This window comes from Leptosomus discolor, chromosome 20 (genome assembly GCF_034619465.1).
Source record: "Leptosomus discolor isolate bLepDis1 chromosome 20, bLepDis1.hap2, whole genome shotgun sequence".
Taxonomy (NCBI): domain Eukaryota; kingdom Metazoa; phylum Chordata; class Aves; order Leptosomiformes; family Leptosomidae; genus Leptosomus; species Leptosomus discolor.
The window spans coordinates 9171020-9236454 of record NC_141410.1 but is presented as its reverse complement, the minus strand read 5'-3'; the positions used below and the strand labels follow the sequence as shown (position 1 = coordinate 9236454).

The 65435-nt window shown below is 39.8% G+C and overlaps 1 protein-coding gene across 2 annotated transcripts; it reads left to right on the top strand.

Annotated features, from left to right (window-relative positions):
• The first annotated feature begins 22762 nt into the window (after positions 1 to 22762).
• GNB1 (G protein subunit beta 1) lies at positions 22763 to 65085 on the top strand. Of its 2 annotated transcripts, none has more exons than XM_086476194.1 (13): positions 22763 to 22815; positions 42431 to 42493; positions 43946 to 43997; positions 51260 to 51367; positions 52050 to 52088; positions 52670 to 52776; positions 54136 to 54199; positions 56374 to 56536; positions 59210 to 59276; positions 60842 to 61043; positions 61573 to 61789; positions 64560 to 64671; positions 65051 to 65085. In XM_086476194.1, exons 4-12 carry the CDS (start codon positions 51311 to 51313, stop codon positions 64664 to 64666), a joined length of 1023 nt encoding a protein of 340 aa, XP_086332320.1. In that variant the 5' UTR covers positions 22763 to 22815; positions 42431 to 42493; positions 43946 to 43997; positions 51260 to 51310; the 3' UTR covers positions 64667 to 64671; positions 65051 to 65085. The 2 variants fall into 2 exon arrangements, with proteins under 2 accessions (XP_086332320.1, XP_086332319.1); XM_086476193.1 differs by having other exon boundaries at positions 65048 to 65082.
• The last annotated feature ends 350 nt before the right edge of the window (positions 65086 to 65435 follow it).

Genomic DNA, 65435 nt, shown 5'->3' with positions numbered 1-65435 from the left:
TCTTGTGAGTTGTCAGCAGTACCTGACAGACTGCCTACCAAACTGCAAGGAGATCTGTTTCCATTTGGTTAGGGGGGATGACAGTTCTAACTGCAAGACCCCAGTCAAAACCCTAAACGCCCCTCGAGTGCTTACAAATCAGGTCTGACTTCGTTACCACCTGAAAAGCCTGTCTCACCCTGGAGCACCTCTGTTGCCAAGCTAGACTAGGTAGAGTTGCCCTGCAGTAATCTGTCGCTCCTGTCCTTAATTGCACACTTCCACAAGTCATTACCCAGACTAGAAGAAAGCAACCGGACTTGCCTCTTCTTTACGAAAGTACGGAGCAGGCAAAGAGGGAGTAACCCTGCAGGAACGGAGCTTCCATGTGCGTATGTAGGAGGTAAGCGTTGTTTGACGCAGCATGGAGAATAATGCACTTTGTTTTTCCCCTGAGTTCCTAGGAAGAAGGGCATAATCTGGTGTTTTCTTTCTAACACCTAAGGAAAAATCTTGTGTCTTGCCCAGGCTCTTGCCTTATAACATGGTTCATTAATTCAAACATAAACTACTTGTTAACAGAAACTACTGACCTAATCAGCCCACAGGAACGCGGAATTTTCTTTGCACATTATAAGCACCTCAGTTTGCTCCTCACAGTGTTTTCAATAGTGATGTCTCAGCGCTTTATCAAAATCATCTGACTCCTCTCAGAAAGCTGATAATCAAAGCTGTCCCTGGCCCTCTGTCTTTGAGGAGGCAGATTGCCCCCACAACTGTTCATTATTTACATCTCCACTTAGGTTTCGTCAGCTCAATAGCATTGCAGAAGCTGTATCCCTCCAGAGGGAAAGATCATGACATAGGTATTTACAAATTCTGTTTAAATTCTTGCAGCAAACAGAGCTCTCTTCCCATCTTGAGAACAGTTTGTTTGTGTAGAAAGTCCAGTTCATCAATTAGAATCACTGTTGCATGTGGAAACACAGTGAGAGAAAATGACCCCTTAGCGAACTAACGATGTCAGAAAAAAGAACGGAAAGAGCAGTCTCCTGAATCCTGGTCTACACAAGCAACAGCTTGAAAACGTTGCTCCCGTATGCCTTGCATAATGCTAAATAGCAGGAAGTGGAACGGAAAAGAGTGTCCAATGATCACCTGGGTCTTTTCTCTTTAATTGGGCGAGTTAATGTCACTAAAAATCGGCTTAGTAGCCAGCTTCCACTCAGCATGCATTTTTGCAGTACGACTAGGAAGGTGGCACTATGAGCTCCTAACCTTACTGTGTGGTAAGTGAAAATGAACTTCTTTGTTTTAACTGATGTTTTAAAACTCACAAAATATAAAAGTGTGGAATGGAGATTAATGCTCTGTCTTTGTTTCTACTGCTGTTTTCCATAAGTATCTCTTTTGGCTTTTGCTTTATGTTCTGCAAAGCTCTGTTTACCTCTCAGTGTGGGATATGACTTTATAGTCCTAGAAAACTTTGTTTTGTTGTTGATGCTCTTAACGAGGGTCAGACAGCAAGTGGGATACTTTCAAAAGCTCCCAACCTAGACACACCTAGTGTTCCTTTGCGTTTATGCTGCTGAGTGTGTAAAAGGGAAAGGAGGGACAGGACTATACTTAAACTTTACTTGTTATTACCGAGTATGATGAGTTGGGTCCCTGGTTTTGCCAGTGAAAGTCTATAGAATGTAGATGCTTAGTTTGCCTTTAGATTTGGGTTCTGCACTATGAAAGTCAGAGGAAACAAAATGAGATTCTGCTGCAGAAAAAGAGCCTGGTTTACGTTCAGTTTTCTTCCTCCTAGGCAATATACATTCCCTCCTGTATTTCCAAACAGGTATGATGTCTCAATTTCTGGTCAGAAATCTTGCACAGTTTTGCCATAAGCTCTTTAAGGGCCATCAAATAGCACCCGGAGGTGGGTGTACGTCAGTGAGAAACAAAGTGATCTCTGGGTGTATTTCTTATAGCCAGTTTTTAAAGTACTCTGAAGGTTCAAAACAAGACGCTATAACTGATACTATTTATTAGTGCTACAGTAATCTAAACTGTGAATGTCTAAACCAGAAGCCTTTCCATGAGAAATGTGCTATCCCTGCTGGTAGTATAGAATAGTCTCTTAGGAAGACCCAGGATCAGCGTATTTCCACTCAGAAGGAATTAATCTATACATTTTTCCCCCTCAAAAGTGCTTTAATAATTAAACAGGTTTAAAAAAAATGTTTTCCAGAACAGAGAAGTGAATTTAAATGGACAGATTAAAGGAAAATGCAATTACTTTCTAATAAGGTAGTCATTCAAGCATGTCTAAATAATTTAAAATTAATGTCTAAATAATTTTAAATTGGGCAATTAACCAAGCAGGACTTTACTCACTGTCAGATCTGCTCAGGGTTACACTGAAATAATTTGTCTTTGACAGGTGTGTATTACGGCAGGTTTTTCATACAAGTCTCATGCCATGTGTGTAAAAGATGTAATACTGCAGGCACACAAAGAAGCTGCAGGTGTTACAGTGTGGTACAGCACAGAAAGGCAATGTACTTGCCATGTTCTCAGTATCTTTGGAGAATGCTCAGAGAGAAGATCCCTAATCTACTGCTAAGTGCCGGCCCCAAATGGAAAATGAACTCTCCCTTTCATACTGCAGAAGAGGGCTAGGCAGTTAGTCAGCTAGGGACAGGGTTTCTTGAACACCTTTTATGGCTTCAAGAGCTTGAGACTAAGAGCCCTATTTTTGGAAGACTTGATTCTGAGTATCTGCTTGAGACAGGAGCTCACAGCCAAGCTCTGTGTCTGACATGTCCAAAGGATGCATCTTCCTAAACCATACATTTCAAAAGATAAGTATTATAGATAGACTTCCTAGGAAGCTCAGAAAAGAAGATTAAGAGAAAGCATGTGATGGATGTTTCCTTTCCTTTAATCTTTTGAGTGATAAGAAATAATCCATTGATGATACTGATTGTCCCCTGGTACTCAGCTGGTGCAAAAAATACTTTTACCACTTGCTGGGGTAAGAAAAGGCCCATTGCAACAACACACCAAAGATTAGTCTGGCCTGTCCTGAAGAAAACCACAGACCCTTCTTAGGATTGCTTACGCTAAATCAGCTCCAACGGTCCTGGCAGTATTGGAAGCCGTAATCTAGCCAGGCTGCTGCTGACCACCGTTAATTTGGTGACTTTTAAACGCAGCGTCTTTCTTACCTACAGCCACATTAACAGCCTATTTATGCAAGCGCTCACGTTTTACTATTGTTTTTATCAGGGTGTTCTCACCTGTTGTAGGAAGGCACTGAAAAGTGTGAACTTCTGTCAGCATTGCTATTGAAGCGACTCCCCTCTATAATGCTGACAGCTCCTACTCCCTGGCTGAGGAAATCTGCCTGCAGCTGCCTCTGCTTGTGCTGTTGAGATGTGTTCTTGTCAGAAGCCTGTTAGCTGACCTCCGTGGAGTCACTTCCTTTCTTATGTCTGTTTCTTTTCCCAGCCTGTCGATCCAGTGTTTAGGACTTATGTTCTCTGGTGCAGGAAATTCTCCCGCAGTGCCTACCATAGTGGGAATCTAATCATAGAGGGATCTTGTCAATATTCATATAATACCAACAGTTGCGGGGGGCACACGGACACGGGACGACTAAAACCCACAAACAAATGCCCCAAAAAAACCCCTTTGAATTCCTTGAGCAGTGGAAGTAACAGAGCCTGGTTTTCTAGTTTTCTAAATCTTAGGACAAAAGTTCCCTAATATCTAGGGATATGTAACCTTCAGTAGAAGGTTTCCTTGGATCTTATGCATGTCCTAACTATTTCTTGTGTGCATCCTAGTAAGGGTCAGCTCATGCTGGAGTCTTTCTTGAGTGAGGGTATTAAAAGATCCGTCTTTATGCATCTCCTGTTTTCATGAAACATTTAGAAGCTTCATGTCTTTGAAACCTCCAGTTCTCTTCCACCTTGCTTGAAATTGGTCAGTGGATTCAGAAATTATTAGCTGGATGTGGAGAGGGGAAGGAGGGGAGACAGGATGCAGATCTGACTGATTACAAAGCCTCACTTTCATAAGAAACTAGGTTTAAAAAGAACATCAAGTGGGAGGCTTGGTCCCATGGCAGGTTATATGCTCAGCTGAATGGAGGATCTAAGAATTCTGATTTTTTCAGAATCTAGTCTAATGTTTTTCACCATCACTAGCTCCACTCAAGTCTGATTATATCCACACAAGCTTTGTGACATCTCTAAGGGAAAAGCCCCTCTCTGTAATTACCCAAAGTGCTTTTTTAATTGTGATTTGAATTTGGTGCTCATTTGGCACTGTTCAGATTGCAATTTTTCTTCTCTCATTTGTCCCAAATGATTGTTTTGCCAGTTATTTTCTGTTGTTATTTGCTGGCTGTGTGACAGAGCCTAGGATGGGGAGATGTACTGCTAGAGAAGCTGGTGCTTACATCACTGTCAGCAGCTTGCAGTCCTGTCTCTCTCCTCTCACACACACACGCACTCATCATGAGCACTTGAGCTCAAAATGAAAATGCAGACTTGGAAGTAAATTGCCTCAATAATTCATAGGCTTTATAGCCCAGAGCAAATTATACCTTGGCTCTGTCCTGAAATTCAGGTTGCAAATCCCTTTATAGCCAAGCTCGTTAACAATGGAAGTAAAGTGCTACATCTGTAATGGCTTTTATAATCGATGCATTATAATCTTTGGAGAGTATTAAGCGGTAAACCTGCAGCATCCAGCGTGAGGCATCAATAGGGTCCGCATACAATAAGAGTCAGAGAAAACCCATTTCTTTTTCTGCCTTGCAGTTGCCTTTGTCTGCTTTGCTGCCCCCAAATATCCTGGAAGGAGGTTTGGTTTCTTTGTCTTCTAACTGCACTTCAACTTTATCAGATTCAGTTTTTGAGAGAGAAGAATCACTGCTATTGCCAGTACTGATGAGTGGGACTCAGGCAAGTGTGCAAAACCTGCTTACTTATGGAATAAAATAGCTCTCACAGAATCAGTTTCTAGATTCTTGCTCTTAGCTGTCTCCTGGCTCTGAATCTAATTATCTTTACCTCTTGGAACTGTTTTTGCTTAGGGAGACATTTACTAATTTTGCTGCAAACAGCAGAGGTTCTTTCTTTTACCCACAACTAAGATTCAAACTGTGAGAGAAGCCTTTGAATCGTATTCAGAGCAGGCTATGACAACAAAGTATCATTGGGGAGTTGTGCTCTATAAAAATGGAGAAGACAATAAATGTTTTATGAAATATTACATCCTAACGTTAAATCCAATGCACAAAAAAAGCTTAGGTGCAAAAACACATCACTAGGAAAACACTTTGTTCTAGTTGGTCAAAATTAAGAATATAAAATGCCAAAGCTCTTCTTATCTCACTGGGGGGAAAAAGGGGCTGTACAAAAGAATGCACACTTTCAAAGGTATTTCACGTCTTTTTAGAGTAACAAAGCTCACTTTGGGCTCTTGGAGAAAGGAGAAAATCTATTTCTACTTCAAATATAGAAATGCCTGAATCTGCATTAAAGGGCTTCATTTTTACTCCCTTTTTTTTACCCTGCTTTCCCAAGTACCTCAAAAAGGAAACAACAACAGAAAAAGAGCCTGATGTTGAGCTCTTCCGTGTACATTGTTTTTTCTCTTTCCATGCTAACAGTTTACAGCATAAGCTACTTCTTCCCACAAGTATGGAAGTATAGTCCCAAGGTCGGAGTGCTGACCTGGAAAACCCAGCTCAGCTACTTGTTCTGCCACAGACTTCCCGTACGACACTGGGAAAGTCACTCAGTCTCTGCTGGCCGCTGTTCCTGGCCTGTAAAACAGGGACTGTAGCACTGTATTATCTTGCAAAGCGTTTTGAGGGTGAATACACTGAGCGTGGGCTGCTCTGTCATAATGAAATACAGAGACACAGTCAGAGCATGATGAACTTTGTGTGGGACATGAAGCTCAGGAAAAAACCTCCCTGCTGCCTCCCCCTCTTAAGGGGAGGGGGAAATCTGGAGAAGAAACTAGAGGGGAAAAAAAAACAAAACAAAACAGTGTGAGATTTAGAAATAGCCTCTGGACTTCAGGCCTTAACCTAGTCATCATTACAACATTCCTAACTAGAGGAAGAAGCAGAGGAGAGAGAAATTTAAGATAGGCCCAGGATAAGAGCAAGACACCTGATGAGATGATGGTAGGAGTCTTGTGACAGCAGTTTAACTTGCAAGATCTCGGACCTGTTGGGGATCAAATGTCCTGAGAGATACCACCTCAGATGTAAACGTGAAAAAGAATGCTACTTCCTTCTCAGTTTGTACGAGGGCTTAATTATTATAACTTTGATGTCTCTCTTGCTGAAACTCAGCCTTTGTTCTGTAATCTATAAACTTTTGGTCTAGTTCAGAAGTCTCTTTAGTCCACTTTCCACCCTCTCCACACTTATCAGATCAGACCAGGCAAGAAGCTTTGTTCAGCTCCACGGGGCAAGAAGCGCTCTCCTTCTTACCCCTGAACAGCCCTTGCCAAGTGGCTGCATCTCTTGTCAAAAGGCAGAGAGACACCAGTGTTCTGTGAAGAAGGCAGAAGGAGGCTGGTCTGCATGGTACGTAAGGTCCCTTCAGCTCTTTTTAAAGTCAGTATAGTTGTGATTAGCTAGCTAGCCAGAAGGCCGTAAAAAGATAGACCATGTGCATTTGGGGAACTTGTCCCTCACCAGTTTAGCCACCCATTCTGGCTAAACTGCCTTCTTCCACAAGATGGCAGAAGCGAGCCTCAGTGGCCTATGGGAACGTGGGTTTTTCGGACACGGTGCTGGAAGGCAACACGTACAAAGTCAAATGTTGTGAGAAGATTATTTGGAGGGAAAAAGTTGTACACCTTTATTCTTACTTTAAAATTGCACATAGAGGGTAGACTTTTCGTCTTGATAAAAGGTCCCCCACATCTGCTGTAAAATACTGAAATTCAACTGACTTGGGCCATATGGGAAGCAAAAAACCCTATGTTCTGTTATTTTTCACTGCAATATTCAACAAAAAATCTGTGATAATAGGAAGGGCTATCTTTCAGTCAAGAAACGCCCTGGAGTGTGCCAGACTCCGGCTCTACCCCAGGCATCCTGGGCATCTCCACACATATCACTTTCAATGTCTTTGCCTCTAGTTTGCATTGGTAAACAAATGCAGAATCACAGAGGTTGGAAGAGACCTTTGGACATCATCTAGTCCAACCCTTCTGTTCGCTGTGGGGTCAACTAGAACAGCTTGCCTCTCAATGTCAGTTGGTGCCCATTGAGAAAAGTCTGACTATCTTCTTTACCCCTTCCCATCAGGTGTTTATACACATTGATGAGATCCCTCCTGAACCACCTCTTCTTGAGGCCAAAGAATCCCAGCTTGCTCATCCTCTCCTCATGGGTCAGATGCTTCAGTCCCTTAATCATCAAAATATTTAATCTTGTCTTTTGTCCAAATTGTCTAAATCGTTCAGGAATTTCACCTGAATTTAAGTGTGATATTTAGTATAATTCTGCTGAATTTGGGCCCAGAATAAACAGCTGCACAAAGCAGACCATGGGAAATACCACGTGATCTGGATACCTAATCACTCTGTTTACCTCCTCATACTGTGCCGGCAGGCTGGAAGCTTTGCTGATGCTACCTATGCAATGTTTTTTATTGCACTACTTAGACTGACATTGCATCATCTCATACAGTGAGAGTTCAACACAAGCTTATGATTACAGTGGTCAGCTCAGTACGCCACTGATTTGCGTCCCGATGGTAACAAAATTGGCAAGATGAAATCAGACAGAGCAGAGGAGAGAGAGGAGATGCACCTACATGAACTGTTTAATCGGAAATGGATAAGCTTTTTGAAAGTAGGAAAAATAAATGCAGTCTTCCTACTGCTTTGCATGGTGCTTTTGGCTGGAAGATGCTATATAAATACCCCTCCTGTGGGAGATCATGCTTTAGAAGTACAGGAAACCGCCTGGATTAAAAAAAGAACATAAGGAATAATGCTCTGCCAGCAAAGGAAGAGATATTTCCTTTCCTTTCTCTAGTTTATCTCATTGTCACCAACAAGAAAACCGTATTTCATTGGAGCATGCCCTTGCTCCCACAAGTTTCAATCAAAATGATTGGTTATTGACAGAAATATCTGCTTGTTTTCTCATGCAAATTGTAGCTAGTGATGCTGTAAACCCACTGCTCAGTGCCATGCTGTAATGATAATAAAGAAAAATCCAAGTTTCTAACAGATTCCTACCTCTTTATTTCCTAACATATCCCACTGTTGTAGGTACAAAACTTATACTCCCAGTCTCTAAGCTTTAATCCTTTAATCGATGTGCAAGATGCTAGGTAATACATATTAATACAATTAAACAACAGAGAAAAACCCCAACAGGATAAGGATAATTTGAGCATCTGTGGGATTAGTTTGGTGACTTCATCCATTTAGAATTATAGAACATAACACTGTACATGTATCTCATCAGCTGATAGTTCTGTTACATGCAGCCATTCTTACTTGTCACCTCCTCCGGCTGTCTGCTCAGACCTAGTCCTTTACGATGATGGCCATTTGGTGCCTGTTTCTTTTGTACCTCAGTTTGTGCAGTCACTTACCCACGTACCCATAATTAATCCAGTTGCCCAAACTGGCCACTTCACAAGTCTGAAACAACATTCAGAGAAATGAAACTAAAAAAAGAGGGAGTTTCTTATTGGTCTGGAGACAGGGTGGGGGATGGAAGAGGCAACTGCTAGGTCCAAAAATTAATTGTTCTTGACGAGTTTACAGAAAGACATGAATCCCTAGGTGCGGATGCAGGAGGGTCTTTCTTCAAATCCCTCACGTCTGCAGTCCTAGTGGTTCATGTCTTCAGCTGTTGCTTCATTGTCTTGAATTCAGGGAAGGCTCCAGTGTAAAATCTCTGGCACAGGAAGTTCAGCTTCCTCTCCAAATTTCCTTCCTCCACCTCCTTATATGCAGAACAGCAGGGAACATATTTAAGCCCTGCCTGTGCTGAGTGAAAACTCTGAAGACTGCAGAGCAGTTTGCGTTTATACGTGATACTTTCAGCTGAAGTGTTCAAGACAGGCAGCGCAGAAGACAGTGGTTCTTAATGACGAGACTTAATCCCCAAAATACCCTGAACTGCTGAGTTGCATTTTGTAACTGCATGCAAAGATGTGCCTAGTCCCTAAAGCAAATATGATGAAAATGGGTGATAAAGGTGACCCTTATTGACATGCAATCACATTTCAACAGGGAATTAGGTAAAACTCTTATTGATGACGGTGTAATTGCAGAGTAAGAAAACCTATGGGACACCAGGTCTGAGTCAAGTCAACACCTAAGCTATCACTAATTTTACTAGGCTAATTTCACTTCCTAGACTTTCATCTAGGCTTCAGGGTCATTTAAAAACAACTTCCTAGGCTTCAGGCTGAGGGCCAGTCAGTCCCGTTGTCCAGCTCGAGCCTTAAATTAAAATCAGTAGAAAAAAATGCAAACTACACTATAACTAAGCTCTGGAAGTGCACGTTAAGTATGCCAGGAAAATGACGATGTTTAAAGAGTGACACAGCATTAAAGAACTCTGAGCTAGGTCTGTAGAAAGTGGCACTATGTGGTACACACGTGTACATGCAAAGATCCTCACTGGGATCGCAGAAGCAATGTAGCCATGTACACTGAAGCACTGCACACCAGGGCTAAGCTGAGGTCTGGCAATACACTGGTGTAGCTTATGATGCTTTCCGTTCTGCTATTTGCCTGTAGAGCTGTCTCTGGGACTGAGGCTGTGCTACCGGTGCTTCCGTGAACAGTGTATTTATTCGCTACACGAGTGCTCTCTTGGTGTAACAAAACCAGCGTGCTGTATTTGCAGAGAGTGTATGACTAAGCTCTACCAAGCATAGTTTATTCCATCACCAACCTGTCTCCAGAACAGAACACACTATACTGAGGAAAAGAACAGCAGCAGCACCTGCTTCAGCGCCTTTCACCAGCATAGCCAGAATAGACATCCGTACTGCAATAAGAACAGGGGAGAGAGGCCTGAACAGCTCATCGCTCATCACATGATCCAGAACGCGGACTATTCTGAGCAGTTTTACTAGGAAGAGGACAAGCAGAGAGTTATAGCTCTCTTAGCCCCCCTGAACCAACTCCTTCTGTTCCTAAGACCTCCCCTCGCTTCTCTGGCTGCCATACATGTGCTGTCATGAGTACACAGATCTGGTTTTAGCTGTAGCACAAGCTGAGCGAGTGCGTTATCGAAAATAAACTACTGCAGTCCATACAGATAAAGCAGAACACTGCCCCTGAATCACATTTGACAGCTTTCTTACGAGACGTGTGTTACTAACATGCAGCCTACCCCAAGGCTGGCAGAAAGTCAAAATCTGAAAGCACAAAAAGGGGAGTCACCTCAGTGCCAAATGCAATTGCTCACTTCAGGAAGCAGTGAGTGTTTAAAATCCATACCATGTCACCTGCTTATTCATACAAGAAAAAAGAATACAAAGAGAATCATTGAGTTTCAGTCACATTCAGACGCTCACAGTATCAGAGATTAATAAATCTAGACCCATATCTGCTGACTAGTGTGTATCAGTAAACTACAGAGTGCTTTTAGCTTCGACTCCAACATTTATTTTGGCAGTAGAAAGAGGTTTTATTAAAAGTACCGAAAATGTCATTCATCTTTATTTGTATTACATTTGTTATGAGGATTTAAACCCCAATATAGAACTACGGGGAGATGCAAAAATTGAAATGGACTAATCTGATCATAAAAATAAATGAGACTCAAACCAGAAACTCATGTTTAAACAGAGAAGTACATTCAGTTCTTATATTTCTAATACTATGTGGTGTCACTGACAGGACTTGTTTTTCAAGGTTTGGTTTTTCTCTAAGGTGTTCTTTTTAAATCCTTTGCAAGCGAAATTATCTGTAGGTACATCATGGCGGTAGCCCATAATCCACAGGACTAAAAAATTACATAAAAGAAATGGAGCAATGAAACCATTCAATTACTTTTTAAAAAATATTAAATTCAAGGGAAACAAAACTGTTCTTTAAATAGAAGCTCTTCAAAATACTGCAGTAAGTTCCCTTATTTTAAATTGTCACCATATTTTTCTGTATTTTTTTAATTGAGTGCTGAATAGTATATTGATATGTCAGTCTTTCATAATGCTGAATCTTTTCTAGGATGCTCTGAAGAGGTTTCAGGAGTCACTGAAGTTAGTGGTGAATTTTAGTTACTTGCTAGACTAGGCTAGAACCCATAACCTCAAAATAGGACACGTCAACAATTCTGTAGCTTGTTCTGCTGCTGTTATATTACCAATGCAAATCCCTACTGGTACCAGTGTGGTAGAAGTCACAAAAGATACAATGGTCTTTATGTTTTATTGGATTAGCATAATATACATCAGTAATATGACAGCATAACTCAGCCGAAACACGCATAGGCAATATTATAGCTCTGTTGCTGAGCTTTTGTAGGTAAGGAATTTGTCAGCATGTTGCTCACAATATAATATAAAACCTGGTTTCCAGCTGTTACAGTTCTCAAGTAAAAATGTCTTTAATCAAGCATTAAAACTCAACACACAATAATCACCTACAAATAGAATTTATTATCAGTTCTGAAACTAGTTTGTTCAGTTAATTTAAAGTTAAAGGTTTTTTGGAGAACATTTTGGGGGGGGGCTGTTAATGGGTTTTTCTCCTACTTTTGTCTTTGTTCATGGAGACCTGTTGCCATTGGGGAATGTGGGTGGTTTATGTTACTTTGACTATCTATTTTTTGAATGTGTTCCTTGACCTTTTAGAACTTCTCAGTCCAAATCTGTTTGGGTTTTAAGGTTTATCAAAATATTTCCCATCAAAATTATTTTTTCAATAAATATTTTGGCTTGACTAAGCAAAAATATACATGTAGAGGGGCTTATTTTTTTTCCATTACGTGTAATTTTCTTCATATAAAAACTCAGTTTTGCTTGCTGTTTATTTACTAAAATGTTAATTCTTCCCAAGAGAGAAACTTCCTACTGGCTCACACACAGATATTTCCACATGCAAATCTCACAAAACACATGAGAAGGATTGTAACTTTTCTCATCCCATATCCCTGCCAATGAATTTTGAATCCTGTTTCTAGAGCTGAGAAACAGAATTCAGTAACAGCAGCAACAATAGTTACAATTTCTTCATCTCTTCTGATCCAAGAATCTCAAAGTACTTTGAAAGCGTTACTGGATTAAGTTTTGCAATACCATCATGCATCACGATGTCCATTCCCCATTGGTAGCAAAGCAGCTAAATAATTCATTCAAAATCAGCCTCCACAGCTAAGCCAAGAATAAAGCTCGAAAGATGTTAGAGTCCCACTCTGGAACTTCAAGCCCATCTTCTCGAAGCAGCCATAACCCATTTATTTTTGTGCTGTATGGGGGAAGTATCAACAAGACTGCTCTGCAGGCAGGATGAACTGTACATGGATTTTTCTTTAAACAAGATAATCGACTAAGATAGCAAACACGTATCGACACCCCGGGAGGGTTAGAGTTATGAAGATAGTGGAAGTATGAATATGAAGAAAATTGAAGTTAGATTTCCTTTCACGTATATGACAGCCTTAATGAACAATAGTTAGGAACAAGGAGATGCTAAGGTACAGTATTTCAAATGCACAGCATGGAAAGGTCTGTATCTTATACAAAACCAATACAGCCCACATCTTATTTCCAATGTTGTCAGTGGGAGTTATTTGCCTAAGAAATACAAGCCAGCATCTAAAAAAGAAAAGTACATTTTATGGATTTCAACACAAAATTTTGTATCAAGCCAATTTGTGGATGTTGGGGAAAAGGTGGAATGAAATGAAAAAGTTTTACATTACCGCTTTGTAAATTTTTAAATAAAGTTATTTTCCTGCATGTTCCTTTTTATCCAGTGCTGAGCAACGGTAGCTGCCCAGCTCACGGGAAGCAAGGCTGGAGTGTATGCTCACCTCTCTGTTCATGATGCTGTTTGCTCTTGTATTTTTTTTATAACCAGCTTAAGCATTCAGGCATGCACAGTGAAATTCTGGCTGTTAAGACAGGGGTAAAACTCCTGCATAGCATGTGTTCATGTAACTTAAAATCTCCTCTGAACTCTCGGAATAGTACTGCTCAGCCTCTGAAAACCAGACTCTGCTAATCAGGCAACTGTCTCTGTCAGTTCCCTCGGGCAGTGGCTTGAGAGATGTTTCACTTTATGTATGTTTTGTTTTGTTGCTTAGAAACATGAATTTTATAAGCACATTTTTTTTCTAACAGGTGCTCACAAGAAAGGGTTTTGCAGAATTGTGATCTTTATTGACAAGTGGTTTGGGATTTGAGACATTTACTGCAGCAGAATCCCAGAGGTCACAAGAAAGTTCCCTTTTTGTAAATTAGAAGACTCACCCCACCTTCTTGTTCAAAGGACATGTATTTTCAGAGATACAAGAAGTGTAGAACTTCGCTGTAAGTTATTTAATTCTTAGCAGCAGCTGAACAGCACGATAGATAGGGATCCTGAATGCTCACACTTTGATTCCGTTGGCTTGGTTTTTTGCAGCTCAGTTCTTTGAAGAAATTTCTTCCGTTCTGCTCCTCCCATGGTCTTCATGAATTTCTCATAGTAATTCCTTCTGCTCCAGTGAGTACGGAAATGCAATATGCAGGTCTTTCTTGGAATCACTGTATCACTTAGCCTGCTCAGGTTGTGGTTTAACGTACCATTAAACCAATTTTCTCTTCTGGGTTTTCTGTGCAGTGCTTTCTTGTCAAGGCCGGCACAGCAGGGAGTGCACGTAACTAAACCCACAGAACATGGGACCTGATGACGGGTGAGTCTCATTGCTTCTCTCACAACTTTGTGCCCAGCCATGTCATTTAACCAACTGTATCTTCAGTCCCTAGAGCTCTTAGGGCCACTTAAACAGCAGCCTACATTGTCATTCAGTCTATGAATAACCCCTACACACCTTATATAACATTCACACAGATTATTTTTTTTTTGGAGCTGCTTCTGAAATACGCATTTTTTGTTCTTTGAGTTCTCTTCTACTGCAAGAACAGGGTGGTTGGGCTGAATTCAGTTGCCAATTTTGCTTGATAGGGATGACGGAAGTCTACCCATTTTTCAGACTCTTTCATCGCTGTATTTTGCTCAATCCCAGTACACTTTCCCAAATAAATACTTACTTCTGAAGTACAGGATGTAACTGTTATTGAATCTACTCATTTGACTACCTATTGTGATTAAATTAATGACTACTGAACGCTCTAAGCACGCCTTATTCCTTTCCTCTATCACAAATAGGCTTTGTTTGACTAAACATAGATTCTCCAAGGACAGTGGTACAAGTCCCCTGACTCCAAATATTTTTGCTTTATGAAGAGAGTTTTTGTTTTCTGGAATCTGCAGCAGCACTGAAGCTCTCCTTCAACTGCAGCAATGAAATAAGGTAAGGCTCTCTGAAAGAGCAGTGCTCTCACCAGTAATTCCAATGTTTGGTAGCAGCTTCACCAGGACACAAACCTGTGCCCACTTTCTGAAACTGCTATGTCAAGGATAGGAGAATGTTCTATAGGAATCTGACACACAGCTAAGTAAGCAAATTCTTTCCTGTATTTGGAGGTATTTCTTGCAGGCAAACTTCACTGCAGGTCTGATGTGTCTGACATCATGGACAGTTTAGTACCTAGGCTGAATTCTCAATGTGGATTCTAAATTCTCAGCATCTCCAGGGTACCAGTTGTTTTTCTGCTAGTTGCTCAATGAGACAATGATCCCCCGGAGGAAAGTCCCTTTAAATGGGGAAATAGAAGGCTTTAAGCTTTTAGTCAAACTGCTTCATCAGCATTCATGCAACTGAAATGTTATTTAAAAGATTGCCTGCTTAAAGGAAGACCTACAGGTGCGCAGTTGGTTGCGTGCACGCATGTGAGTATTTATATATATGTGTACACACACAGCAGAGTCTGATTTCTAAGAGTATTATAAAAATGCCCTTTGTTGCTATTACAGCTGCAGGATAGGTGTCCACACAGGAAAACATATTTCCATTTACTTGCTTCTAAATATCTGCACACTTCTTCAGTTCCACCTCGGCTCAGTACAGGATAGGAGATTTTGAAAAAGATGTTCATACCGTATTTTATATTCTCCCCTGTTCCCAACAATGTTTGCCATGATTCAGGCCTTGCAAAGCCAGCTATGTTTGTTCCATGTCACTAAGGGATTTCATCATATTGAAAAAGCATCCGTTGGCTCAGCCGGGGCAGCCTCTTTGCCAGAAGCACCAAAGGGCTTTTAAAAGCCAGGCTAAGGCTTGCCAAGGTTACAGGTACACCAAAAAATGTAAACCAGTAACACACACTTGAATATGAAGGAAAACCAGAGCAAGACCTTGTACAATCCCCAGTACATGGAAAAGAGCTCTGGTACAACTCTGATTGTAGGAAAAAAGCGCCAAAGACCTATTCTTCTGGTCTCTCAATACGGGTATGTGTAACTAGAATAAAAAAATGGAGAAAGCAGTTGGTATGTGTACAAACAGGCTTGGACCAACCTTCAGACACCCATATATGTGTCAGGGCTGACAGATGAATGTACAGAAAAATTCAGAATGGAGCTTACTCTGAGCAGGGAAGTTCTGTTATTTTGTCGGACAAGTATACGTCCTGATTACAAAATCACCCATTTGTAGGACGCTGTCAGATTGTATCACAGTGTAAAACTATGGCACTGACTGCAAGGAATACTAGGTCCAGGCTCAAGCAACCCCAACATTTCATCTCGCTTCCTTCCATAAACCGCTGGGTGGTAGTGGCTAAATAATTTCATATCATTATGCACCGGTTTCCACTGTCTAAGACAACAGTAGTGATATTTTCTGGCTTTGGAAAGTGCATCAAGTTACCCTACGTGTAACAATCACACTCAGGAACCAGGCAATAAATTTTTATGATTGTTGAAGTCAGATATGCTTATAGCATTGACTTTTAAATGGGTCACAAGGCAATAGGAACGAGGTTTTACCCTGGAAATAAAACTACCTCAGCCAGAATTTATGAGAAAATAAGACTACATATAACGCCCTTTAGTCATATGTAGACCAGTGTATACTGTGCTCATGTAGCTTATTCCGTCCCTGTCAAGAATGAGATGTACAAAGACAGTCACGTAACATATACGCTCACTACGGTCGCAGTAACATGTATGTAGGTCGATGCAGCAGAATGAACTCTACAGAAAGCTGTGGGCCTTCACTACTCTGTTCTACTTCGCTTACAGACACAATGGATTTTTTCAAAGGATTTTGAAGCGACCTGCAAAATCTCCCAACAATTCTGAATTAATTGTTCTTGAATCCATTTCACAGATAAACCATTCTAATCCATACCATAAGAAGTTCAATACCATCTTCCAAGGCTGTATTAGGAAACTCAGGTATATGGATTTTCCTGCCTTTTTAGCCTAAAATACATGAAGACTCTCAACTACCTTAAAACCTTGTCGATTATATTCTCTTCAGACTAAAACAGTTTTGCTAATTTTATGCGCTTTTTTTCCTCAGAATTCACTTAAAATAACTCTTTTGTTCCACAGTAATAGGCAAACTGCAAGAAACTGTGAGAATGCAAAATGTAACTAAGGAGACTGAGTTACTCCTACTTTTTGCTCTGCCTGGCCTCACTGAGTATTTCTCTTCAGAATGCATTTACTTATATGTTTTGTTTAATGAACGATCTTGATACTCTGCTGCCTGGGTCCTTCCTCAGAAAGTGAGAGCCATGATTTTCATTCAAGTGTTAAAGAACCAGCAAATAACAGCAGGTTGGAACAGTTCTGAATCCGTTTTTTAAAAATAAAATAATAATAATTAGAAACCCCAGAATTTCTGATCCTCTGAGTAGACTTGGGCCTGAAGCATAGCTGAAATTGAAACACTGTAGAAGCTTCATTTAATTTTGGTGGAAAAATAGGAGAAACAAGGGTGCTGCATTGCTTTTGGGACCACATGGGCAATAACTTCAAACAAGATCAAAATCACGTGAGCATCCCTATGAAGCGCAGCAGTTTTAATGGAACACATGCTATAGCAGCCAAAAGATACAAAGGCGGACAAAATATTCTGGAAGGGGAAATAGTGCTGGTGTGATTCTGGAACATGAAGTGGTCCTTTGAGGAGCTATTTTGGGTAAGTCGAAAACTCACCTGAGAAGTCACAAATAGAGAAGTAGGCAAAACATATTTATTACTTCTGTAGTATTTTTATACCATCTGAAGAGCTATGCAATTTTGAGAAGTGCTGATTTTTCACCCTTTATTTAGAAAGCACAATTTATACCTGTTTGGTGACAGTTATTCTTTCAGGGTCCAGGAGCATCTTGAGTTATCATAAGAGTATTTACTCAGCATATTTACTCAGAAAACAGCATGTAAATTTTGATTATAACAATGCAGTAACAACGCTATTTGTATGCAAAAATTAATTACTAAGAAATTACAAAAATCCTGACAAAACACTCAATAAAATGGGATTATTTCTAAACAACGTGCAATGGCAATTTCACTTGCAAATAAAACACTTATTAATACATTGGGGACCAAGTTATCTCCTTGCTCTTCTTGTTGAACAAGAACACGTTCTCCCAGGACTATACAGTAGCAGTCCTATCTTTTTGATTTGAACAAGGCTTCCTACTCCTGCAGCCTAAGAAATGCAGGTGTTGCCTTTTTAACAGTTATGTTGATAAGTATCTGCCTCCAAAAGTACTGCAGTATGCATTACAGCATCATTAAAGGAGTAAATTTCACTGCTTCTAAACAACGCAGTAAGACTTTGAGAGGCAAATCGCGTTACAAGTGGATTAGCAATGGGAAAACCAAACAATTTTTAAGGTGAAGTTTCCCCAGCTTTCAAAGGATTCCCATGGCATTGTCATACGAGCTACTGGCTTCAAAAACTCTGCTGTCTGCTCCAGCTCTGTATTTCTGGTTGCCTTACTGATAAAGATACAGCCCTACATCGACTGAAAGTGTAGCTGAGATTCCTGAAGCAGTTCATTAATGTAACCTGTCTATTCCACACAGCCCGTTGAAGGTTATTGCCTCCAAATAGGAGGAGGTGTCTGAACAGGACACACGTGGCTGAGCCACAGAGTCTTATCATGTGGCATCCTGCAGATGTGAGACAAAGTTCTACAGATCTGATGCCCATGTCACATACGGCAAAAGACCAGCATGTAGGAAACATTCCACAAAACTTCCTCTCCCTGAAAGTACTCCCCCTCTCTTACACAGTGCAAGACCTTTGCAGGTGAGGGAAGAAAAACGGCATTTTTGGTTGTCAAGATTCCTAAGTCTGTATTTCACGAATATTTTAAAGCCTCTCATTTTTACCTGTTGATAGCAGTCACACACATGTAAGAGTGAAAGCAGAGCCTGGAGGCTGACAGCTAGAAAGTTACTTCTGATGTGCACGCAACCTTTGGCTCTGCTGAAGGAGACGCCCTATTAGCCAGGAGCTGGTGGAAGTCTAAAACTGTGTGTGGCATAACTGTTCCCCATTTGGGAAAGCCTCGCAGTAATACTGAGACAGCCATTTTTCATTTTAACCACCAATTTCTTTGTATTCCACAAAAGGCTTGAAACAATGATTTTTCACCGCCTCACCACCAGTGTGCTATAGCGGTGCTGTAACACGCGGGCTTGGAACGGCAAAGCAGGCTGCAAAACCAGGTGTTTTAGCAGCACACCAGGAACGACAGATTCTGGCTAGTTTTGTCATTGTGTTTGGAACTGCTGAAGAAACACACAGACTAGTGAAACTGCCTAAAGATTCATTTAATTCTGTATGCTCTCTATAAAGGGGTTAATATCAGCTGATTGAGAAAAAGGTGCAAGAAATTTTGCAACTGAGAACTATGGAGCAACCTGCTTCCAGGACAGGTTTTCTTTAGATCTAAACCAAGCTTCCGCAGAAAAAGCGTTTATTTTAGCTTCAGCTGACCTAGTCCTAGCATATGTGGAAGCTTCAGGTTTGAGAAGTTTCACTATTTTGTGAAATTGTGAGAGTTACATTTCCTATCTACTTCAGGTACTCTAATTTGCTTTGGCTATTCTAGCGACCTCAAAGTGGATTAATGAAAACCAAAAAGATTTAGTTTTGTTAATTATGTATATCAGATCTTCAGATATTAGGTATTTTCAGCTAAATTACTAGTTACTAACAATGTTTTTGTAATATACAGAAACAGATAAACTCCTATATCAAATAAGTCCACTTATTTCTGGTGATTTGCACAGTCTTTGACTGAATACAATAATCTAGGACAGTTTCTGTACGTATTGGTATGCACATACAAAATAATGAAGATTTAAAATGAAAAAGAAATTTAAAAAATAAAGATAATGCATACACAGTACCTTCCAGCACAGGACTATATGAAGGTATCAGAATTAAACACTGTGTTGCACACAGTAATGTGTGATTCTTCGGAAAGATTTTAAGATGCAGCAAAACTGATTTGCCCGGTGAGATTTGTGGAACAAAACAAAAAAACCCCACCCACCCCACCTGAAACCACCCTCCACCCTGTAAACAACCATTTCCAATCTTCATAATCCCTCTTCGTAGCAGCAGCGTAACTATGTATCAACCAAATTTTTCACTGCAGAATAAGATACAGTTAAGTCACTGGATCAGAAACAGGAACTACTACAACAGTTGTATTTTTACAAAAGAATGGGTGTGGTGAAAAATTAGTTATGTGTATATGCGGTTATACTCAGCATGTACAAACATATTTGTCTGGTCCAGTTTCCTTACCCAAATTCCATGGCTTTAAAGAGGTCGCAGAGCGCAGACCTGTGGACAGAAACTCCCTTTAGCTCTCATAAAACAGAGAATGCATAATAATTAGAATGCAAAAAAAGTACGGATTCCTAGGAAAGATAAGATCTGAATGTGGACTTCATTAAAAAACCCAACATGTTTAGGTACTATAATTGTCCCACCACTACAAGCATGCAAGAGAACTGTAAGGAAGAAAAGCAGTACATATTTGATGACAAGGCACGTGCAATGGGAAAAAAGCAAGCACGAGTTTATTACGATATAGTTGATTCGCACAATTCTAGTCCAATAACGAAGTCTCTTGAAACTCTCTTGAAGAAACAAGATGTGATTTACTATTTGTTATGAACCTCAGAATATTATTTTTGCTCATTACACAGATTTCTTCTATATGATCCAGTGTTAGCCAAAATTTTTCCACAAAATCTTGTAAGACTATTGAATTTTCCTTGCCCAAACAAGTTTTGGGTTTTTTTAAAAATCCTTTATGTATTATTCCCACTCCCGGCCCCAATGGAGTAAGTGATCATTCTTTTCCACACAAATCATGGTGTATCCCCAAAAGGGCATTTTAATCTCCGCTATACATAAAAGCAATCTCTAACTAAAAAAAAAATTTTAAAAACCCCCATGGAACTTGCCTACTGCAAATCTCCCTGAGATTTTTTTACTTGAATATTGCAGTAATATATGCAACTGCTTTTGAAATCTCTAGAAAACTTTGCAAATATCTGATAAAATTGTGGTATTTCTTAAGCACTTACATTTAATCAGTATTTTGCAGATAGGAATGCTAGATGAATCTAAATAACATCCCCAACCTGCATACACGTGGTTTCACTGATTTTAATGGGGTAATTCCTGTCCGTGATGCACATGCATGTGTATTTCTTTCAAGGGTGGAACAGAAATTATTTCCTCATGGTTACTAAAGAGAATACAAGCAATCTGGGACTACAGTTCAAGACTCCCTTATTCTTATCTCAGTAAATATCTTGTTTTGTGATTTGTGAATCCAGGTGAAGAATGAAAGCTTTAGCACAGCACACAGGTTATTTAAAAACAATCATTTGATTATTATAAAATAAAGGCTTAACCACACCAGGATCTAACAGTTTTTCATAACAGACCACCTGAATAATCGCCAACCCACTTTCCTATGGTCTAATGGGCAAACCTGTTCTTTCTCTTACTAATGAGAGGTAACCATGCCTACCTTCCCAGAAAGCATGATGACAAGTTAAGTTTGTTTTAAATTCTGCAGAAGCAAGCAACTACTAAGAGGGGAGTTTGTAGTAGAAGTATTGGTCTCTTTAACCTCTTTTGCTCTTTAAAATGTTATTACAACATATTCATTCTGGATAGGCTTTTAATTCAGAATTTGCTATAATGCTGTGGGTTTTTTTTACTTTTTATTGTAAACCTACTTGGGTAGCAAGGCAATCTCATCTCTTAACGAAGTATAAACCAATAGGGGGGGAAAAAATCCCCCAGATTTAGACTTGTTGATAGGAGAAAAAGTGATGCAATACTGTAGGTATACTTACCATTATTAAGTAATGTTTTGGTATGTGAGCACTGGTGTGAAATGATTCCATCTTGGTAATGTCTGTCCTGCCTGGCTTATGTGAGGCCCAGTCTGTAAAACAGAAATTGCATTTCTTTTAACATTCCCTTATTTTTTTCTTTGACTTGCTCTTTCCTGCAATGCCTTCCAGAGCAGTGATGGATGCTCAGTCTGTGAGAAGAATATGAAAAGAAGAATCTGGAAACTTTGGCCGTGTAAGTGCCCTTGTAAGCGACGTGAGGAAAAAGAAGTTGTAAACCTACGGAATTGTCACTCGCTGTCAAGTTCCTGAGGGAAAAGTGGTCTTATGAAGGTGTTTACTGCCTGCCAGCCTTCTTGGGAGGGGGGTTTGAGACCTGTGGCCCTCACCCGCCCTTACTCGCCCTCAGCAGTGAGGAGCTCTTACACAGTCTCGCTCCGGTGAGGGGGTGCCCGGTCTCTCTGCGAGATTCTCTACTCAAATAACGCCGTGGGGGTTTCTTTTCTGCGTTTCTTTTGTTCACGCCAGGCTTTTAACCGCCTGTTTTCGGCCTGCAGGGGCGGCCTGGGCGCGGCGGGGCAGCAGAGAACCACCCCCTCGCTCCTCCGCGGCCTTTGTTCGCGCTCGGGGAGGAAGCGCCCGAGAGCGGGGCCGCACCGAACCCCGGTGGGCGGGAGACGGCCGGCCGCGCGCGCGCCCCCGCCTTCCCGCCGGGCGGGCTGGAAGGGCGTTGCCCGCCTGTGCGCGCGCGCGGGCCGGGAACGCGCACCGTGCCCGCGGCCCTCCCGGCCGCGCTGGCGGGTCCGTTCCCCGCCCCCCCCCCCCCCCCCCCCCGCCGCCGCCGCCGCCCGCCCTCTCTCCCCGTCGGAGCAGCGAGGCCTCCGGCGCGGCCGGGCCTGCGCTTGCCGTCGGCGACGCCGCCCGGCAGGGCGGTGGGGGGAGGGTGGGGCGGTGCCGGGGGCCGGCAGCGGGGCGGGGCGGGGAGCTGAGCCGAGCCGGGGTTTCCCGGCCGGGCAGCACGGGCGGGGCGGAGGTGGTGGTGGGGGGAAGGTTAACCGCGCCCAGGCTCTCGCTTCCCGATGGCTGCGGGGAGCTGAGCGGGCACCCAGCGAGCGAGGAGGAGTCGAGACCCAGCGACACCCCCCTCCCCCGCGGCTCTCTCCTTCCGACTCGACTTCCCGGCCGGCGCTGCTGCCTCCCCGGGACCAGCCGGGCAGAGCGCGGGCGGCTCCCCTCCTCCTCCGCCCCCTCCTCCTCCTCCTCCGCCCCCCTTCCCCTCCCCAGGCCGGCGGGACGCGGGCAGGAGCCGCGGGCGACGGACGTACCGGCCCGGTTAATGAGCAGCGGCCGGAAGGGCAGGTAACCGTCTGAGGGGAGAGAAGGCGGCGGGGGGGGGGGGAGTGGGGGGGTCCGCACAAAAGCCTTGTCTCCCTCCCCCCGCGCCTTCCCGCCGCCGCCTGGCTCGCCGAGCCCCCGGCCTCGGCCCCACCCTGAGGCCATCTTCCCGCCGGTGGCGGCCCCGGCCCCCCCCCCCCCCCCAATCCCCGGTTCCTTCTTCCTCTGCGCGGCTGCGCCCGTCCCCCGCTCCCCTCCCCCGCTCTTCCTCCCCGCTGCCGCACTTCTCCTTTCCCTTCGTCCTCCCCTTCCGCCGCTCCCTCGGTTCTCGCGTCGCCCGGGCACCGGGCTGGGCCCCCCGCCCCCCCCCCCTCCCCACCTCCCCCGCCGCGGCGGTGCCCTCCTCCTCGCCCACTCGTTCTTCACGGCCCCCGCAAGGAGAGAAGGGCGGCTAATGGTTTGTCCACCTCTTAGCATGGCGGGGTTGGAAATAGCCCCCCTCCCCCGCGCTTCCCCACCTCCTCGGTGCTCGAGCTTCCCCTAAAAAAGAAGTGTGTTTGTAGCTGGAGGAGGAGGAGGAGGAGGAAAAGGTGGGGGTGGGACTGATTCTCTCTTGAAGGCTTTAAGGCGAAAAGGGAGGAGACCTTGGATCTTGCGGGGTTCCATTTTTAATTATAATTACGCTGTAGTGGTCTCTGTTAGACGGTTTGAGGTGTTTTCTCGTACGCGATAAGATCCAAAAGGCGAGTTTCCCGAGCGATCCAGCCGGCAGAGGGGATATTTGGAGAGAGATTCAAGAAAAAAAAGCTATGGTGTGTCTGCTGTAATGGTGGAAAACTGATTAAGAGGAGACGGGGGTGAGACAAACAGGGTAAGACGGCTTCTGGCAGCCCCCGACCCAGCGAAGGGCTCGCAGGTTGGGTTCATGCTGTGTGTACCGGGGGAGGGAGGGGTAGAGAAGGTTTTGTTCTCTTTAAAATCAGAACTGAGGATGGATTTAGACCGCATATTTGTTGTTCCCCCATGTATCACGGTGCTGCATATTTTTGTGTGCCCGTAGCAGCAATAACGAAGATCATGGAGGGTGTTTGCTACAATGGAAAAATGGAGTTTTCTCCCCGAAATGTTGTTGAAAATATTATTTCAATTCCCAGCTTGTTATTGAAACGATTTCAATATTGCTGTTTTTTTTATCTATACAAGGGATGTTTAAGGTGTAGGATTTTTGATTCTACAGCTTTGTAGGAAATGAAGAGTAAAGCCTCGTATGCAAATATGAAAGAGAGAAGACGTTTTATTAAAAAAAAAATCTTGTCCGGCATAAAATCAGAATGATATAGAGGTTGTTGTAAGATGTCAATTTATCATTCCTGAAGATGAACTGAAATTTTAACGAATGTGATATTTCATTATTCTCTAACAAAGTCATGGTTGGGACTCGTTATTTAAAATAAGGCATCCTTTCTAGGATGCCGAGTGCCACGTTATTATGTATTGTCTCCACGGTAGAAAATAGGAGGAAAGGACTGTAAGGCTTAAGTGATTATTGAAACAGCTTTTGAGAACAGTTGGCTCCACTTGGGGAGGTGATTTAAGACTGAAAAATTAAACGTTTTGCTGCTGTAAAATATCCGCACCTAATCGTCAGAGATTTATCCCATATTTTAAGCCGATCTGCTAAACACAAGGATGTGAATCAAGACAAGATGCTGTCGATGTGTATGTGAAAAAATGAAGATGATATATTAATATCTAAATTTGTCCTAAATGTAATCTATCAGAATTCATTTTTTTTTTTCGCTTGTGTGCTTTAGGAGAGGAGAAAGAGAAAGGGTGATAATAGTGTAGTTGTTTTGGTGGCTGCAGATTAGCCAGGGTGTGTGTTTGATTTTCTTTTTGCTGTGAATGAATGGATCTTTCTGTGCCTGGGCCCAGTAGCTGCAACAAGATGGCGTTTGCAGCAAGGCAGCTCTCATTTTTCAACTCCTCCTCACACAGCTTTGCCAAACTAGATCTTATTTCGTAATTATATTTTAGATTTACTTTCTTGTTCTCTTTGCTTTCTTCTTCTTTGGGGTGGGGGTAGGAGGAGCATTTGGAAGATTGTGGCAAGAAATCTGTGGGTTTTTTTTTTTTGTTAATTTTTGTGAGCTTCTCCAGATAGGAACTAGGTGGGAGGAGTAAATAGTTTTATTGAAATGTTCACATAGGCTCTTACTGGATAAAGGGGTGACATGATTTTCTTTTTTACCTTGCAGTGCTTGCTTAATACCATCAAAATGTTCTTGGCTTTTGTTAAGCCTGTTGCTGAAAAGCAGTATTTTAAACCTAGAGCCCAGGTATACAAAGGCTCTGCTGGGGCTGTGTACCGTTTTTGGCTCTCGACTAGCCAGGTAATCGCCAGACCCTGTGCAGACAGTTGTCTTGCTGTGGTACAAAAGAGTCTCCCATCTGCTTCAGAATGCTGATGATTTGTGGAGGCTTTTAAAACTGCTTTTGACCCAGAATTATTGTCATACTCTAGGTAACTGTTCTTTTTGTGGGAAAGAATGAGGAAGGTTTTGGGGATATTTAAATAGTTCTGTGTCTGTGAAGTATCTTTTTTTAAAATGACATTACAAATTTCTGAAGGCTTTTATGTGTGTGTTTTTAGTATATTTTAAGAAAAACAGACTTTCAGTTTGTACCTTTTATGATATTTCATTATAGTGCCAAGCTTCTTAACTTTGGTAGCCTAAATAAAATAGCTTGGTTAATATTTGATATACTGGACTCAGGCTTAAAATAATAGCCTTCCCAGCAAGAAAAATAAGAAATGCTTGTTATGTCTCCTGTATTCAAATGACCTCCAAACCTTTGGTAATATCAACATTTTTAGTGCTGTTTGTCTATGACAATGTATAATCAATGGTTTGTTAGTTTATTGTAATTCATACAGAAGGAAGCTGGGAAGTGGAAAAGCTAATTTGTAGTTGAAGCTTGTGTTGTGGTGATTTTAAAAACAAAACAAAACCACCAAAAAAACCCCCACCAAACAACACCCCCCCCCAAAAAAAAAAAAAAACAACAAAAAACCCCCAACACTCTGAAGTTAGCTGAATGCATTTTACTCCTCTAGTAGGTCAAGAACAGTTTTTTAATCAAGAATACTTACTTGTCCAATAAACTGTTAGTTCCATTTGATGGTACCTTTGATGTGCTGTTGAACTTGAAACTAGCTGTGCATTTTTTTGGTGCCACTGCTTTGACCTTTCAGTACAGGATCAGAACGGAGTAGGGTGAAGTGGGATTCTGCACTGTGTAAGATAAATTGCATTTATCCTTGTTTAGTCCTTGCAGCTGCTAACTCGGTATGTAGCGAGCATCCTACCATGAGATCTTCAGCGACATGTGAAGTTAGAATTCCACAGTAAATCTCGGCAGAACAGGTTTTAAATCACCTCCATACCTCATGGAAATCTGAAAATGTATTTAGACTTAATGAGGATCCTTCCTGAGTAAGTAACCAATATAGTTTTGTATAATTAGGAAGTGTGTAGAATTTTGTGTAGTGCTATTCTTAGTATCATCCAAGAATAAACACTCTACAGCTATTAAAAAATGTAAAACCAGAACAATTAAACTAATATACTTAGAATAAGAAAATCCATCAATTAATGCAATTACTTTCAGGATCCTTTAATTATAGTAGAAATATCTATCTTTTGTTTTCCTGAAATTAAGGAGGATGTTGTTGGCTGCAGTGTGTAATAACTTCCTGGTGCTTTGGAGGCTTCGGTTTGGTCATGTGGAAAACAGCTATAACTGTTTCTTCTTCCGTGGTTACTTAGTTATGATTTCTGAACCGGTGTGAAACGAGGCGCCAATTCATATGGAACTTGTGTTGCCTTTGCAGGTTCTTGTGATGCCTATTGCTGATGTCAGAGATGTTAAGGAAGTGTTACATTTAGCTAGTTTTGTAGTTACTGCAATAAAAAAATTGGGCTTGCTTTCTGTGAAACCAGCAGAAGATTTGTCTTCTGTATGTCGGGCTCAGCTCATGTTTTAGTCGCTGAATTGGATTAAATTCTTACTGTCCATGGATTTTGGCTCTCAGCATTAGTGGATTGGTAATTGATATTCTCAATTTTAATATCCAGTTTTAGCCATATGGCATACCGTATTGTTTCAAGAATTGTATTTAGCGCTAGTTTGTTCCTAGCGAGTTGAAATCAGAAATCATGCGTTCAAGTGGTTGAATTACGCTTTGGTGAGTTGTCTTTGGAGTCTCTAATGCTTGTGTTCGTGCCAGTATTTTCGGTAATTTTTTTTTTTTTTTTACAGTATTTTACTGGTTGGGGGGGGGGGAGAATCTATACCCTTGAAAGCAACTAGCTTCTGTTAATGAAATGTTTCTTAAGGATGTGATTGAAGATAAAATGGACATTTTTTTTAAGGGAGTCTCTTGATTGCTTGAAGTGCAGACTCAAAATGAAAAGAATACATATTCCATTCAAAATGTTTTTTTTTCTCCCCACTGATAATGTTGGAACTAGTATTAGCCAAGGTCTTGATAAAAAACAAAAATACCCCCAAGCCCCTATGTTTCTATTTAACATAGCATCTCGATTTATTATTTCTTCACAGGGTGTCTAGTATGCTGGGGATTTTGTGTGCATGGATTTGTTTTTCACCAAACAGAAATGTATGCAGAATCCATAGATGCTTGAGCCAACTGGTAGTTCAGCAGAACATGAAGAGGTTTTTAAAAGCTTTGAGCTGGCTATGAACAGTACCTTTGCTTTAGATGCCAAAATAATCAATGTAAGTTACTGTGGAAGGCTTCCTAGTACAAAAATACAGACCCTCCAAAATAGGTTCTTAAGCAGAATACTGCATTTTTGTTAAAGCACTAGAAGACTCTTCTAAGTAGAGAAAAAGGTGATGGTTAGCCTTTGAATAAAAATACACTTTTAAAAGTATTTTGGGGAACATAAAGATCAGATGTTCTTGGCCTGTTTTTTCACAGCTGGCCTTCTAAAATGTGTTCTTTACAATGAATATCTTGTAAGACTATATTAATTTGTGTTAAATGCTCATGTCCATTGCATTTATTAGAGTGGTATAAAATGTGTTATGATCTGTTGGTCTCTTGAAATATAACAAAATATTTCTACTTGTCTGGAAGACTGCAGTTGGAACCCTGAGTGTACGAGGTACAGGGGGTAATTTTTGCCTTGCCCAGTATATTCTTAGACATCCAGGAGTCGTCTTTCTTGAACTTAGATAGAGAGTAATGACATGACAATATTCATGCATGCCATCTGGAAACAGCTAAGATACGGTGTCGCTTGCTATGTATATCTTTCATGCAGTGTTACTGGGGATGCTGTAATTAGATGCCTACATGGTAATTTGCATGTGTAAGCCAAAAAAATATTTTTGGGGACATCATGGAAGTGTAATTTGTAGGGAGTCTTGGAAATCAAAACATAAATTCTGCCCAGGATTTTCAGCACCGACCTGAATATTTAATTGTTTGATTCTCAAAATTTTGAATTATCGGCAAATAAGGATCCCATGCAAAATGTTACATGTTGACCTGGTCATTGATATTTTTGTTGCTTGGGGGGTGGGAGATGACAGAACACAGGAATAAGTGCTTGAGAAAACAGTTACAAAGCAAATACTTCAGTTGTTTAGATGTTGCCAGATCTAGGTCTTGTTGCAATCCAATACAGATAACTGTAGCAGGTTTAAAATAGGAATGCTTTAGAAGATGTTGCAGATGTTCAGGAGATCTGGCTTTGGATTAGTGAATAGGTTAACCTCTGTTAGCTATTCCGTGGTAATTATCTGTGTCTGCACTCTTAAGATACATGCAAGGTTATTCAAATAAGCATAGATCTTTTTCATGGGGGACCAAATTAATCCTAGAATCTCGAGCTCACTGGAGGCTTAAAGGGTGCATATAGATGGTTTGTGTGGGTCAGCTCGTGTTGGAAACTTGCTTGTGAGTTTGGCTTGTGAGCCAGCAGAACCTGTAGGTTGATATCAAGATCTCTGAGATTTCTTACTGATGTGAATACTTGAGTAGACTTGTTTTAAAATTATTTGTTCTAAATATTTTTGGCCCAAGAATTATTGAAAAGAAGGTATTTTTGTCACTTATCACAGACTTACGAAGAGCTGTAGTTATTTTTTTATTTGGTGGGACTGAAGGGTTAAAATTCGATCTTCCTGTGCTGTGTCTGCTTTGGAATCCTAATAATGGATAGTGAAAATGAGGCTGAAGACCTGAAGAAGGTGATCTGAGGGAGCTTAAAGGAGACAGGATACAAGGTAGCTCTGTAATTGACGGGGGTAAAGATAGGCTAGATCTTCAAATTATTTTCATAGATAGCATTTAGAACCTCATGAGGGGAAAAAGTTAGTAGCAGATAATACAGTGAAGGGAAAGAGTGTGATTAAAAATCTGCTTGCCATTTTAATGTGAAATGTAATTCACTGCTGCAAGTAGTTTGCGTGAAACCGCTTTTATCAAAGTATGTATTTTTATTTGATTAAATAGAATTTCAGCCTGACAAATCACTGCAATTTCTAAAGGTTCTATATAGAAAAGAAATACTTTCTATATGTTATAAGGATTAATTGCATTGTAGATGGCTAAATATTTTTTCTGTGTTCCTACACTGGTCTGAGGAAGGTTTGCCTAAAATTTCTTGCCAGTTGTGTTTATCGTGTTTTTCTCAGATGAGAATATTTTTGACGTCGTCTTGAAAACTGCAGTAATGCCTGCCAGTACTCCCAAAAAAGAAAATATTAATTATCTGTAATTAGATGGATTAGATAATTTTTTGTAGCTTTATGCAATGTGGTCCTATATTAAAAACTATGTAAAGATTTTTGTGACTATTTTCAGCTCTCTCGCTCCCCCACCCCCGCTTTCCCCAGCAAAGGGAGGGGGGGAAAAATAAAACCAAAATACTTCTCTCTGCAAACTCCTGCATGTTGTCTATCGAAGTAGTTGTGACTGTTTTACCAGTTCAGGTATTGGTTATGATTTTACTTATCCTTATTACAAAATCAAACTCTGTTGATTATGGGGGACTAAATAAGAAATTTTGCAAGGCTTTCTGGGTGCCTTTCAGAATGGCCCACACCCACAAAGCTGACATCACTGACAGGAAAGCAATGCCTTATTTCTGTGGCTAGTTTTTTCTTCTTTTGCAGTAGGCTTAATTACAGTAGCTGATGCCAGTTATTTTCTTTCTTTTTTTTTTAAGAAAGAAAGGGAGTTTCTGTCTCACTCTTGCAGGTGAGCTGTTAATTCTATACGCCTTTGTCTTACTGCTTTTCTGGCCTTCTTGCCTGTCTTGGGCTAGATTTAGGGAGCCATCTTAAAAGTGTGTTCTGTGATGGGTGCTTTGTGTTCATCCTGACATTTTAGGCTTTACTGAAATCTATCAATAAATAGAGGATACCTAGAATTATTTGCGAAGCCGTGAAGCTATTTCACGAGCTGAATGGGTTTTGTTTTATTTTTGTGAAGTGTCGAAACAAATTTCCAACACTGTTCTGACAGAAGAATTTTTAGTTGTGCACTTCAAAATTGCAGTTTTACTTCTGTGGCAACTGGAGTATACATGCCCAGTATTGATGGTGTATGCTTTACTGTCAGGGCTTTCTCATTGGGACATCTGTGGTAACACAGGGTACATTTTACTAGACCTCTTTTGCTGAGGGTTACTGAGCAGGCTGTTGAGCTTACAGATGTTTTTGGAGATTATGTGGTGTGCTTGTATCTGTCCAGATGTTGTGCTACGCAAGCTACTGCCTGAGGTGTTGCTGCCCTTTTGTAGCTGGTGGGGAATGTGCCTTTCTTCTGGAATTAGAGATGTTGAACTGCTCTCGTATGCTCTCTTTTAAAATCGGCACACTTGGTATTCAGTCTGACTGTTTGGACTTTTGTAGGTATTTGAGGGATTTACCAAAACAATTGGGGAAGAGGAGGTGGGTCAAAGCTCCAAGATTAAAAGCGTTCAGAAGATGGTATGAATGATCTTAAAAGTTAATGCTTAGTTATCTTCAGTAGAGAAATTTATAAGGCCAGACAGAAATGTTCACGGGATGAACAGTATTGACCAGAAGTTTCCAAACTTATTTCTTAGTTTGATATATGTGCAGTAATAATATTTTCTAGTCAGATCTTTGTGGTGGAAACTAGTGCAGTAAGACAGTTTTTGCCATAAAATTGTTCCATTTAAGTTTATTTAAATTGTCGAGTTGATACATCTTGGTTAACACCAAGTGGTTCAAGGTACGTATTGAACACAGCAATGCTTGGATCTCAGGAAAAAAAAAAAAATTCAGGTTTCAGTACATAAAATACTGTGACTTATAACTGCACAATGCAAAACTTAGTATGTGTTCTGTTTCGAGTAAATAGTGCTCAACAAAGCAGGCCTACGCATGCTTCAAGATGCTGAGAAGAGATCTGTTTGTGGTCCTCTTGGATTTTTCCTGTTTAGTTCCTAAAACTGTTTTCTTCAGCTAGTCTAACAAATGTGCTTGGAGAGTGGTGTGGTAATTCTTTCTGTTTGTCTAGAAAAACAAAGTAGATGTGATAGTCTGCTGAAACCTTTGGTACTCAAAATAAGATGATAGTGTGCTAATTAAAGAGCTCTCTTTGTTGGAACATATGTTTGATATTCCTGTTGCACAGTCTTTGTGAAGTGGTATAGTACGGAGGACACACTGCTGTCTGTTTAACAAAGGTGTTGTCTGTACAAAGATCAGGAACGATTCGCTTGATGCTTACGGCAATTTAATTGTGCTTCAGGTTACTAAGTCCTGGATTTCACTACAAGTTGTCAGATATTATCTGGCTAGTGCCTGAAAACTTGCTGTAGAAGTTAATATACAGTACTTTGGTTAAAAGACTGTGTAAAACTTAAAGAAAATGAAATAATATTGAACAGGAACAGTTTAACAGATTTAAAGTCATTCCAAAGTAGTCTGACTTTAATAGATACTTGAGAAGTTGGGGAAGTGTTTTTCATGTATGAAAACTCAAATATCATATTTGGACAGTGAAGTAAAATTGGTTGGTTCAGCTTTATTCTTGTGCCTGTAGACAACAGGTGAAGCTTCAGCATTTCAGGAAATACTTTGGTTTGTCGTATAAAAAGATTGATTGCTGATATATGGCGAGGTGGAACTTGTGCAGAACCTGCATTTGAGGCTTTAATATCTGGGCACAGTAGTTCACAGGTGAGTACTTGGGTATCTGATTATTCAAAGTCTCTCACTGGTCTGGATTTTGACATGCTGCAAATGTAATGATTTCAAAAAGAAAAAACCCCCGTGTATTCTTGTAATCACATGGAGTATAGTATCTTGAAGAAAAGGAGAAAACATCTTAAAAACGCTATAAACTCAGAAACTTTGAAAATAGAATTATGTTCTTCTAAACGTTTTGGAAATCTTAGGCAAATCCTTAGATGTGAGAAGATGCCTCGTAATCTTCAGATTTGCTTGTAGTCTGACTCTCCTGTCTTCCCTTTAACTTGTGTTAGAAGATGGAACTCCTACTAAATCAGGCATTGGAAAATCCGCTTTTTGTTTGCTAACCTGGGGTTCAAATATAAAACATTGGAACAGACAACAGAGCTTAACATCCCATCTTATCTCAAGAAAACCCACTGCTAGCAGTGCCTGCCTGTTTACCTGGATACATACTATGGATAATTCAAGATTTAATTAATTTGGTTTTGTTTTCTCAGTCTAATTTATCCTGTGGTAAATTTTTTGTTCTCTGTCCTTGCTGTTGTGAATTGAATTCAGAAGAGCTCGCTCTGGGGAAGCCAGTGATTGCTGCCCTCTGTCAGCAAAGGTGGCACGGACATCTGCTGTTCAGCAGCTGCCTTGCCAGTTTGCAACTTGGCACGTTAAGGAAACAGAGATGGGCATTTAGTTTATTGCCATGCGCTGTGCTGCAAAGCTGTGATAGTTCGGCTTCTAGTTAATGAGCAGCTTGGCTCTTGCAGAAGATGAGGGAACTCATAAAAGCAAGATGGGGTGGAAGCTGGAGTTGGAAGCAACGATAACTGTGTTTTTCCCAAGTCAGAATGTTTAATAATCTAAGGTCCTGTCTTCAAAGCTCTCTCCTCTTCCCTTTTTAAAGGACCAAGCTGCTATATGGTCTACAGCAGTGAGCGTGTTTTCTGTTTTAAAAACAAACTCGAAACCACTCTCCCTTCAAAAACTTGCGTAGTTTTGCGCAACAATAGTGTCCAGGGGCTCCAGATAAACGTGAAGAGTGCTTGTACAAAGGGGGTGTGCCAAGGACCAGGGAAATCAGTGCAGAACCTTAACACTTACAGGTTTCAACTGACCTTACTGGCTGCTGACTTTGCTTTTTTGACTTCACTTTGCATGTATTTTTTTTTCCCTAAAATAGATGGGGTTGTCTCCTAATGTTCTCAGTTTTGTCTTCCTTAGTTAATTCCCATCCTGGCTTCTAACCCTTGTAGTACTGTACTTGTTTTCTTTTTATCGTGTTTTCCCCTTTATTTTGATCACCTGACCAGATGCATGCTACCTAGAGGAATACAACTGCTGCTTAAAGACTAATACCAGTAGTTTTAAGAGGGTTAATGCAGTACTGTGGAAAGAAGAACGCCCAAGGGTAAAAGCGAGTATTTCCTGTTGTACCTTTGTGCTTTCTGTTGTGATACTGTTCCTGGGTTGTACTTCAAGTTTGCTTTTGGTATCAGTGTTAAGCATTGTTGCATTGTCTGTTCCCAAACACTGCTTCTCAGTCTAATGGCTTCAAGGTCTCCCGTGTTACTCTACTTTTCAGTCTGTCAACCTTGCTTTTCTTGTTCCTGTTCTTCTGTACCGTGACTTCTTTTGTATCAGCAGTACCTATCAAAATACAGCAATTGCTGGGAGAAATGAATGAGCTACTGGAGGTATAAATCATTGCTATCAAAACTAATGGAACTGCTTGTACATTGATTAAAGATGGGTTATGTTGATTGTGGGGCTAGAGAACAAAGTATTGCTCAGTCTAATTTGGGTAAAAAGATTAGAGAAGTCATGCCATGTTTTAATCTACTGAGTACTCTTTTATCTGCTGTGTGCATGTAACGTTTGGTTGATTTTTAAGGTCCACTGAAATACTTTCTGTCTTCAGACTGGTGCTGGAAAGCAGTTATTTCATGGTGTAGCTTAACTTCTTTCTAATGGTGCTCTGTTAATCTCTTACTGAACATAACTGCTGTTTGAACACCTAAATTCTTATTTCAATGAAATAAATATGCTTTTTATTAGTTAGCTAAAGCTTGGGTAAGATCACTTAACAGTTGTAAAGAGGGAATATTTTTCTTTTAGATGATCCCTGATGTTTTGTGCAGTCTGTGCAGCAGAGGCACAAAGAGAGCAGATGGTTTGTTTAAAAGTGTCTTAATGACCCTATTTTTGTAGGGGCAGGATGTGATGGTAGTTAAGGTCAGAAGGTGGTTATCGAGTCTTGTCCAGCCTCTAAGATGGGGTAACTTTGTTGCTTCTGTTGTTTTTTTTAATTATTATTATTTTTATAAAAGTTTGATACAGTAGAGCTTGCTTACTTTCTCAGAGTCGTTCTAGGTCAGAGCAGAAAGAAGCATCCATGTTACTGAAGTACTCTTTTGGGATTTGATCCGAACAATGAAAGGCATTTTGTGTGGAACTCTTGGTCTGTATGGTAAAGGACAGTTCAGGTTTGATAGAATATAAATTATTTTGCTGCTTCTGGAAATATAATGTGGGTTTCACTAGTGTTTTGAGGGCCTCACAGGCTCACACGTTTCTCTGCACTATCTCAATTAAAGTCTGTGCCTGCATGCGTGGATGAGGGGGATGCTTTTCAGAAGCAAAATTGTCCGTAAAAACCCACGTTGTATCTGTAAGTGTCTCCCTTAGCTCAAGAATGAGGGTGTGTTGAATTGATTGGCTATTTCTTCTAATTTTAAATGGTTTGACTTAGAAGGCTGTAAAAAGTAGTATTGCTAAATGCAGCATCCTGAGAGTTAGTTGTATATTTTAAAAGGGTGCAAATAGGAAGAAGCTGAGTCTCCTTTGACTCAGTTGACTCTTTGCTAGCTGGCATATGTGGAATGAAATGGATGATTCAGCTTCTGTTGATAAAATAGTTGATCTGAAATTTATGGAAATACAAAGGACAATAATAGGAATTTCTGCTGATTTTCTGTGTTTATGCATGTGCACAGTCTGGCTGATTTTTTTAATTACTATTTTTCATGTCTAATTTTGCCCCCCCCTCCCCCCGTTTTTTTTCATTGTAAATAAGTGCTCACATAGCCCATTTCCTCCTCTAATATAATAAATATTGTAGTGAAGATCTTAATGTACCTGCTGATGTCACTGTAATGGTAATATCTGAAATGGAACGTGATTTTTAACAACGTTGAGAAGATCATGCCAATACAGATGTGTTGACAAGCAGAGCCGAGAGAAATATCGTTCAGGTTTTTTTGAAAATTCTTGTTTTTCTCTTATCCTTGAACCCTCAGACAGTGGCAGCTGATCCACCTGATGGATTTTAATGTCATCTTTGGGGTCTTGGTAACAGGAGGTGGTGTAATCACCTGCCTCTGCACTGGGTTTTGCATCTAGCTCTTCATTTGCTTGTGAATTCAGTGCAATGTGATTCAGTCATGCTGGGCTCTCCTCAGCACCTACTGTGAGTTACTTGGGGAGAGCTTGAGCAGAACATCAACAGGATAGAGAAATACATCAATCTTCATGAGGAGTTCTCGACCATATTTAAATCACAGAAAATGAACCGAAGACCTACTGGAAAATCGGTATACCCAAAAGTGACTTCTGAAAAACAGCCTTTGGAAACTTCATGAGAATTGACAAGAATTATCTTTCTTAATAGGATTGCAACTTACTATAGGCATGTTCTTAAATTGTGGATTACAGACTTGTTTTGATAACTGAATGAATGTGTTTATAATGTTGACTTTTACTAAAAAGAAACGAGTATACATATTTAGGTGTGTAATGTGTTTTTGTTTGCTCTGTTATGATTCTGTCACTGATTTGTCACACTGTGATGATGTGTAAACTTGTCCTACAACTGCATACTTCCATTCCTAGCTTCTAGGAAAAAAATGTGCTGTGTATAGCTGGCATTCTGATCTGCCCTAAACCTGCCACCTATAGATTCAGCTGATCTAGGTGAGACATTACACATTTTCTGAAAAGATAATAACCTGATATTGTGGCATTACTTTAGGTCCCCTGGAGAAGAAATAATGGATTTCTTGTTTTTTTTCTGGGTTCTTGGTTTTTTTTTGCATTGTTTTGTTCAACATTTCTGCAAACACATTGCTCATAACGCTTCATGCCAGACAACCTTCCTATATATGACTGATTTGTGCTATAGTTTTACCCTTGTTTTTTTTCCTCTTTTGCCTTCTTAACACTTCGAAATCCAGACTATGAAACTGTTCTCATTATTAGCAGCTTTCCAGATAGCTCCTGCCTATACATATTCTTTTCCTCTTAAGTAAAGGTCTTAAGCATTCCTGATGCCGAAGGGCTTATATCAAAAAATGTATTTCCTCAAAAAATTACAAAAAGCAACTTTAGCACAATTCCAATGGGATATAAATAGTTACTGTGATTTAAAAAAAAAACCCCAACCAACCCAAACCAAAAAAAACCAAGGAAGGAACAACAGTATCCGGACAAATGGCACAAAGCCTAGTCGATTCATATTAGTGGTCCTGAGAAAGTAACTAAAACCTTTTTGATTTGTCTTTCGCAGTTAAAGTGCAAAGTGGTTTTGTTGTGGGTTGGTTTTTTTTTTTTTTTTTAGCCAATAAGACCTACTTTTTGTTTCTGCAGCTCCTGAATAGTTAGTTGTGTGTTACCAAGAAGGTGTGAGAAATATGGTGTGTGTCAGTGGTGTTAGTACTAAAGTAGGACTGCGATATCCCTGTTGTGTGTGTGCTCTGGCCTATTCAGGTAAACAGCTTCTGGTCAGTTTACAAATGAAGTGAAAATGCCAGTAAAAACTGGAGGCTAATGATAAAGGAGTTGAAGGAAGCAATGAAAGATGGCAGCTGAAGTAAGAAACAGCTGTTCAGTTACTGTAAAGCTCTGCAGAAAGAAGGATCTAGTAATAAATGCTTAGTCATTTCTGAGTTGGTTAATTAATAGCAATACATTCTCCTCCAATGCTGCCTGGGTTTTGTTTTTCAGTCTGAAGGGAGATGTCTAGTAGTATGTGACAACAAAATTGTTTGGTTTTGGCTAAGGGGATACTTTAGTAAGTGCCAGTTTTCAGTAACCCATTTTTCTGGTTTATGCACAAGCAGGTTCTAAGGTTTCCTGACTTACTGTGTGGTTTTGGTGGGGTTTTTCGTTGTGTGGGGTTTTTTGGTTTGTTTTCTCTTTTTTTAACTGTACAATCAGGAAAAGACAGTCAAAACCATCACTGACCAGTTTGATAAAATTGATGCAGTTTATCGATAAATGTGTTGCTCCTTGGGCAGAATAATTGCATATAGATAATTTTGAACAAAGGAATAAAACCTAGACTATTTATTGGCTTTTGACAGTCTTAATAAATAAGAGTTTGCTGAAAACTTGTACTAAATATCAGTAATTTTTGTTAAAATAAGTTAGCTTCCTATGCCCGCCACTTATCAGGAAGTGTTAGAATGCTCTTAAATATGAATTTCTTTCAGAGAAGGCAGAAGAGATGTAATTAGGAAATCTTTTGATTTGGGTCGCTAAAGTAGCAACAGTTATTAATATTCCTGAACTACTTCAAAGATCTCTTAAGACCCCTGTTTTTAAAAAGTGTGGTTTTAAGCATTTGGCCTTAGGCATCTGTTAAACTTGTAATAATCAGTTCTTTTATTTTTTTACATAAATTCTCTGCTGTACCTAGAATTAAGGTTTGAGTCTTTTTTTAATAATGCACATAGCTTGCAGATGCGTTTAGAAAGGATTAATGAAGTGACCTGTTCCAGTCCAGATTTTTATGCTTAAATATTGCATCAGTATGATTTTTTTTTTTAAATGTAGGTCATGGGATTAGCATCAGGAAATGCAAGCATTTTGGCAACATAGGGATGCTGTCTTCCATGAAGACAGCGTGAGTTTGTTCACTGTTGGTGGCAGAAGGAGACGGGCTATTTCACTACAGAGCTGTTTATTGCAAGAATGTGTCCCTGCCATGATCTTAAGCGTTGTTGTCTGCTGATTAATATTGTATTTTGAGAAAGTGGTAAACTGTACAAAAGGTTTATTTTCAAATACTTGTTAAACATAGGGCGTGATGAGTCCTCAGGTCTTAGAAAATCTGGGCATGCAAGCAAAAGCTGATGGGTTATGCATATATAGCTAGAGTTTGGTGATTTTCAGTAGACATTGTGTTGCTTTATTGTCTGGTAATAACCTCTGGCATATTGTGGAATTTGTGCATAGAATTTAACTTTGTGAATTATTCTTTAACACTTTTGGAGGAGATGAGATTGCATTGTTTCTCTGAGACAGGAATTCAGATTTGGGAGTTTGAATGTGAAACTGTCTTATTGAATTTAGGCTTTGCAAGGTTTCCAAATTTGTTAATATCTGGCTTCTCCCCTGAATCTTCCGAAATATTTTTTTCTGAGTACTAGCAGCTATTTATGGTGGATGGGGTGTTTTGTTTGTTTGTGGGATTCTGAAGTGCTAAATTTGCTGTCTTCAGTGGTTAGTTGAAGGCAGTTTGATGGAAGGCTGCGATGGATTTTTCTGTTGAATGTGCTGTTTTGTGTGAATAAGGTTACAGGATGAAGGAATGTAGCCAGAACTTTGGAAGGACCCTAGAACTGACCTTTATTCTTTAACTAGCAATATTCCTCTGTTCTATACAGCTATGAGATTTTTTTTTTTTTTCCTAATGCAGTCTTCTACATATGTCAAGTGAAAAACTGCACAGATTTCTTCAGGAGGAAAGCATTTTCAGATTTCTGCTAGAAATAGGTGATGTTGGCGGGGGGGGGAAGGACATGTCACTTGTAATCTTGAAGATCATAGCTCCTAATAGTCATGAGTGGAGCCTGAATGAATTTTCCTCAAAATCTTGTGTGTGGGAAACAGGTGAAGGATTTAATTTACCGGAAAAACTTGTCTTCGGACAGAGCAAACACACAAAATGATTTTTTTTTTTTTTTTTTTTTGAGAATCTTGCATTACCAGGTATTCTGCAGGGTTTTTTCTGCACAAAGTCTCGTTAAGTATTAACATCAGTGACCCTTGTAAAAGCTGCCTGGTTAAAATGGGACCTGTAATTCAAGAATTGAGCTATATGCAATAATGAAGCATTTGTGAAATCGGTTCATTCAGTTACAGGTATTTTTAGCTTGTGTAATTATTATTTTGTACTTGTATGCTATATTGAAAATGGAAATTTTTTAGCTCTTTAACCAGCTAATGTAACTGTTGCATAATGACCATTAACACTTATCGACCTGATATTCACTTGTTTTGTGTGTGCTTCACACTAATATATGGAAAAATGTCTACTGAGCACAATGACTGCTTCAGCTGGAAACTTGGCAATTCTTCCACACAAGAAGCAGCCAATACCTCCCACAGAAATGGTCCGACCATGCTAGCCTTTGACTACAGAAGTCTTTTCAGTAAGTTTTCGAAGGAGTTGTACAATCTAGCATTGTCCCTACTAGGGTAATCTCTTTTGCAAACCTGTTAGTAAGGTATTGCTTGCTTTTCAAAGCTTATGTGCTTGGAAATTATAGACGCAGCAGATGATTCCCAGAAAGAAGACATCAAATAAATGAGAAGGAGTTGTATCCATTCACTTGAGCATATTTAGATTTATGAATTTGTAATTATAATTTTATACTTCTATAGGCTGTCCTTCAAAGCTGCTCTTGTAGGAGGTGTCAGCAAAGACTAGACTTTCTGGAATACAGATCTGTACTCAGCAAGAGAAGTCTGAACTAGAATTAACTCTTGGTGGAGCATATACCCATACAGATATCAAAATGTCCTTTAAGTTTCCAGCTTTCTGATAGAACTGTTCATGTTGATAGTTAGGACCAAGCTATCAAACTGAGAGTAGGGGCTTTTTTTTTGTATACAGAATAGTCTTGAAGCATAGCTTTAAATTTCAGACTTCTAATTGCTGTTGCCTGGTGGCATAACTGGAATTTCATGTTATTGGCAGCAGTTTGGAAAGGTCATGTAATCTCTTGGGCATCAAGATACTGTTCTGTGATAATAATCAGCTATGTAGACTATAAGAAATGATTTTAATAAATTAACTTGCAATTCCTGGTTTTGCAGACGTTATCTCTGCCATGTAGTTGATACGTTATAGTGGTGATAAGTGTTGGCCACCTGAGCAGAAGCATCTGCATGCTAGATTAGTAACTGCCTGCCTGCATACAGCCCTCCTTGCTGGGTGTGGGATGTGTCCCATTCAAATGGGTGCATGTTGATAAGCGAGATATACCGGAGCAGCAAAGTGACTTCATTTGAAATTGTTGTTTTACCTGCACAGTAATATCGGAAGTTTGCTAGTAGGTTTTTGGGTTTGGTTTTTGTTCGTTTTTTTTTCTTCCTCTCTGGTGAAATACTCTCTGAGTGCCTTGGACAAAACAACTTTACGTGCTGCTCTTGCAGGGGGATGTGTTAAGCAAGAAATTTTTAAGATTCAAGTGCTGTAATGGATGTGGAAACTAGTTTTTACTAGTGTTGGTTAAGATCAGTTTTAAACTATGTCGATAAAGCTGCTCAAAATATGTGTGTATACAGAAGGCTGCACACTGATAAAATCCTCCTCTGAGCCTTCTTCAGGCTGAACATGTCTCAGCCTCTCCTCATGAGAGATGCTTCAGTCCCTTAATGATCTTCAAGGCCCTTCACTGGACTCCACGGTAGCTCCATGCCTGTTGTGTGCTGGGGAGTGTGGAACTGGACACAGTACTCCAGATACGGCCTCACCAGTGCTGAGCAGAAGGAAGGATCACCTTCCTTGACCTGCTGGCAATGCTCTTCCCAGCACAGTGCTGGATGCTCTTGGCCATCTTTGCCACGAGGGAGCATTGTTGGCTCATGTTCAGTCAGGACCCCCAAAACATGACGTGGTGTGCCTCTCTTGGGGACTGGGTTGGGGTGGGATCCCTCCTGCAGCTGTGCTGGAGATCACCCTGCTAAAGAGGAATTGGTGTTGCCTGTGCTCTGTCCGTGGCCCAACAGCAAGGGCAGCTGCTTATGAAGCCTTGTCCCACCTTGTCCCAGGGCTTGAGCCAAACCCTCGGTGGGCAGGTGTCTTGTCTGATGTGCTGTGCCTGGCCTCGCATCAGGTTATGTGTCAGTTGATGGTGTGTTTGGAGAAGCTGGAATGCTTTTGCTGCAGTTCAAATCAGATATCGGCCTTGGCATCTAGTCAGCGTGGGTGTGTAAAGCAGTCTTAAGAAGGTGTGCAGGTGGAATTAACATCCAGAATATTTTTAAGTCTCTCTTTGAATCCATAGGTCAAGAAGAAAAACTTGTTTACACAGCTAATGGCTTTGGAGGGGGCTACAGTGAATGTATTAAATCTTTTTGGGAAGATAATTTTGGACGGTTGTTCAGATTTGCTATGATGCTGAAGTGAAATACTTCTAAATGCTTTCCCTACTCTTCAAAAGTCCCTTTTCTTCCTTTGTTCCTCCGTTTCCCCAACCTCATGAAAAATGTTGTAGTCTCTTCTGCAGAAGAGTCATCTTCATGTGAAGACTTGTATTCTGGTGGATGTTGGAGCTGAGATAAATTTTTAGGCTGGGTTGTCACCGCTGTGTAACTGCTTCAGTATCTTTAAAGAAGAAAGAGTATTAGGCTGACAGCAATTAGTGAGGACCTGTAGTAGGGAATCTTTACCCAGAAATGATGATTCTTTTGCCTTCTGGAGTTACTCTGTTGTTTTTTTAGTCCAAACTGCTGTGCTGCTGTAGTTGGAGCAGAAGGCTGTGGGAATGTGGGGACACTGGGTACACCAGCCATGCGTAGGGTTGGCTGACCTCCAGGTGCTTTGGTATAATGGTTTAACCACTTGAACCGTGCTTGAAGTATTCTGTGGTACTTCTTGTTCTCTCCTGTTTTAGAAACCCCAGTTCTTGATGTTGAGAACCTCAGGCTCTCGGCTAAGCAGGGTTATAAGGGCTGATTAAGGCAGTGTATGAAGCTGGTTACAAGAACTCTCTTTCCTGAACCGGTGCTGTGGTGCGGTGAATGAGTTGGCCTGTGATTTTCATGTTGCTTTTACCAGGCAAAATTTTAGCTAAAAATGGAAGCTTGTGGCAACACAGATCTTTTTTTTTTTTTTTTTTTTTCCTTAAGTAGCTTGTCTACTTTTGTTCTTCAATGAGCTCCATCTTTAATGTAGAATTGAAAATATCCCAGCTGCCAGAATTGCATTCTGCAGGCATCGCAGGATGCTCTCAGCATACCTAACTGAAAACTTAACCTGGTTTAAGAAATAAACTAAACTTTGGGGAAACGTTTGCTGTTATGCTTCCTTACTCTTCTTGCAGGCTGGTTAAAGTAGCTTTTTTTGTTTTGTTTTTGTTTTTCTTTTTTGCAGAAGGCATATGAAATCTGCAACACCTCTCCTGCATTAATGAGGGTGCAGCACAGGACAATAATGGTGTGTGGTTTGGCCTTTGCTATTGTGTATTCTGTGTGCTGTTAGTGTTCCAGCATAATTTTACTTGTTTACATTTCAGGTAATTCTTTCAGAATTTAATTAGATTTCGTTATCTCTGCTGCAGTGTGGGCACATTTTTTTCTAACAAGACTTCTGAAAGTTGAATGTAGTTGATCTTTTTTTCAGAGCTTAAAATGGTCATGTCACGTGTTTGTGTCTCTGGGGTGGGGGTGGAGTTTGGCCTCTAAGTGTGAGTTACTGTTTTATGTCTAAAAGTGTGTTTTTCTGGCAGTAACAACAGAACTGCTTACACTGTGACGGTTTCATAATCACAGTATTAAACTGTTCATCTATAAATGAGCTTGGATGAGGATGATCCATATCCTAAGTAGCTTAACCTCCATACCAGACACTGAAGTGGTTTGTAAATTTTCCAGCTAATAGTGCACTGTGAAATCAGAAAGACGCATTACATCGAACGTTTCAGTTTAAAGTATATGGAGTTGTAGACTGGCTTTCTGATTTAAGATTATTTTACTTCAGTACATTCTTGCTTTGTGCTTAGAATAATCTTCCACTGTCCTGATGCAGCAGCTTTCAAGATGCACACTCAGGTGTCCATTGACATCCCCCATAGCCCTTGTCTTGCTGTGTGGTAGAGACAGATCGCAGAGGTTTTGAATGTATAAGCCGTTGTCAATGTTTCCAATCTTGGCGTGAGCTATAATTATTACTTTGTACTGCCAGAGGAAAAATTTGTTCTGAAATTTCTCACAAAAAACTTTTTCACCTTGCTACAAAGCCAGTTTGCATGTTAAGTCATTACAGTCTTCCAGACTGCAAGCGTGTGAGCTACTTAACGTGTCGATTTTTACTTTTTTACATCTGTAGCGATTAGAAGTTGTAACTCTTGTAGGAGAGTGTTGTGCTCTCACTTGAGCTCATTAGTAGGAGGTTTATGTAACTTCTTTTGATAAAATAGGTATCTTGATATTTAGCTGTGCTTAGACAGCAAGCATACCTCAGGAACAGTATGGACCAGAAAGCATGTCGGTGCTTGGAAAATGCACATTTGGAGGGGGGCACTCTGTAGTGCAGTGAAAATTAGTCTTGTATGAGTGAGACAATGTTTTGTTACAACTCTAAACTCTCTAATAGTATGGACTTCTGTATTGCTAGGGAAGGAGAATTAGTGTTATGAGGATTGCAAGAGTTTTCTTGGGGGAAAAAAATGTCAAGAAGCTTCTTGACATGAGAAGTCTTGGTTATGTTAGTATTATTAAAGCAATGCCCATTTCCTTCGTGAATGCAAGCCAGCTATTTAAGCTAGCTAACAATAAATAGTCTGTGCTTTGATAGTATTTTAAATTCTGCTAGATTTTTTAAGAAATTGGTGTTATTTCTTCATAATTGTATTAATTCTGGTTTTGTTTCTTGTTTTTTTTTCTTCAGAATTTACATGTTTGACAGCAGAAGTTGGCTTTCTACTGTAGTGAGAGAAAATGTAAGTAAAGAAACTAGTGCTTGAGAAACTGAGACTATTTTTAATAAGTGGTTAACTTCAGGTTTTTAGCCGTTGATCTGTGCAAGCCTAAAGTATCTGTTTTCTACTTCAGTGTGCGTATTCTTATGTCAACAGGAAGGATTTTAAAATGGCCAGGAAACCTGCTAAATAATAGATGTTAGTGCCTGCCTTCTTTCAGAAATGGAGCTGGCAAAGCAGGGGGAGACCATAGATGAAACTGTTTCATCTCAGTGGGGCAGGGAACTGTAATAAATAAAATGATGAGAATAGTTCTTCTGTCATGAGTGAAAAATTACTTATCTGCCATGTTTGACAAAAGAAGGCCAAATTTCTGTTGAGCAAAGTGGCTTTTGTCAAGAATGTTCTTTTCAATGTGTCAGTATTATTTAAATGGAATCTAAAAGTTTCAGAGTTTATATTCTGTGTAATCATGATTATTACTAATGTTCTTGGAACAGTGAAACCTTTGTTACCTTCCAGACTATAACTTCAAATGTTTCTGCCTCTTGTGAAGCCTCTTAGTCAGGGACCAACATTACTAGTTAGCCGTGTGTTGTGTAGCAAGTATTTGCTCAGTTAAATTTGTTACTTTCAATTACTACATACTTACCTGTTTTCCAAAAAGCAGCCAGCAAGCTAGCCCCCTGCTCTTTCTCTAAACCTGTCTTTGAGGTGTTCTCTAATTAGTTACCTCGGTCAACCCTAGACACCTCCAGTGTTGTTTTCTGGAGGAGCAGAAACTGAAACTGAATGCAGTGTTCCCAGCGTAGACAAACGCTGTAACTTCTTTTGATTGCAAAAGCAAAAAAATCTTGCTTTTACTCAGTGGCATTATGATATTTTCAGTATTTTCTGTTCTATTTTCTATATAACCTTTTGTTTTAACCAGTGCTGCGTATTAAGCCAATGTCTTTGAGCTATTCAGTGCATGTTCTACAGGGGGTTTTTTCCCTTCAAATAAAGTTTGTTTCACAGAAGCTTGTGTGATTCTGTGCATTTCTTATGTTGTGTTTATGTACACCTTTTCTATGATTTCTGACTTCTAAAATTATCTATACCTTTCTCTTTTTGGTGGTCACCTTATCTGGAGATGTGTGTACTTCTGGATCAGAAGGCAGCCCTGAAATTTTTTGTCTTCTAATTTGGATCATGTAAATGGGAGAGAGAACACCTCAAATTTGTTTCACAAGCAATCCTGATCTTTCTTACTGTGTTTTCTATTGAATAAAATTCAAATAGGAATCAATATATGTTTCCGATTAAATAATAAAACCACCCCCATCTTTTCAAAGCCAATATGATGTCAAAACATTGAAACTAACAGTGGATTGTGTATAATTCCTTTGTCATTGTGAAAATGTACAAGCTGCTGTGCATGTGGCTAATAGGATTTATGGTATCTAATAGATTAACACAGCTTCATTTAATCAGATGACCTGCTATGAGACTGTCTGGTAGGCATAACATGAACTCATTATTAAGGCTGTAAAGTTTTGGCTCTGTTTTTGCAAATGATGTGTTTTGTTTTTCTTCTGGCTGTTTCGTACACACGGGAGTGATGTGTATTAGTAGGAAAGATGTTGGGGGAACAAATAGCAGCCAGCCTGGTCATTTGGGAGAGAGGTGATTTGGCTAACCTTCTTATGAAATCACTGTACTTGGGTAATACTCTAACAATATAAATTTAAACCCTCTCTGTTACCAGACTTTGCATCAACAATGGCTTGGTGGGATTACTTCACTCGTTGATAGTAGTGATATGTAGTGAAAATACCTTGTAGCAAACAAAGTTTGGCCATCAAGGGACAGAAGTTCTAAATATTTGACTTAATGATAGCTGTTATTTGAAGTCTGTCTTGTCTTTTAATCTGCAGAGATTATTCACAGGACAGGCTATTTAGGAGAGGATGGAAGACTCAATCCTTTTTAATTTTTGTAGGAATGGTGTGAGAAAATGAAATAACCAGGTGTTTAGTAGGCATTGCCTTACTGCTGTTACCAGGTAGTTTTAGAGAGGAATCCTATTTAACCGAAGAATAGATGTTTGCATGAGTTGTATTCAACTCTTCCCATTTCTCTTATAATGTAGGCAAGCATCAGTCTGCATAGAAATGTGACTGAATTAATGATACCTTGGTTTTAGTAACTGGACTTAATTGGATAAACAGCTTGAGCTCTGGAAAGGACGTTAAAGTTGTAGCAATGAAATGAGTGAATTTGAGTTCTTCCATAGCCTTTGAATTGTTCCATCACTGTTCTCTGAATAGCGAGCTTTACCTTTAATTTAGAGTTGTTATACTGGGATCCCAAGTCTATCTCCATTTGCAGGAAGTATGTGGAAGTTTTGTAGCTTCCATAAGGCTTTCTGTTCAGTTCAAAGACTCTGTGCAGAGTCATTCAACATACGTATGTCCAGGCGGTCAGTTATAACTTTCCTCTTACATGGCAATATAGCTCCTGTAGCCTAGAGGAAAACAAACCCAGAAGTTACACTGAGATGAGTGACATGATAAATTCTTTTGACATAGTTGAATTGTGAAGTTTTATCATATATGGAAAGTAACAAATTAGGTGAAGTCAATACTTGATTTTCCTATGTGGAAAACAGAGGAACAAAGCAACTCTTCTATGGGTAACTTGTAAGAAGAGATTAGAAATTTGGGTCACTTGAACTAGTGAAGAATAGTAAACTACCTTGCAAGTACACATACTGTTGTCCCTAGCAAGAAGAGAATTATCTACAAGATATACTTGTCAACAAGATTAGGGGGAATTAGGCTTAGAGCAGAGACACTTAAGCACTTCAGCCTCTGGAAAGGCCTTGAGTGAGTTCAGCAAAGTGAATGTGTTATTCTTGAGAAGCCTACCTTCAAGAACACAGTAACATATTCAAAAGAGAGTGAGGTAAGCATGAGTTTGGCTGCTACCTATTTCTTCACAGCTATGGTGATGATTTGGAGAAAAGGAGTGTGGAACTTGTGTGGTGGCTTTTTGCATGAGGTTTGCTTGATTTAGAAATTTAGTAACTCCCTTCAAAACCCTGGAAATGGAAACATAATCCATATCAAGCTTATAGTTTCTCTTAGCAACCTTCTTTTAAAATGGGGTTAAATGCCTTTAGAACATACCAAGAAACAAAAATATATTATTTCATAATATTCAGTTGAGGTGGTTTGTGATGGGCATAGATCATATATTGAACAGTCTCTGCTTCTTACTTCTGTGTCTGTAACATGAATAAAACTGTATAAAAATTTCCCATGTATCAAGAGTGAGAATAGATAAAAATAGTTGTTCTTCCATACATTTTCCTGACCTTACCTGTTGTTCTTGCTCTTTTAAAGATTTTATTTTTTTTTAAATGCTAGGTAGTAGTAAGCTCTGCTGATTTATAGTATAGCTGAAAAGTACACAAGAGGATGAAACCCTTTCCCCCCCCCCCCCCCCCCCCCCCGATCTTGTATTTCTGCCATAAATTTAATTGCCTAAGACTTAGTGCAAAAGAAACAGATGAATATCTAAGTTGGTTGGCTGGTTGTCACATAAATTTTACAGTCTGCTTCAGAGAACTACTATATTTTAATGCCCTTGGCTTCATTAGGATTTTCGTTTCCTGAGTGTCAGTGAGTTCAGTCATGTTGGCAGGAATTAAACTTCCTGTTGATGTTGAAACCACAAAGACTGCAAAGGGAATGTGGAGATCGGGTTTAAAGAATTCCTATGGATGCTGTCAGAAATGCAGTTCAGTTTGGAGGTTTTGGAATGCACAGGGGCTAACTTGGAACTCTAAAATAGTATCTAACATCAAGATACAAATTTATCATAGGGATATGTTGCAGATGGGAAAGACACCAAGGGTTCTATGTATTCAGCTAATTGTCCTGCAGCAAATACTGAACGGTCCTACCTGGCAAGTGAGTGAAGGTCAAGAAGCTGCTTTAACAATAGTAGTTGTAAGTTCTTTGAACTCTTTGCTGCCTGTGATAGCGGAGGCGGTATCTTGCATGTAGGTGTAAAGGTTTCTGTAGCACTGGCAAACCATTTTGAGGTTGTTCATTAAAAGGAAGCTTTCCTTAAAACATCAGTGAGTGATTGTCTTGATGTGGAGTTCACAAGTAAAGCATTTTAGGAGCTTAGCTGCACGGTAGGTAGGGCAATATGTATACACATGTCTGACGAACTGTATGATGAAGTGTCTTTATGAAATTACTCTGAAGGCTGGGTTCTGTTAGGGTGTTTAGTTAATTCTTGCAGGTTGTGAAGGAGTTTGGTTGGTTCTGCCCCTGTGTAAAGTGGGAAGAGAATGGAGGCCAAGTGCTGAGGCTGAGCGGAGTCTTGAATTTGATGTAGAGCTTCTTCCGTAACAAAAGTATACGGATAGTTAGTGTGCTAGGCCTTTCAAAGTGTCATGGAGGCTTTATTTGTTTGAGGACAGATATGTACATGCTAGTTAAGCTATGATATCCCATCCACTGAGGAATGTGACGTCCATCCCTTCAGCTTGTTTCATGGCTGTATTGGTGTGGCTGCCTCTGTGTTACTGCAGAAGATACTCGGCACTACTGGGCTGCTTCATCTGGCTCTGTCATTCGCAGTAGCACCCTTCAGTGCATGCTGCATTAAGCAGCAAGGCACTAGCATGAAATAAGCACGTAGAATTTGTTTTAAGCTCAGTGTATGCAAATAATCTGGAATGAAACTACAGGGTTCGGGTTTTTTTGTGCAGTGAACTTTCTCCATATGATTTTTCTCCTGGGTTTAGCATTCATCTGCTTAGGCCTCTTCCTGTTCCATACAAAGAATTTTTGTTTCATTTAAATGAGAATTCTATTGCATAGTGCACAAATTCTGGCAGAAATAAATTGGCACTATTTTAAGCTGTACGTTACAGGAGAACGTATCTGCTTTGAGTGACATTAGATTATTCATCCTATTTTATTTTCAAATAAAGCTGCATGTAAATCTTCAATGTAGTTACCTGTAACTTTGCAGCTGGAATTCTGGTGTCCTAAATCTTTATCTTAATCCCATCGTTGAGTTGCTGTGACCTTGAGCAGAACGCTTAAGTTTTGGATTGTAATTTCTTTCTCTGAAGTAGGCATGATACCATCTCTAAATTCTTTGTGCTTTACCTGGAGAGGCTGGTATTTGCTTAGTGGGAAATAGGCTTATATATTAACTTAGAGAATGGCAGAAATAGAACTGGGTATCAAAAAGCTAAAAGATCTGAAAATTTGCAATTTATTCTTAAGAATGAAGTCTTTAGAGTTTCTTAATTCCTTTGTGACAAGAGTAGCCCATACCACTTCGCAATGCCTGCGAACTACGCAGGAGCTGTAGACAGTGATGACTGAATGCTGAAAAATGTAGAGACCCAGCCATAGGGTGTTTAAATGTAGAATTAGCAAAACAACTTGAGAAACATAAAGGCAGTCGAAAGAAAAGAAGGAGGTTATAGGATAATAAACCACTCTTGATGGGTTTTGTCTTAACTGGATTTTGGACTAAGCTGAACAAGCAATCTTAAAGGGGCTTAGAGATGACCCTGGCACCAGAGGAGAGAAAGGAGACACCTAGTTTCACAATAAAGTGAAAGGGCTTCGAAGTTGTTGGAATGGAGGTTTTGAGACAGAAACAAACTAAAATTCCTTTTCTAAAATATTTGGGTTTCACAGAAGAGTATATATTTGTAAATGATGATATGACAAGATCTGACATTTGTTCCTTGAGGTCCTTGGTTTGGAATACTAGCCACTATGAAGAGTTCTGAGATAAGTCTGGTTATGTGGGATAGCAATATTTAGGGAATGGTAAAGTCTTAATAACTCTTTTTAAACTTCTTTTGACAGTGATGTTTGCTCTGCTGCTTTGATTTGCCTTCATCAAATGTTCTCTGTTACTGTGACTGGATAAAAATTTGGAAGTTACCCTCATCTTTCTCCTTGGGAAGGGCTTTAGGAAAAAACAAACCCTGCATGCTTGCCGAGATGAATAAGCTGATTAAATCTCAACAGAATAATATGTAAAGCTGCTAGAACAGTATTTGCTTTATTTAATAGTGAAGAGTCAATTCTGGCTAATAAAATGTTCTAAAAACACACTACCAGTGTTTATTTATAAACTCCAGGTGTTCTACGTAGCATTTGAAAATTGAATCAATTATCTTCTGCAATAGAAGGTAAACTTTATCAGCACGTTTCTTCAGCATCTTATATTGGTGTCAAGCTGCAGAGATATTTAAAACACACAGCTTAAGAACAGCTGAGGTTTTTCGGTATGGAATGCTAGTGAAAATGCCAACAGTATCTTTCTGGAACAGTTATTTTCAAAGATAAGTTGTACGCTCAATAGAAAATATCTGTATGCTTATTACATTGGAAAACAGTCCAATAGTTGAGGAACTCTATAGGCGATAGTCAAGGGTGTTCAGCAATAGTTACGTTTTACTGAGCCTCTGCCTTGCTGGCTACAGAGTACAGCAGACAGAGGGATACGTGGTAGTAATCTGGTGCTTGTGGATGCTAGGGAAATAGTCTTGGCAGCGGGGGCAATATCTGTTGGCAGCGGTTTCTCAAACTACTCCCCTCAACCTGACGTTCAAAACCCACTAGTTTTATTCTGACAGCACGTTACTGTTAGAGTCCATTCTGGTAAACTCAGGGAGACATTTTAGCAATTAACAAGTGAAATCCTGAACAACATTTGTGAGGGATCTCCTTTTATCCAGCTATCAGAGCAAGCACTGCGTTACAGACAGTGTTCATAATAGGTCTTTTTACAGCATTTTGCAAGTGCTTGTGTCAGTCTGTAAGTTTTTCAGGTGCTTATTCTTTGATAGGAGGATTCCTTACTCTGTTCTTAAGATCTGCAGAGCAGTTCTGACTTTCATGTCTAACGTTTGTCTTATCTGCTGGTTTATTCTTGGGAAATCTGAGTTTATACAAAACTGAATCAGAAAAAAACTAATTAAAAAAAATGCAAAGAGGAGGTCTGGAGGAAAGGAATAGGACCAAATTATATTTTATTTACTGTGACTGGAAAAAAAACTAAGCACCTTTGTATGTGGTGACACCCTATTCCGAAGAGATTTCAGTGAAATATTTTCAGCTGTGTTCCAGTACTTATAAACCAATTTGCCTTTTTTTAAAGTGCTTTTTTGAAATAGTTGAAAGGGCTTGTCTACTCTGGTAATTTCAAGCTATGACTTCTTCTAATTCTCATTATTATCACCTGTCTTTCAGATTTCTGGTTGTTTCGGAGGTGGCAGTGAAGCACACCTTTAGCACAGGAAAATGAGTGAGCTTGACCAGTTACGCCAGGAGGCTGAGCAACTTAAAAACCAAATCAGAGTATGTATTGTATCGGCAGACCTTGAAGCCACAGTACAGATGAATGGTCACTTGTGTGTCTTGAGGAGAACAGAGATGGACAGAAGTGATGCATTAAGTTAAAAGTTTTCACAATGTCAGAGTCAATGTCATGGGTATTTGGGAAGGGCAAGCACATGTAAGTGCTTTAAGAAATTACTTCTTGGTCTTCAATATTGCTTAAAAAATAATAGTTACACAAATAACGCACAAAATGGATTAGATCCAAATGAATGTTCACGGAAGTTTTTCTGAACCAGACCATAACCAGTGTTAAGGAACCTCCTGCTTAAAATAAGGGTATAGTCAGCTATAAGGTTATTCAGGGCTTGGTCCACTTCGGTCTTGGAAACCTCCCAGGATGGAGACTGCACAGCCTGTCTGGGCAAGCAGTTCCACTGCTTGACTTCGTGGTGAAAATCCTGTTACCTTTCTCTCAAAAGAAGAAAATTTTGAAGTCAAATGCTCGATATGCTCAATGTGTTTCGACAGCAGACACCGTATTATGTTCATGCTGCGGTTAGGATGGGTCCTCACAGGGTGACAAGCAGGAACGCTTTCTGAACCTTGTTGTGAGAGCACTTGATCAACTTGACAAGACAGAGAGAAAGAGCGTAAAGAAATGTACAGAACTTCTGATTTCTCTAACTTTCTTCTGTTGCAGGATGCTAGGAAAGCATGTGCAGATGCCACCCTGGCTCAGGTAAGCATTTAAGAGTTTAACCTCAATTATGAAAATTTATCTCGTTTACAAAAAGAAAATACAGTGTAAGAAGGTAAGTGTGGTTGAATCTTTTTTGCCTCCTTTGTCAATTTTTTGAATCGGTTTACTCTTGTCGCCTAACTCAGTCCATTTGCTTGGATGTTGGCTATTAATCCTGTGTGTCTGATTTAAGCTGGTTGGTACAGAAGTGATTGATGTCCATTTATTAATTTAAAATGTCACTAAAATATCAAATAATAAAGGAAATAGCAACATTTATTTGAGCATACATATCTCATTTTATGTGAGGCACAATGTTGAGTATATTCCAGGGTGGAACTATGGAAAAAGAAAAGAGGGGGGAAAAAAAAAGACCTTCAATTTTAGTTAATAGACTCTTCAGCTGTGCTGCATAAAATGATATAACTTTTGATCAGGCTATTTTTAAAAACTCAGTCAATATTCGAGATGTGGGACTTCGGTCTGCGTTGGAATGCTCGTTTAAATGTAATTGTGCATGATGTGTTACTTTTGGAACTCTGAAGTGAAAAAGTCAGTGTATGACACCATTCCTGTTTCAGATCACAGCCAATATTGACCCAGTGGGGAGAATTCAGATGCGCACTAGAAGAACACTGCGGGGACACCTGGCTAAAATTTATGCAATGCACTGGGGGACTGATTCCAGGTGGGTGCTAGTGATCCAAAAGCAGATCACGTGGCTTCACTGTCCTTTGGGAAGTTGAGTGCACAGGGCTCTCTTACTTTCCCTACCACTGGGAACCACTAATTCCAAGAGAGCTCAGAAACACCCTGCTCAGTAGGGATTTTCAAAGGAAGCTTGATGTCCTTAAAGTTACCTTCTTAGCAAATTTGTGTCAACAAGAACTGCACGAACTCTTGTGTGTGTGCGTACAGTCACTACACTAAAGCAAAATAGCCAAGTGCTTAACAAAGACAGTGTGCATTGTGAAGATGAAAAATAATTCGTGATGTGCTACACTTTTAGTTTCTAAATTGCTTATTGCTTAAAAATCAGGATGAACAATATTGTTACTCTGAGTTAAACTTCGATGTTTCGCACCTCAGTCTTCTATGTCTGTGGAAGAAGCTAATTTCTCACCGATAATCTAGAATTCATTGCTTCAGGCATCTCTTCGGCATGTAGTTTATTTAAAAGATGGTGATTCAATTTCTTGTTTGGCAAAAGTGTTTCAAGACAGCTCTAATATATAACCTAGACTCGAAAAAATTAAAGTAGAGAGACTGGAGTACTCCGATGATTGTACTGTATTGTTGAACTTCAAAATGGTCAGAAGAAGATGCCCAGAACAAATTTGAATACTATACTGGAGTATTTTGTCCAAAATTACTTAGAAAATGTGGAGACTGTACAGATTCTTCATGTCAGTCACCTGAGCTATCTTTAAATATGTTAAAAGCAGGTGAGAGAGCCCTGAACAATGAATTAGGTGCATCGTGTTTCAGACATCATTGCTGGGTGGGAGATTGAGGTGATGTTGATTTAGAGTAAAAATCTTCCTAACGTTACCCCTTCCATTAGTGAGAGCTGTGCTGTGTTTCTTTTATTTCCATTGTATTTCAGTGCTGACTTTCATTCAGGATTTTGGGATGTTTTAGAACTGAAATTCTTGTTTTAAAAACAGGAGAAAAGGAAAACATGTTGATAGTGTAGATTCCTAAACTCGATTAATCTGAAGCCTGTGTGTAGAACACAGAAGCACTGGTTCCATGCAAGTTTTCTCGCTCCGTTTTGAAGACTGAGAACTTAGTTAAATGGCTACGGTTTTTCCTGAAGTCAGAATGTGTTAACACGTAGGTGTTCTATCACACATTTCCATAATATTTAGCATTGAAATTGAGTTCTTGCAAAATTATTTTTATATAAAGTGCCAATAACTAAATTGGGTGATGCTGCGCTGTACTTAAAGTACCTTGGCCTTGATAGTGGAGACAAACGCCATTGCAAAGATGTTCCTTCTTGTCTTCCTGCAATGACTGTGTTTACCTCCTGCTTCCTCTCTAGGCTTCTAGTTAGTGCCTCCCAGGATGGCAAGCTTATAATTTGGGACAGCTATACTACAAACAAGGTAAGACCAACTGTTACATTGCTGTGTAATTCAATTGTAGGTACAAAGGAAGGAAATCTGCCCTGTCACGGTTTTGGCTGCATTACTTCTGTAGTCCTACACCGAATTTTGAATTTTCCAAAAGTTTGCATTTATATATAGAATATTTAAAAGAATATAGTGGTGTCTTAAGTGCATTCTTTATAGACCTGTGCACCACAAATGGAAAACGATGAAATACTCGATTCTAGAGAATGTTTTGATGCTGCAGAGGAAGTGATCAAGGGGGAGCAAGTCATCAGCATGTTGCACCAGAACGATCGGAGATTTAAGCACAGCTATAGTAACTAGTGTCTGCAGTTAAGTGTTGAAAGACCTGACACACATAATAGGTCATCACCTTCTGGCTGCAATCACATGATGCAGTTCAGGATTACTTTTACTTTCATATGACAGTGATTGGTTTTTACTGGTTGTGGTTACTGTTGTCAGGGCTGGCAACAATTCACATGTTGCCCCTTTGAGTTAGGCCGCTTCAGTTGTGCACAGGAGCATGGAACTGACTTCATTTCAGAAATTCTCCTGGCTCAGCTCGTCATAGCCTTAAAAACAATTTTGCCAATACACTTGAGCAAATTTTTTAATGCGTGCTACAGAGGAGAGAGAAGCAGAAACAAACAACTGCGGCAGCAACTCCTAAAGGTGTGATTATTGTTGAATCCCAGGTGTGAAACTAATGAATCTGTAACTTTACCAAAGAGTCATAATACTGTTTGCGAAATGAAAATAAGCTCTCCCTTTTTTGCCTTCATCCTCCTCCTTTGACCCCGGCCTGCAGGTAAATGTGATCTAACAACGGAAAGATAAGATGGCAAAATAATTACTGTATACCGTGATTTCCATATTGGTATCTTCAGTTCTTATATGAATGCTAATGAATCCATGGCATCATCGAGAGGCAGAGAGCAGCTTTCTTATGTGGGGGCAATGAGATCAGAGGTTTTACTAGACTGGTAAAATTCTTATTAGAATCAGAAGCAGAACTGTTCACTCTTCAGCTGTAAAAACATCTTCTCCCCTATACCTCCTGGCAGTATTGATTCAGTGAAATAGCAGTTGAGTTAAAAACAAAAAAAAAACCCAACTCGCCACCACCCTGCCCCAAAAGAGGTAAAAAACAAAACAAAACAAAACCCACAAAACCCAAACAAACAAAAAAAAACCCAAACCAAACCACAAATCCTCTGGGATTATAGGTAGCAAACAGTGTTGAAACAGTATGGAATTTAACTAGGTGGCCCCTCCAAAGCAGTTAATGCAAAAATACTTGAATGATAGTCCACAGATGTTCTTTTGGCACACTTTGGAAGTAACACAGTTGTCATAAATACGATCATTTTCTAATAATAAAATAAAATGGCTCAAGGCGAATATTCCGATTAGTTCCTTGGTAGAAGACTTCCAAAAATGAGCTGGTTGTGTTTTTAGTGCAGGGTATTGCTTTTTAACTGCCGATTGCTGCAGGATCACTGACACTAGCAGCAGAGGAACAGACAGTGATCTTTACTGTTTCCTTAAGAAATGCAGGAAGATTGTTAATATTGCATTGACTTCTAACAATACATATGTGAGAATATGATCCCTTTCTTAAAGATGTTATGAACACATTTGAAGGATATTTTTTTAAATACAGTTCTTTGAGCACAGAATGACAAGGAAACATGGATATGAAGCTTGATTGCTTGCAGTGGGTTTCCAAAGGAGGATTTAAGTGGCAGTGGAAGCAGTGATTTCCTTACTTGTTCATTCACAGCATAGCATCTAAGCCTGGAACTGGCAGTTTTGCTGACCATGCTTGGAAGTCACTGCTTTCCTGAACCTATAATAAACCAATAGTAATCAGAGCACTGAAATGAAATAATTTAGTTTTTACTAAAATTGCTGATTAAACTGGATTTAGGAAAGGCAAATCTGAGGTTTTAATCACATCATTACTTGGTCTGATGAGCTATATATGCAAGTTACCATCAAAACTAGTTTGATACTCAAACAGCTGAAGACGCTTCTTTTTGCTGTTTTCTTCTTGTTCTTTTGACAAAAAGATGAGGTCTTGAGAGACAGGTGAAAAACTTCCTGATGGTAAATTATTGAATGAGTTGTTTTGCAGATGAAAGACATTCATGTATTGGTTTCAGGTGCATGCTATTCCCCTGCGTTCATCTTGGGTCATGACTTGTGCATATGCTCCTTCTGGAAATTATGTGGCTTGTGGTGGTCTTGATAACATCTGTTCCATTTATAACTTGAAAACTCGTGAAGGGAATGTACGTGTCAGCCGTGAACTAGCTGGTCACACAGGTGAGTGCCTGTTCACAGTGATCTAAGTTACTTAAGCATGTGGTGAAGATTTTTTTTTTAAATATCTTTTAAATATAATTTCCTAATTAAAAAGATACCCCTTGTTGTGCACCTCTGTTTCTCAGGCAGGACCTTAGCTGCATGCTGCCTGTTTTTAAATGGCTTTTTCTCTCCCCTTTTTAAAAACTTTTTAAAAGATACTCTTTGAACAAAAGAAGTGTGATGACAATGTGTTTTAACTTTTCATAACCAAGACAGCTGCCTTCTGATGGAGCTATTCTTTGGTTGCAGAGGTTTGAGTTCTCATTGCTTCCTCTTCTGTTTCTTCTTCTCTCCCTTCTCCCCAAAATATGGTAGCTTAATTTTTGCCTTCAGTTTCTGTTTCTAAGGTGGGCTGTCTTGTGATTGATGAGAAGACAGGTAGATTTGTAGGCTTTGCCTGGTGAATTAGGATGTAAACGGCAGCTGCAAAGTTCTCTTAGTGACAGATGAAGCAAAATTCATCTTGTTATGCGAGAAGGTTCTTAGAAACACAGGTGTTAGAGGTTTTGAAGCAAGAAAGTCCCTCATGGTGCTTAGAAGCTGGTGTTTTAAGTGTGGGGCATGAGTTGAAAATTTTTCTTCCTGAACAAACCAAGAGACTCAGTGTCACAAAGTACCTTTAAAAATAAATGCAGCGGCTGAAGATGTTCTCGCTTCCTAAAGAACATACAGTTAATGGAGACGAGCACCTTATGATCAGGAGTAATCTAGAAGATGTGAACTGCTTTTCTGTGCTCTCTGATAATGGACAGATTGTATGTTATTTTTTTTGTGAATGGGATTGGAAATTTTTCAGAGAGAAGCTAGGTGGGTGGTTTCTTGAACTCCACTGAAAATTAAAGCGCTGGCTATTTCATAGGCACTCTGCTGTCCTGTGAAGTACCGCGTAGTGCCGAGCCTGTCACACACCAGCAGTCTTCCGCAATCTTGAGGAACGGTAATACCTCCAGCAGCCTGAGAAAGGGAGTGGACATGAGGCATTAGGTAATTAGGCATTTCTCCTAAAGCTACAGCTCTGAAGCTACACATCATCATTATGGACTCTTTGTTTCCACAAAGAGTGTAATCCAGAGCACAGCAAAACAAAGGTGGATTGCTCCAGAGGCTGTCAGCTTGGCTCCGGAGAAAACCTCTTAACAGTTCTCTTAGAGAAAGCGTCAGGTGGGCTCTGTCTTGCTGTTTTTCTGCCTGATCAAGCTTCTAACTATACAGAGTAAAGAAAATGGTGTAAAGACACGTCACTGAAGGAAAATAAGGTTACTCATAAGTAAATAGTTATACATTAATGAACTTTTATACAGAAAAAGTAATGTGAATTAAATTATGCTTAATGCTAGTTAATCTTTCAGCTGTTTTTCTTACAAAGCATGATTTATGTAATTTAGAGGAATTGTGTGCCCTTTGGGTGTGAGAACGCAGCGTTGATTTGACCTTCAGATAGTGGTTGTGATGTGACCAGTGAAGTGATTGCTAAGAAGGTACTCTTCTGCTGCTGCCAGCCCTTCAGGAAAATGGGAATGATGTTTGGACACAAGCAGCTTTGGCTTTCAGAAAGTGGCTGTGTGTGTATCAAAATACCAAAAAATATTTTAGCAATAAAAAGAGCGTTATTTCTATAATATTCTAGCTGCTTAATGGTCTTTATTGTTATAAACTGTCTAGCTGCGAAAACATGGATTTTTACATAACATGAGAATCAGAATTTTGCTGTAATGCAAGGGATGTCAGAGGAGTACATTTGAGACCTGACCAGTTTGTGTGGAATCTTCTCGAAGGAGTAGTTTGAGTGAGCTGCTTCTCTGTTGCAGAATTGAACAAAGCCTATAGCTGGAAGCTGATGTTTACAGGTTTCGTATTTTGCTGTAGTTTGGATTTTCAGATGATATTTGTGCTTTGTGAAGCAGGTGCCTGGCAGGACAGACTAATTTTGTAATCAGAGTTGTAAACACTGATAGTTTGGCTTGTGGTACTTCAGGACAAAGGTGCTTCAGAGCATTGAGATGAGATTCTTTGATGCCGCTGTTGGGAACCATCCAATGTCTATGCTCTGTTCTTTGTACTGACCAACGAGGTAGTTTATTTGTTCTCAACAGTTGTATGATACAGTTGAGGTTGTGAGCACTTGTTGCTCCTGGATGCAGTGACGTACAGATCCACTTTCTAAGAAGGTTCAGTGCACAGTGCAGGGTTACCCGTACTTCTCTCCAGCTTGGCCAGTGGATTCTATGCTTTTGCCTCACTGCTCCCTCTTTCTCTTCCTGCTCCCCCTCCTCTCCCCACTCTACCAAAAGAAAAATTGGCACGGTATTTCCAAAACAGTGTCTGCCCTGTTTGGTTAAAAGGCTCATTCTCTTCTGTGTGCAGACATCTTTGTTTAGGCTGACTTGCTGCAATGCCAGTGTAACACTGCGCTAGTGTGGCGGTTGAATTGGGCATGGTCTGGAAAAAGCCAAACAACCCTTTGTCCAAAACGTTGGAGGTTCCTATAAAAAATTCAGTGTTGTGTTTTAGGCTTATGTAGTGGTTCTTGCTGCATCTTCAGGAGAGGAGGAAGCAACATATAAGCAAGCTGGTATGCAATGGGAAGAGTAATCTCTGGTCTTATTCATCAACTTTTTGGTTTGTATTCAGGATACTTGTCATGCTGTCGTTTCTTGGATGATAATCAAATCGTTACCAGCTCTGGCGACACCACTTGGTAAGCAGTAAAATTTTGATATGATTGTTAGTAATGACTTTTTACAGCTATATTTTATTATTGAAGGAAACTATTCTTCATAAACCTTATAGTCATCCAGAAGACTAAATGTGATTAATTATTGCTCATATGTCACGTTTTACTAGTAATGGAAAACTTTGACTTTCAAGTTTGTTAGCTCTGGGTGTTTAGTTATACTGATGTTCTGAAAAGACTGGCTTAATTCTCTGTGTTAAGATGGAATGGGAAATATTTTTTTACTATAGCTACTTGGCTCCCAGAAATAAGTGTATTAGACTAATGAAGTTTCTCAAACTTGTTTAGTATTCAGTATTTATTACTTAGAAGAGCATATTTGGATTTTTCTAATAGAGCATTTAGTTTATGTTGTTATTCAGAAGAGCTCCTAGAAAATATTCTGCAGTGACAGTAGATGGATTTTTTGAGCTGAATGTAGGTGTATGTCTTAATAAATGCTAGCTTCTGAAAGAAAAGACTTCAATCTTTTTTCATAAATTTTTCTATTATATCTGTTTCTTAAAAGCATTACAGCTCTCCCAAGCAGCGGTTCTTATAGCAAAGATTGTCTAATAAATACCTCTCTTTCACAGCGTCAGTCTCTTTGAATGCCCATCTGTTAGTCCACTGATTCTGAGCAGTTGTTGAATATATGCATTTGGTTTTTATACAAAAATATTTTTAAATATGTGTTGGAGTTGGTTTTTGGTGTTTTGGTTTTGTTGGTTTTTTTTTTTTTTTAAAAAAAAAGCAAACCAACAAACAGGAATTGTTAAAATTGTGCTTTTTATAAGACAATACAGCTGCTTCAGAAGTTATTGTAGTAACTCTACCATTGTCTAGATAACAGTTTGTCCTTGAAGCTTGGCTGAATTGATGTCAAAGTACAGTATCAAAGCGCAGTCATCTCTTATTTGCCTAGAGCAAATCTGCTACTCCTGGGTCTGGTTTACTGAGAAATTGCAGAAATTAAAAATCCTTAATCTTCTTTAAGTGCTTAGACCTCTTGTTAGGGAGGTGATAGCGTTCTTCCATCCTTTTATACTCTTTGATCACTGTAGTAGTGATTTTGCTGTCTTGGGAAAGTGGTGGAGCTTTAAGATGACAGACATAGTTCACAAAGTTACACATCCTCAGTTTTTAAAAATGAGAAAAGCTGACTCAGCTTGTGCTGTAGCCTTGCCACTGCTGCTTTAAATGAGGCTACAGTAGTACTGGGCAATAGCCATTGGCATGTCACAAGGAGTTTGTGTATAAACAGCCATGAGTGTTAGTCAGTAGTCTTCTGCACTGTTTTTCAATTTAAAACCCCCAATATTATAAAATTTGAGGTAGCTTTTAAAATCTTCTATGCACAATTATCCTGTAACGTCACCAAATAATTCAGCAAAGAGTGTTGGGATTTTTCTACTGTCCTGTATTTTTTCTTAATACTTTATGGAGTTTTAGCAGTGATATAAATGAACAGGTTTAGGCCAGAATTGCTGTCTAGACCCTGTAGTGGAGCACGACTGTGTTGATTTTTGCCTCTTAATTATTCTTTCAAGCGCTCTCTGGGACATAGAAACTGGTCAGCAGACAACTACATTTACTGGGCACACTGGAGATGTCATGAGTTTGTCTCTTGCTCCTGATGCCCGGTGTTTTGTTTCTGGTGCCTGTGATGCCTCTGCCAAACTGTGGGATGTCAGAGAAGGAATGTGTCGGCAAACCTTCACCGGCCACGAGTCGGACATCAATGCCATCTGTGTATGTATCAACTAGAACAGAGATGTGGGATTTAAATTTGTATTTTTCATATTTCTCTGGTCTCAGCCCTTCGCTGTGAGGGTGGCAGAGCCCTGGAACAGGCTGCCCAGAGAGGTTGTGGAGTCTCCTTCTCTGGAGACATTCAAAACCTGCCTGGATGAAGTCCTGTGTGATCTACTCTGTGGCCCTGCTCTGGCAGGGGGGTTGGACTGGGTGATCTTCGAAGTCCCTTCCAACCCCCACCATTCTGTGGTTCTCTGATATTTTGATTAATAGTTTTTGTAGCTGGAGAAAGTACCTGAAACTTGTACAACTTCAGATCCGTTGTGGTAAATGGAAAGAGCAGCTGTTCTTCACATGCTCTTAATTACTTCCCTGGTTTTGCCCATCGCCCAGTAGCGGAGAGGTGTCTGCTCTTCTTTGCTGCTTTCTTTTTCCACTTGGTCTGTACAAAATGGTATAGTCAATGAGACAGGAACCAAGTCTGAAATCATGTGTCCTTTTTTTTCCCCCTCCCTCCCTGTTACAGTTCTTCCCAAATGGCAATGCATTTGCCACAGGCTCGGATGATGCTACGTGCAGGCTTTTTGATCTTCGGGCCGATCAGGAACTTATGGTTTATTCACACGATAACATCATCTGTGGCATCACCTCTGTAGCATTTTCCAAGAGTGGACGTCTCCTCCTAGCTGGTTATGATGACTTCAACTGCAATGTCTGGGACACGCTGAAAGCCGATAGAGCAGGTAAATCCTTTTGGTTCTAAACATTATCAACGCGGTGTGACACACTGAATGTGCGAGTTGTCATACGCCCAGACCTGTTAGCATCCCCTGTCTCAGCTCTAAAACTGTGTGGTAACCTGTTTTAGGATGACTAAGGATGCAAGTAGCTTAATGATGTTAAAGAAATTGGAATACTGCTAAAGGATAGAAGGGAACTATGGATGCTTGAGAACAGGAAGATTGCCATTAAAACCAAGGTTTTAGGGGTGGAGGGCTATTTCTTTGAGGCTTTATGGCATTGTTTATGTACGAACTGTTCAAAGCAATTCAACATTAATGTTGCTATTTATATAATTTTTTTTTCTTGCTATTTGTAGCAGTAGCTGTAGAGACAGCCAGCAAAGCTGCAAACACTGTGGAGATTATCTTTTGAGGAAATGAATATAAAATTTATGGTCCAAAGATTAAGATAATTTAACTTCAGTTCTTTAAAATGAAAGGTTTTATTAGGTTAAAGGAGAAAATATAAATTAGGCTGCAAATGTTTTGTTATTATCATCAGAACAGGGGCTGAGAACAAGGACCTACTCTGTCACCAAATAAAGTGGTTTAGGCTTTTAAAGTTATCTGAGGTGGGTTTCAAAATCAAACAAAAAACACCAGCCAAGTGGAATATTTTTCCACATGCAGTTGAAAGGATTAGTTGCCAAGTACATTATTTAGTGCAAATTGACTTATTGCTTTGAGGGGAGGATATGCTGCAGGTAGAAAAAAATATAAACAAACGTAATCCTGGACTACACCAAAATAGTTTCCATTGGGTTTATTAATTTCTGTCTCTAGCAGCTTTGTTGTACCACTCGGATTTTATTATTTTTCTTACAAAATTCATCATAATTTTTATCAGTGCTGAGAAGCTGAAACTGTGGACACTCAGTTCATATATTGTGAAATAGCATTTGGTTCTATTTGCAAGTTAATGGTGTCAAATACAATTATTTCAGTAGTGAAATGCGTTTTTGGATCAGCCTCGTCTGTGTGTTGAGATTTACAACTCGAGATTCTGGTACTTCGATTATCGAGACCATAAATGTGCGTATAAACCTGAATGGAGATGAGTTGAGAAATCGCTCTTGACTAATCTCTAGGTTAGTTTACAACTGGCTGTATTTAAGTACTGTAAAAAACATTATGTGGTTTTTCCTGTATTTTTTTTCTTTGAAAGACCACCATCAAGAAAAAGACTAGAAGGGGATGATGATCGATCTTACCTGTAGAAATGAGAACCAATTTTTTATATTGATCTGAGTTTGTGGTCCATGTACTCATGAAGTGTTTTTTTTTTTTTAAATTTTTTTTTATTGCCAAGTTTTAGAATAGCTTTAAACTACTTTGTCAAGTGTTCTGCTTTTTGAAGTGTTCTGAGGCTTAAGATTGCTGAGCAAATTTGACACTTCTCTTGTGCCTGATTCTGTATTAAACACCTTTGTGGTTACATATTCAGTTCAAATTTTGCGAGGCTTCTTGGTGCGCTCCGTGTTTTACCAAATCGCAGCACTTACTAATGTTGATGATAGACTGAATTTTGATACTTTAATGCTATTTCCACAGTAAATTCTAGCTAACTCCTAGGTGCTTCTGTTAGCTCTGGCAGCTGGCTTCTGCATCGCACTGAATTTCTGAAGGTGGTGGTGTCCGCTTCAATACCTGAGGCTTGGTTTCTGCTGCAGAAGTGCACAACTCTGTGCTGAGGCTTAGGCACTTGTATGGATTTAATAGAATCTGGAGATTAATGGTGATCCTCACACAGCGCTTCTGCTTTTATGAAGTGTATCAGAAATGTTACTACTTCAAACGTCGAGAATCCTTGCGTATGAAGTAGTCGTTTTTATGCTGAATTAACAGTCAAAATACTAATTTCTAAACATGTTAGTTTGTGCAAGAACGAAAACTGACTTAATTCATGTTCTGTGTGGAGAACAGTAAATGGAGGGGAGAAGCCCCAACTATGAATGAGGAGAGTCTTATGAGCAGTGTAATTGATGTAGAAAGATTAATTTTAAGTCTATCAAGAATATCTTAGTGCAGTGCTGTGGACTGGAAAGAGCTTGAACATAATTGGGTTTTCTTTTTATCTCCTTGAAGCTGTTGTATTTAAAGGGAAAAGAGGAAAATGTTCACTCCCTTAATTTTTTGTTTAGCGTCTCAATTCTTTTTTTTAATGGTACTATAGTCGAGTTGTAGCAGATCTTCATATTGACAAATAGATTGTATGTAGGAGTTTGTCTTGTAAGTGCTTGTAAACGTAGTAAGATAAAATTAGATGAAAAATGCTTTAGTGTTCATAACGTTTATGAACGTTCAGTTTAATTTCCGATTTTACACGTTAAATAATTTTATAAAATCTGACTGATCTTTATCACTGTGGAGAGGAAATACTAAGAGCTATGCAATGCATGGTTATACTGTATTTATTGCTATGACATTATCAGCAGAATTTTTGAGGCTGTGATTTCACAACTCACGAGAAAAGGTCAAAATGGGGGGAATATGTAAGGAACATTTTGGAGTAATGCATTTTTACTGGATTATCCCCTTTACGAGCCCACCCAGTTATATCTTAAGTATGTGACCATAAAACCAAAAGCATTTTAAAAATACCAACCATGTTTGTTCAGGATTTTTGAACGGACGGGTTGACAAATCCAAACGTGTGCCACAGTGTTACTTGAACCGAAACGCCAAATGATCCAAGTAATGTAATATGTTCCTTACCTGTTCTTCTTTATAGGTGTCCTTGCTGGTCATGATAACCGTGTCAGTTGCTTAGGTGTGACTGATGATGGTATGGCAGTGGCAACAGGATCATGGGACAGCTTCCTCAAGATCTGGAACTGAAGTAGGTAGGTATCTGGTTAATTAAGGCTGTCCTTGTTTGGTATTCAGAATGCTTTTTTCCAGGTCCAAACAGAGCTGTTTTACTGATGCTGCAAGCTTATAGTTCAGATTAGGGGAAAAAAAAGAAATCAGTTTTGTTTTTTAGAAGGCTACTTGTTTAATGTAAGCGATGGCATTTTTGTGATGAGCTATTTTTGGCGTATTTTTGTTTTCCTGGTAGGGATGACTGTACCGTCTTTTGAATCTGGGGTAGTAAATAAATGGCGTTCTTGAAAATGGTGAGATAATGGCTAAATGCGTCAGTGGGTAGCGAGAGCAAAGCTTGAAACTTGATTACAGTTTATCAAAGTGCAACTCTTAATAAATCTTTCTGTGTGTCAGAAGAGCGGCGGACTCCATGACTGGAAGAAGTTTCCAACGATTGAAAATTAAAAACGATAGCATATCCAATCCAACCATACTAACTTGGACCCCCATCCTCCCCAACTTCAAAGGGCAAGATCTTTTCCGTCTCCTGTTGCTGAAATGAAGAGCACAATTACCTTTCCAAGAAGAATTTCTGTGTTGTAAGCAAAATGAAATTGTGCATTCCTTTTGGGACCATTTTTTTTTTGTCTTGAGAGTTTAAAAATGAAACACTATCATAAAAGCATGACCAGAAAATAAACTTGAGCATAATTGTGAAACAGTTAGCTTTCACTGTAGTTTCCAAGTTGAAGTTAAGGACTTTATCTCACACACTTGCAAATTTTAAAGTCATGTTTGTAGC

Excerpts from the sequence above, each read along its gene's own strand:
- GNB1 (XM_086476194.1), top strand. The coding sequence starts at position 51,311 with ATGAGTGAGCTTGACCAGTTACGCCAGGAGGCTGAGCAACTTAAAAAC. Across the intron at positions 56,537-59,209 it reads TGAACTAGCTGGTCACACAG|GATACTTGTCATGCTGTCGT; the intron begins GTGAGTGCCTGT and ends GTTTGTATTCAG. Across the intron at positions 59,277-60,841 it reads AGCTCTGGCGACACCACTTG|CGCTCTCTGGGACATAGAAA; the intron begins GTAAGCAGTAAA and ends TATTCTTTCAAG.